At 34.1% G+C, this 72,089-nt stretch overlaps 1 protein-coding gene and 1 long non-coding RNA gene across 5 annotated transcripts; one reads left to right on the top strand and one right to left on the bottom strand.

Annotated features, from left to right (window-relative positions):
- Positions 1-15,545: 15,545 nt before the first annotated feature.
- LOC149226763 (malate dehydrogenase, mitochondrial-like) lies at positions 15,546-28,001 on the bottom strand. 4 transcript variants are annotated; one of them, XR_016247072.1, is made up of 4 exons: positions 20,830-20,939; positions 20,407-20,468; positions 20,123-20,250; positions 15,546-15,766 (listed from the first exon to the last, which is right to left on the bottom strand). XR_016247072.1 is itself a non-coding variant. In XM_089375365.1 (3 exons), exons 1-2 carry the CDS (start codon positions 27,944-27,946, stop codon positions 18,749-18,751), a joined length of 354 nt encoding a protein of 117 aa, XP_089231491.1. In that variant the 5' UTR covers positions 27,947-28,001; the 3' UTR covers positions 15,546-15,766; positions 18,659-18,748. The 4 variants fall into 4 exon arrangements, 2 of the variants coding, with proteins under 2 accessions (XP_089231491.1, XP_089231490.1); XR_016247071.1 differs by lacking the exon at positions 15,546-15,766 and adding an exon at positions 17,689-17,821; XM_089375365.1 differs by lacking the exons at positions 20,123-20,250; positions 20,407-20,468; positions 20,830-20,939 and adding exons at positions 18,659-18,832; positions 27,677-28,001.
- LOC149226764 (uncharacterized) lies at positions 23,560-24,275 on the top strand. The gene is made up of 2 exons (XR_016247070.1): positions 23,560-23,881; positions 23,960-24,275. It is a non-coding gene; the product is annotated as an uncharacterized LOC149226764 (long non-coding RNA).
- Positions 28,002-72,089: the final 44,088 nt, after the last annotated feature.

The following is a 72,089-nucleotide window of genomic DNA, read 5'->3' as shown; positions in this document are numbered from 1 at the left end:
GACAGTTTCATGTAATCCTCTTATTATTTTGATAATAAATATGATATGTTTTTTGAGCTAGCACTGAGTTACCTTAGAGGGCTGAAGCTCTTGGGTTAGGGCCCAATCCAAGAACACAAGCTCCTCTTGTTTGTTTTTATATGCTTTGTTTCAGTTTATGGATTAGTTGCTGTTAGGTAAATTTCTTTCTTGGTTAAGAATATGTTGCTTCTGGTAATTTAGAATGTTGTTTCCATTTTAGTTTTCTATAGCAGGTTGAACAATGATAGAAATAAGATACAAAAATGCCATCAATAGAGCCTTGGCCTCCTTTGCTACCCTTGGGACCATGAACTGAGGCCAAGACCCTCTTGCTGCCACAAAAACACAAATTTTCCTTCTCCATAGGATTTCTAGTGTTGCAGTTTGTTAGAAGGTTAATGCTTTGATTTAGATCCCTTTCACCATGCTCATGTTTGTCTTGCAATAAGTTTCCTTCCATGCTTTCTCTCATTATAGCATTTCTCAACATTTCTTTCCATAGCTCATAGTCTATATTAGCTTGATACAAAACTCCATTTTTTGATGTACTTAGTTTCCTTGTTTTCTTGATCTCCTTGTTTAATTTTCAAGTCCTTTTGCAGCAAATATCTTCTCACAGAAGGTTAGCCTACCAGCCATTACATTCTTTCTCTAATCTACGCCCTACAAGTCACCTAAAGTTCATCTCAAATTTGCCTTATTTTTCAGCGTTTTTCCATAGGATTTCTTCCTCTCGCTCGACCATCGTTTCCTCCCCTAGCAATCCTTGGTGACCCCTAGGCACCTTAACACATCATCCCAACCTTGAGATACCCTTTCCACCCACTCTCACACCTTCAAAACCTTCAAAACTGCACTCGACATCCTTGTGTACACCTCCTATAGACCTCCTGTAGATCCCCTACAGCCTCGTGTAGATTTTCCTGTAGGTTTTCTTCTGAAGTCTGATTGTGAGAAAAGTCTCTAGAAGGCCACCTGAGATCTCCTAGTACCCATCCACACCATCCTACATCTTCTCAAGTCCCTAAACTACCATCCATCGCCACCTAATCATTGCATATTCATAATTAAATAAACTACATGCGTGACAATTTCACATAAAAATCCAAAAAGGTGTTCTTTTCTCATTTACTTCTAGAAATACCTTCAGTAGATGTTGCTTACTTCTTGAATAGGTAATGGCATTCATTTCATGGTTTTTCATCGCTTTAGGGTTTTCTAGGTTTACTTTACATTTGAATCTTCTTTTCCTTTCTGCAAGTAGAGTAGCCTCTATAGAGTAAGCTTTCCTTTCTTTCATCACATATAGAGCTTCTTCTGGAATCCATAGAAGTTGGCTTGAGCTCCTAGTGATCTTGCATCAGCTGAGCAAGTGATAGCCTGCAGTAAGAACTAGTACTTGTGCATACAGCACCATCGCTTCCAAGTTTGTTATGAACTACCAGGTTGATAAAAGTAAAGTAGGAAGCCCAGGAGTTGTAGCATTATATCTGCAATACTGGTGCTCACCACTTTTTAGTGTCGTTGTCGGGGAAGCGTTAGAGTATTTTGTGATTACTACTTTCTTCTATTTTCTATCGTAACCTTCTGCTAAATAGCTTATTTTAGTAAAAGTAGAGTAGTTGTTTCTTTCACTTTCCACATTTCCTTACTTTCATTTTCAATTCTGCAATTTCCATTTCAGCAAAAGTAGGTTAGTCATTTCCTTGCCTTCAGTTCTACATTTCATTTTATTTCATTCTCAATTCTGCAAATTTCATTTTCAGCAACTTCATTTAAGCAAAAGTAGATTAGTCATTTCCTTGCTTTCAGTTCTGCATTTCATTTTCTTGCCTTTTTAGTTCAACAATTTCAATTCAGCAAGTTCATTTCAGTTAATTGCAATTTGTTTGTTCAATCAATTTCAGTTTTATAGGTACAAGCGGTGAAAAAACAAAAACTGACCAAAAAGATTTCCTTTCATGCCTCGTAGGAATAGAAATAATTCATGAAAATTCTTGCCCAACACCCCCACTACATCATCTAGCCAACCTTCTCTCTTCTTTGGTGGCAGTGATAAAGAGGAACCTTTAGGTGAACAACCAGAGATATTTGAAAAACCTATAGGGGAAGAAGAAGAAGAAAACATCCCTCCTGAGACAATGGCTGAAAAGAGAAATGCTAGGGGAATGGAGAAATAATAGAGGGTACCCTTCCCATTCGAGAGACCAATGGGGACACCCAAATGAAGAATATAAGTCCCTAGCCCTAGCTCCCTTCCATGGTTTGACCACAGAAGATCCTGACACCTTCTTCTTTGAGTTTGTTGTCATCTGTCAAACCTATGACTATGCAGAAGATGAACAAAGGTTGAAACTATTTCCTTCTACTTTCAAGGATGCAGCATTGCGCTAGTTCATGGGGTTAGCTGGCAATAACATCACAACTTGGGCTCAGATGCAATAGGCCTTTAATAACAAATAGCGAGACTATTGTAGGTCAAAGGATACCAAGGAAGAAATCTTTTGAATGACCATGGGAAGTGATGAATCGTTGGAAGATTATGGAGGTTCCAGCTCAGTTACAAAAGAGTCAGGTGCACACTTGACCCTGAATCTCTGAAGTTGGTCCTGCTCAGGGGAATTCTGGAAGACCTTCTAGACACCATCCATTTACTGGCTAGGGGAGACATCTAACAACTACCTTATGAGGACATAAAGACTGGTTTTAGAAACCATTCTATAGTAGCTAGAAAGAGAGGTATGGGGAGTCAACCCATGGCCAGTACCTCCTCATCCAATTCATGCATCAAAGGTGAACTTGAAAACAGGTTGGAAGACTTCAAGAGTGAGATGCTTTAGACTTTTACCATTCAAATGGATACCTTGCATATCAAAAGGAAACAAGAGGAAGCGGAGAGGGCTTTGGCCATTTTTTGTCGTAGGTGCACTAGGAGGCATCCTAGGAATGAATGTCCATTGAACTCTATAGAGGTTTGTTCAGTCTATGAAGAAGATCATTCTACACATAAGTGCCCTTCCTTGCCTAGACTTAAAGCTGTATACCAGGGGCTGAAGGAGCCACTGAACTACTCTATTTGATGAACCAAAGGAGACCGCATGGACCTAGACCATACCAACAAGGGATGCAAGGGACATCTCAAGCATACTACAACCCCAACCAAGTCATTTCCATACCTTCTTGGGGCCCTCCTGCTCATCCTTACTATTACATTCCTCCTCCTTGGTCCTATCCATTTCAATATCATGCCCAACCAACTGCTCATTCATTTCAATCCTATGCTCAGCCACAACCTCAGTGGAATGCATATCATCATGTGTTGAGGCCCCAGTACAACTCTCCTCCCACTCTTTTTCCTCCACCACCTGCTCAACCACAGCCATTGCCTCCTGCTCCACCAAGGCAACCCCAAATGCCTACCCAGCCAAACCTGAAACCGAAAAATAGGCAGGCTCAACAAGTATACAGTGGGGAACCATCATTCCAAACTTATGCTATGCAGATTCAGGATATTAACCTGTGATCTGGGAGGGTTCTCCCAGATAGCAAACCTCCCCTCAAGGAGGTTAGATAAGATAAAGATAAAAGTGAACCTAAAGCAATTCCACCCTTTCCTAAGAGACTATCTACGATGACACAACACACCCCAGAAGAAACCGAACTTCTAGGAGAATTGAAACAGTGAAGTGATTTAGGCATCGAGTTAGGCACAAGAGAGATGCCCCAAGCATCAATGTCATAGGAAAATTGTCCGACCTCATGTTGGGGCAGGCAATCTGTCTGCAACATCTGGACCCTTGAAGCCTAGTAGTTAATGTACACATCAATGGCACCATGATCCCACACACTTTGATTGATCTGGGAGCTGCCATTAATGTGATGACAAAGGATACCATGCTCAAACTTAACCTCCAAGGCTCCTTGGGGAAGACCAAGACAGTATTGTAGCTAGCAGACTGCTCCAACATGACCCCTAAGGGGATTTTCGAAGATGTGATGGTCTCCATTGATTCTTGGGAGTACCCTATTGATTTCTTTGTTCTCTAGCCAAAGGCAAAGCTCACTAGGTATCCTCTCATCCTCGAAAGACCCTAGTTTGCTACTATCGATGCCTAGATCAGTTGTCAGGTTGGGACCATGACCATCAGGAATGGGCATATGTCTAAACACTTAGTCCTATACCCTCCTACCCAACCCTTACTAGAACATGATCTACCTCTCTGGTTGGAGGAGAAGGATGAGGATGATGTCTATTCTGCACCACTTTTTGCATTGGAAACCACCATGGGGGAAAACCACAAGATGAGGATGATATCATTGAAAATTTAATTCTGAGTCCACCCCCGAGTACCTTGCCATTAGAGGACATAGTGAAAGAAACCCAAAACAATCCCTTAATTGATCTCTGTGTGTCCAACCCAACCTCTCTCCGTGTTAAGAATATAGATTTTGGCCCATAAAGAACCTTGAAAATCAATCCATCCCTATCCACTTCCTAGGAGAAGGAGCTGTGCAGCTTATCGATATGAAGGGAGTGCACCCTCTAGTATGTACGCATCATATATACATTAAGGAAAATTGCAAATCAATCAAGCAGCCTCAAAGGAGGACGAATCCAACACTTAAAGACATTTTTAAGGAAGAGCTGCAACAATTACTTGATGCAGGATTCATCTACCCCATCTCTAACAGTGAATGGGTCTATCCTTTGGTGCTTGTGCCAAAGAAAAATGGTAAGTGGAGAATCTATGTCAATTATCGAGAATTAAACAAATCCGCTAAAAAGGACCATTTTCCTTTGCCTTTCATAGATCAAGTGTTAGATGGTCTGGAGGGGGAAAAGTTTTTCTCCTTCATAGATGGGTTTAGCAGGTACAATCAGATTCAAATCAGCCCAGAAGACCAAGATAAGACCACTTTCACTTGTCCTTGGGGTACCTTTACATATCGGGTCCCTCCTTTTTGTTTGTGCAATGCTCCAGCCACTTTCTAGAGAGCAATATTGAGTATATTTTCTAAACTGGTTCATGATGCAATCAAAATATATATGGATGATTTCACTCCTTATGGTTTTAACTTTCAAGAAGCTTTATCTAACCTAGGAAAAGTCTTGGACAAGTGTATTGAAATGAACTTGTCCCTCAGTCCAGAAAAATGTGAATTTTTTATGACTGAAGGGACCATGCTAGTTCATGCAATATCTAAACAAGGACTGCAGGTGGACCCCAACAAAGTTACCATCATCCAAAGGGTCCCACCTCATCAAAAGGTGAAAGATGTCAGAAGTTTCCTAGGCTTAGCTGGATATTACAGAATATTCATCAAAGATTTCAGAAATTTAGCCTTCCCGTTGTTTGGCCTTTTAGGAAAATATGTTGAATTTATATGGACCAAAAACTGTCAAGAAGCCCTAGATACCTTTAAAACCAGACTTGTAACTGCCCCAATTTTGAGAGGCCCAAACTGGGCCCTACCTTTCCACATTCATACGGATGCCTCGAACAAAGCAATAGAAGCAGCCTTAGGAAAAATCCATGAAAATTTACCTTATGCCATAGACTTTATAAGCAAAAAATTTTCGAAGGTAGAGCTAAACTACAAGGTAACCGAGAAGGAACTCCTAGTTGTGGTGCATTTCTTAAACAAATTTAGACATTATATCATAGGCTATCAAACCTTTGTGCACACTGATCATGCTGCAATTAGATATTTAATGAACAAACCAGATGTAAATGCTTGCATTATTAGATGGTTGCTTTTACTGCAGTAGTTTGATTTGACCATTGTTGATAAGCCTGGTAAAGAAAATGTTGTTGCTAACTTTTTGTCTAGAGTAAATTTTCCTATAGGTGAAGAAGGAATGGTGGATGATCAAATGCTAGATGAACACTTGTTTTCTCTCTTAGTACTCTCTCCATGGTTTGTTGATATAGCAAACTACTTGGATTTAGCACAGTTTCCACCACACGTGTCCTCAAAGGAGAAGAGTAGGATCATGAGGAAAAGTGACCCTTTCACCTGGATTGGAGGAAATCTTTCCAAAATTGGACCAGATTAGATCTTGAGAAGATGTGTCAGGGAGGACGAAGTCTTTGACATTATCCTGACCTGTCATGATGGGCCTTGTGGAGGCCATTTTGCAGCAAAGAGGATTGCCTTCAAAATATTACAAGTAGGCTACTATTGGCCCACTCTTCATCAAGATGTGAGGAGATACACTAGCCAATGTGATGAGTGTTAAAGGATGGGGAAACCTACTCCAAAGAATGAGATGCCCATGCAACCTCAATTGACCTTTAAGTCATTTGAGAAGTGGGGCATGGAATTTGTGGGTCCTATCAACCCTCCTTCAAAATAGAAGTAGTACATCATTGTGTGCACAGACTACCTTACAAAGTGGGCAGAAAAAAAAGAAATCAAAGTAGCCATAGAGAAAAAAGTATCTGAGTTTTTAAGAGAAAACATATTGTACAGGTTCAAGTATCCAAGAGAATTGGTCACAAATCATGGCAGTCAGTTCATTTCTAATTTTATTGAAGACCTACTCACACATCATAAAATCAAGCACAGGACTTCCACCCCTTACCATCCACAAGCCAATGGGTAGGTGGAAGTCACTAACAAAGCTTTGGAAGGAATTCTGACCAAGGTAGTGAGCAGCAGTAGAAAAGATTGGGCAGAACGATTAGTTGAGGCCACCTAGGCCTACAACACAACGTGGAAGACCACCACAGGGTTCACACCCTATGAAATGGTCTATGGGAAGAAGGCTTTGTTGTGAATAGAATTTGAATACAATACACTAAGGATGGCAGCTCAGCTGGACCTAGACCTCAGCCATGCACAGAAGGAAAGACTACTCCAACTCAATGGATTGGATGAACAAAGATTGCAAGCCCTCCTCCACATAGAGGTAGTTTAGCTTCGGCGGAAGATATGGCATCATAAAAATGTCAAGGAGAAGCAATTCCAAGAGGGAGATTGGGCATTGCTTTATGAATCAAGGTATAAAGACTTCAATGGTAAGTTGAGGACAAGATGGTTGGGACCCTACACTATGGAAAAATGTAATGACAATGGTTCAGTACTGATCAGAACCATTGATGAGAAAGCCATCCCCATGGTTGTTAATGGAAATAGGTTGAAAATTTGCAAGAATCCCCTCTGCAAGTGAGAGTTCATTGAAGATCTGAATAAAAGGGTGATGGTAGTGGGGCATGTCTCAGCCTCCACACACCGAAGAAAAAAAAAAAGGACTCAAGTGAAAACCTCCATGAGGTGCTTGAGTCCCATCATTGGGTTGAAAAACTCTTCTGAGGCAGCCTAGTGTTGCAAATAAAGAAAGAAAAAAGAGAATAAGATCTCTGGCTGAAAACCTCCCTTGGAGGCGCCCAGGGTAGGCAATCAGGGTGAAAACCTCAATGAGGTGTCCTAGTTGTCTTTCAAAAAAAAATTAGAGAAAAGAAGAAAAAGAAAATTGAATTTTTATGTGAATTGCAAGATACAGGAGGACCACAGGGAGCAAGATAAGATGCCACAAAGCCTACTTCATCTCCTCCACACCCTTCTCCATCATTTCCGACCTTTCATCCACCCCACTGTGTTCTTTTTTTGGAAACTCTGTGTTCTACAAGAGGCTCGTGTAGAAATCATTGAGAGATAGAAATGATTCCAAAGGTAGTACTGAGGGGTTGGGAAGCTTCATGAAGAGCATGTAAACCCTCCTATAGATATCTATCCACCCTCGTTGCCATCCATCCCACACCTGCATCACATCATCATCATCATTATTTCCTTCCTATCAAATGGAAATAGAGAAACCTGTTTTTAGAAAAAAAAAACAAAAAATAAAGGGAGCAGCACCTCAAATCTCACCTGCGGCTTTCCAAGTACCTCTCCATCTCCATCAGCACCTCTGGCATAATCCTCACCACTCCCACCACAAAAATCAGCTAAAATTTTAAAGGGAGAAGCAGCTACAAGAGCTCCTATAGGAATTCCTATAGCAGCTAATCCCATTAAAATCAAGCCACAACAACAAAAGAAGTGCAACCATGGGATTGAAGGAGACATCCAAAGCTAGATCCAGGCAGAGGATACCTACACAAAACAACCAACCACACACTAGAAAGCATAAAGCATGCAACAAAGGAAATATAGGCATGCAGCAAAGGAAATGTAAGCAAGAAGCAACAGAAGGAGCCAAAATGCCTCACAGCACATACATTCGACTCACAAGTAAGTGACTAACCCGCTCCTCTGTTGCATTGGTGTAATTTAAAAATATACATAAGCGAATGAGATGGTTAGGGTTGAACAAGAAAAGGTGGCTAGTTAACTAGCCACCCTCATCCAGTTGACTGCGCTCATCCGAAGATGCCACCACATGTGCATGTAGTCAAACTCAGAAAGAAATTCCAAGGACATGTAGTGGAGGGTTTATAAACTTCGATACAATGATGGGAGGTGATTACGGAAAGAAAGCATGATGACAAGGTGACTAGGGACCAATGGTCTAAATATGGCAACATACATCTTTTGCTATCTCACCCCCTCACTGAAAATATCTAAAAGAAGAAATAAGTACTCCTCCTCAAAACTCCTTCACCACCTTTTCCTTCATTTCATCCTCGTCCACTTATCTGCAACAAGCTCTTTTTCACCACCATAGCCTCGAAACCATCTTTCTCCATCACTTTCATCCATCCTCCTACTATCGGCATTCTACAGGAGAACCTACAACCAGTTCTATAGGAGGGGCAGTAAGTTGTTTTTAAGGAGAAAAGATGGGGTTTTTGCTTGATTTCTGGCTTAAGGAGGTAGGTTTTGTGCATACCCACCTTGATTATCAGTATGTGAAAGGAATGATATAATTTTAAGGAGGAATTGAGTCCATATAAGAAGAGGAATTACATAAAAAATTTCTCCCTGTTTAAAAAAAAAAAAAAACATAGTTTTTCTTTATTTTCCTGTTTTCTACAAAATTCTTGTCTCCATCATTTGGTGTTCAAAAGGGGGTATTAGCACAATGACAGGGGGATTCATGAGGAATGAACCCACAAATTCAAACAGGTTCCATGAACACCCCTATGTAGTAGCCATATTCACCAGAGCAAATTGGATGCCAATTTTTGAGAAATTCTGAGGGTTTGATGAAGAAGTGGCTCTGTAGTTTGCCTTTTCCTTTAGTCCCTCACTCAAGGACCCATGCCACTGTTACTTTAAGGGGTATCTCCATGGAAATCACCCCAAAATTTATCAGTAGTTTTACCACCCTTCCTCTTGGATTACCTTGGAGCAAAGATGAAAAGCCAATTGGACAGTCTGCCAAGAGAAACTTCTTCCAAAACAAGGAACATCCTGTAGAAGACAAAAATGGCATTAGAAGGACAAGCATACCTTACCGTTGGGATGAGGTCAGTTACCAAATCATCAAATATATTTCTTGTGAAGGGAGGTATAACATATTTTATGGCTACCATTTTAGAGTTCTCCATGAGCTGAGATATGGCATGGACACTCCAAAACCCCAGAAACTCAGCATCCCTTATTTTCTCTTGCAGTCCCTCATATACTCCCGCATTAAGTTGAAGGCAGGATGTCCAGATCAGCTGGCTCACCATGGGTTAATTATAATGTTGGTGGAAGAATCCCTCCATACCTTCACAATCCCCATAACATGGGAAATTTTCTGAAACATGACCACAGAAGATGACATAAAGGCCCTCACATATGATCTCAGTCCTTCTCATAGTGAGGAGGAAGAGTAGTAAAGGGGAGAAAGGGAAGAAATTGAGCAACAAGAAGGGAAGAAGGAAGAAACCAAAACAGAGGAGGAAGAAACCAAAACAGAACAGGAGGAAACAAAACCAACATAGATAGAGAAAAAGACAAAAGGAGGAGAAAAAGGGGCAGAAAAGACCGACGTGTCTCTTGAGATCCTAGGAAGAGAGGCAACAACTGCTCTCATTGCCCTCAACACCCCAATGAAATGAAAACAAAAAAGGAAGAGGTAGACCTCAATGTATTTTAGGGCTAGGAAGAGCACAAGGATCAAACAAGGAAAACCCCAACCTTCTTCTAAAGTGCCCATTGTTATTGAAGATTAAGCCTCTGCCCAAGGGAAGGAATCCCCTTCCAAGGAACCTATCACTTATGAAAGGGGGACTCCTAGATCTCACACATGGAAGGAAAACGTAGAACTACAAGACTCAAAAATAGTTCTATAGGAAGCACAAACTATTCTATGGGAGACCCTGTCAAGGATATAGGAGACTGAAAAAATTGAAAGAAGGATAGAAGGATAGCCACAGGGTAAGGAGGAAGCAACGAAGGCATAAGATCATGACCCTCAACCTAGTCTGGGCTCTTACTACATTTTTCTTTAGGGGGGGAAGAATCATTCCATAGAAATTTGCAATTCCACTTTTCTTTGAGTTGGAGAAAGAAAGAATAAGAAGCGAGAGGTGGATGCAAATCACCAAATAGAAGGGAGTTGAGGATATTGGCCATATGGAGAATCAACTCAGAGAAATGGGTAGATATATAAGTTCTATCAGAAATAGAGAAGCAATCACAAGAACTCACCTTCAAATAGAAAATGAATTGCTAAAAAGACAGCTCCAAGAAAAAGAGACACAATTGGCATGCATGGCCAGCTGGTCCATGGAGGCACTGCAATGTAGAACACCAACAAAATCATATGGATTATACCTCAAGGACCAATGGCTACATTTTCAGATAAAGACTTTTGCACGGAAAGGCACAATGCCTTTTCAAGATTACAGACAATTTATGGACCTATGTGACCAAAGTTCATTAGAAGACAAGGAAAAAATAGCAGAGTTCTATTTGCATAACATGGCCCTCATCGACATGAATGTGTGGGACCCCAATGTTAGGCTAGGGGACCTACAACTAATGGCCATGGCATCATGGATGAATCATGAGGAATTACGGGCAACAGAGATAAGGAGGTTGATGAAAAAGGAGCAGAATGAGCCCCTAATGATCAAAGTGGAGCCATCAGATCCCACGGCTCTCATCAGCACACACCAACTACTTTCGAATAATCCCCAAATTGCCCCTAAGTATATCAATGATTAGGCTCAGGCCATTGCACATTTTGCGGACATGGAAAGGTTACTTCAGGATGAAGCGAGATATATATGCTCAGAAAGGCGAACCAGAGATCGTAGCCCCCCATCCATCTGGAAAGAGATTCCGCTATCCATCCCCATAAGTAAGTCAATATAGATAGCCTTTCTATATAAGTCAATTTCCAACCATTATTTTCTTTCCTTGGTCGTTCTTTCCTTTCCCATCCACCCCTTCCTATAAGTAAATCGAGAGATTCCCCTTTCTATATAAGAGAAGTCAATTGGGCAGGCTGAGGAGCTAGGCGTATTCATGCTTGTATGAGGAGGTGGAACACCCTACCACATATTTTGCAGATCAGGGAGTATCACTCCCCAACAAGGATGAAAGAATCATTAAGGAGAGTGCCACTGTACAAGCGTTATATGCAAAATTTGAAGGTCAATTTGATTAGCCTCAAATTGAGTCCCCCGCTACTGCTAAGCATGCTAGAAGGGAAAAAAGAGGAGGAAGAGCAACAATAGTGGAAAGAGGTGGACAGAAAGGCACGATTCCATGACAGAGAAGAGGAGCTCACATCAGAATCATGGGATGTCAGAGAGGCTATCAGCACCATCAAAGATGAGGAAATGGACTAAGTTGCTCAGAGGATCAGTAGCACCTTTAGTAGGGGGGTGATGATGAGCCCCATAAATGGGCAATTATATGGGCTCATTTTGCCTCCTAACATAGTTTAATCAACCATTCTATTATCTTATTGCATGCTTTACTTATTATAATTATTCTTATGGAGTGAGTTGGGTTGGTTATGTTTCCATGGAGTCTAATATGTGTTTAATGCAAATTTTTGTTGAATTTTGAACAAAAATTCAAAGATTTAATGGACAGTTGGTAGCAATAATTCAAAGTGGACAAAGGAGAGGATCTATAGGAGGGTATTCCCCTCATTTATGACTCCCCACTTCAAATTCTCCTTCATGTAGCTCGGAGCACAAACAACCAAATCAATGCACTACGAGGTAGCCAAGCAAGTGGAGTATAACTTATGTTTATCTCGAGTTTTGGGATCCAAGCCTCCCAGATTTTAGGGAAGCTATTGGGAGCTTCAGTTGTATAAGTAGAAAGTCCTAGGGCCTCATTAGGAAGTTCGTAAAATTTTCGAATTTTTGATGCAACTTTTCTCTAGTCAACTTCGAGATTACTTTTATTGACAATTTCATGTAATCATATTATTATTTTGATAATAAATATGAGATCCTTGTTGAGCTAGCACTAAGTTACCTTAGAGGGCTGAAGCTCTTGGGTTAGGGCCCAATCCAAGTAGCCATGGTCCTCTTGTTTTTATTTATACGCTTTGTTTCATTTTATGGATTAGTTGTTGTTAGGTAAATTTCTTTCTTGGTTAAGAATAGGTTGCTTCTGGTAATTTAGAAGGTTGTTTCCATTTGATTTTTCTATAGCAGGTTGAATAGTGATAGAAAGAACATACAAAAAGGCCATCAACAGATCCTTGGCCTCCTTTCCTCCCCTTGGGACCATGAACTAAGGCCAAGACCCTCCTACTGCGACAAAAACACAGATTTGCCTTCTCCATAGGATTTCTAGTGTTGCATTTTGTTAGAAGGTTAATGCTTTTCTTTAGATCTCTTTCACCATTCTCATGTCTTTCTTGCAATAATTTTCCTTCCATGCTTTCTCTCATTATAGCATTTCTCAGCATTTCTTTCCATAGCCCATAGTCTAGATTAGCTTGATACAAAATTCAGTTTTTTGATGTACTCAATTTCCTTGCTTGCTTGATCTCCTTGTTTGATTTTCAGGTCCTTTTGTAGAAAATCTCTTCTCATAGAACATCAGCCTACTATCCATCAAATTCTCTCCCTGATCTATAACCTATAGGTCGCCCAAGTTTCACCTCAAATCCACCTTAGCTTTCTGCGTTTTTCCATAGGATTTCTTCCTCTCTCCCGACCATCTTTTCCTCTCCTTGCAATCCTTGGTGACCCCTACGTGCCTTAGCACATCATCACAGCCTTGGCTACCCTTTCCACCCACTCTCACACCTTCAAAACCTTCAAAAAATCTCTCGGAATCCTCCTGTAGACCACCTGTAGATCCCCTGCAGCCTCTTGTAGATTTTCCTGTAGGCTTGTTTTTGAAGTCCAGTTGTGGGAAAAGCCTCCAGAAGGCCACCAGAGACCTCATAGGACCCATCCACACCATCCTACATATTCTAAAGTCCCAACAACGCCCTCCATCGCCACCTAATCGTTGTCACATTCACAATCAAATAAATTACATGCATGACAATTTCACATAGAAATACATAAAAATCCAAAAAGATGTTTTTTTCTCATTTACTTCTAGAAATACCTTGAGTAGATGTTGTTTACTTCATGAGTAGGTAATGGCATTCATTTCATGGTTTTTCATATCTCTTTTTCAAAAGTCACTACAACAAAACCAGCGATTTGCACCAGATTTAGCGCCAGATTTTAGTGCATTTTTTTTGTAATTGTGATGAGCAACCTGGCGCTAAATCTGGCTCTATTGTACAATTTTTAAAGCGTCCTTTTTTGCACCTGATTTTGCATCCTTTTTCACGCTAGATTTTGCATCATTTTTTACACCAAACTATGCATCATTTTTTGCATCAAATTTTGAACCAAGATTTGCATCTTATTTTATGATAGGTTTTGCTTCTAGTTTTGTGTCATTTTTTGCATCTATTTTTCATTCTCTTTTGCTTCCTATTTTGTGTCATTCTTTGCTTCCATTTTTGCACCATCATTTGCATCAAGTTTACACTGTATTTTGAATCCAATTTAACGTCTTTTTATGCATCCATTTTGTGTCAGTTTTTGCATCTAGTCTTACGCCAGGTTTTGTATCTAGTCTTACACTAGTTTTTGCTTCTATTTTTGCACCAGCTTTGGTGCCTATCTTTGCACCATGTGTTGAATTGATTTAGCACCAAATTTTGCATCGATTTTTGTGCCCATTTTTGCATCTTTTTTTGGACCATTTTTTACATCCACATTTACATTTGATTTGTCTCCATTTTTCCCATCTCATTTTGCACCATATTTTGCGTCCTTTGTTTCATCCAATTTTGCATCATTTTTAACACCATCTCTTGCATCTAATGTTACATCATTTTGAGCATCAAAATTTGCATTTATATTTGCATCTTATGTTGAGTCATGTGTTGTGTCCACATTTGCATCTTATTTTGTGTCTAATGGTACATTCAATTTAGAGCCATTTTTTACGTCTACTTTTGTATTTGTTTCTGCACCAAGTTTTGCATCCAATTTTAAGATACTTTATGCCCCTTTTTGCACCATTTTTTTGTGTCTACTTGTGTCCAATGTTGCACCATTATTTACACCGACTTTTTCATCCAATTTTGCATTTGTTTGGTGTCTAGTTTTACATCGTTTTCACCATCCAAATTTGCATCTTTTTTTGCCTCATTTTGTGTCCACATTTGCATATAATTTTGTGTCTGAGTTCGAGCCTAAATTTACATGTGATTAGGAATCATTTTTTACATCCAATATGGAATTCTTGGTTTCACCTTTTTTCAGCCCCATTTTGCATCTTGTTTTATGTCTTTTCTTACATCTTTTTTTTTCCTTTTTTGCACCCAAGTTTGCATCCCAAATTTACACCATTATTTGCATCATCATTTGGCATATTAATTTGTAACGTTTTTTGTTTCTTTTTAACGCTCAACTTTGCATCTTATTTTACATCTAGTTGTTGTCTTTTTTTGCATCTAATTTGGTGCCCATTTATGTGTCCTTGTTTTTGCCCAATTTGATATCTTTTTGTATGCCATGTTTTGTTCCCTTCTTTGTGTCAACTATTGCACAATTTTTCACTTCTAATTTAAAACACTTTGTATGTCAATTGTTTGCATTTTGTATTAATTCCTAGTTTAACATCCAATTTTACTTTCAATTTTTCACCCATGGTTACATCTGCATTTGACTTCTTATATAGAGTATATTTTTCTTTACATATATGACCCCCTTTATAGATTCATAGTGAAATATATGATAGTTTCTAAATATCATTAAAGCAGATATCACAATTCAAAATCATTTGTAAAGAAATTTAAGAGAAATTGACAACATCCATCCAAAAAAATAACAATGTGTCATTAACAATTTTCAAAACATGTATAAAATAGCAACATAATACTAATAAAATCAGTGTTATTTTTAATCAAAACAACTAAAATTGAAATATGATTAACAAATCAAAATATTCCATGAATATCGTTATTCTACGATAAATTAACAACATACATAAATCAAACTCATCGTATGATTACAAAATCAAAATGTCTCATTGATATAGGGTAAATTCACAACACCCATCTAAACATAACAATGTCATTCTACACAATAATTTCTTCATAAAAAAAAATGCATGTGCATGCCTAGCTACCACCACCAAGATCATCCTCATGATCATCTTGACCATCCTCATTACTCTGATCCACATCATCACCAACACCGCAACTATCATCATCATCTCCTCCTTCACCACCATCATCATCATCCTCATCCTCATCATCTCCTGATATATGTTGAACATAATTTGGATCATCGTCTTGGCAATCATTACCTATAGCATTCTGACAAAAAAATTCAATATTACATGTTAGTATTAATTACAAAACACAAAGCATGTTTTTGTTATACAATGTTAACCATAAAATGAGGTAAGATATAATATCTAATAGTACTAAAAAATAAAATGAAAATATGGTTTAAAAGTATATTGGAAATCCAACTAAGATTACATACCATAGAGTCCATCCAAACAACAAATTCAACCCATCTCTTTTGCTGCAACACCTCCTTTTCCAAATGATTTGGAGGTCTTCAGGGTAAAAATATATATCCCACGGTTTATATTTGGCTTTAAAAAACAGTAGAAAAAAAAAAATTGACAACACAGGAGCAAGATGAAAAAGGAATTGCATGTCTAAACATTTTGAAGTCTCAAAAATCATTCATCAACATAGAGAAGACTACAACACTACTCTTCACTTCCAAGTTTTCAACTAATGGATTTAACTGACCAGCAATGTTTTTTGCATGAACCATGCTCAAATGCTCAAGATGAGGTAATGAATGGATGCTATGCGCCTATCTGTGAATTGCAACCACAGGCATACATGTAAGTGCAAATTTGTAAATCTCATACCCAGATTTACCCATCATCAAGCACACAACCTTTGTGGGATCCATTTGACATATCTTATGTTTAAGAAGGAATAACATCCTTGGAGAGACTCATGGCTTTTCTTAGGGAAGGATCTTTGCATGCAGAATCTAGATTAACTCTGAAGATTTCAGTCAAACTAAGGTAAATGAAAGGCAAAAATCCATCGGTCAAACCTCACAGGTTAAAAGCACCCGCTGAGTTTCACACAAATGAGAAAGCCTAAGGGAAAATATTTGAGACATGCATGCTACATGATTTCATGTAGGATACGTACCTAAGCTTAAGGCAAAAGATTTGAGACATGCAAATGTATGATGTAAAAGATTCAGATAAAGAGAAAGAAGCTCCTTCATGCCATATTCTCACTGACAGTGAATCTCAGATTAGGTACTTATCAAGCATGAAATCATGTTGCATGCCAAGCATGAAATCATGAAGCACACACCATGATAAGATTATGTGACTCCAACTACTGCATCAAGATGAAAAATTCAGCACTCTAGATAGTCACATAAGAATAAAAAAATATTCAAAAGATATGAATGCATATTAGCCACTATAGAGGACCAAAACATAAACTTATGCCATAGACAGTGTGGCTGAACCTTTCCTTGCTTTTGCTTCAACAACTTCAGTTCCTCCATCCTGTGTGCACTTTGTCAAGGCTTTAATGTCCTCCTCAGACAATACAGAGTTTGGCTTTGGTGTTGCCTAAATTTTTTTATCAAAACAAAAAAGTGTTAGTTCCCTTTTTAACTGTATTGAAGGGTAGGTAATTATGATCTCATTTTATCTTTGATAAATTAATCTTCTAATATCCAAGAGTAAAGAACAAACTCAAGATGAGGATCCAACAAAGTCATATACATGTGAAAAAAGTGGAAGAATTGTAACACTCGCATGTCCACCTACAACAGGAACATCAACTTTTGCAGACAACATAGGATGACATCAACAACAAACATAAAACTGAGAATTGTATCTAATGTTAAAAAAAGCATGATGTTTGTAAGATCCTGCAACATATCATGTATTGGGTCTAGCCCAGATGGTTGTGTGCAAAGACTGTTATCCTTCCCACCCGGGTTCAATTCCCTCAAGTGACATCTTTAGATGACTATATTTCTGATGGCCTTGAGCCCTATGATACCATCCTTGAAATGAGGAGAAGTGCTTGGCATGTTTGCCCAGGATGCATATTTCATGATTAAATTATAAAAAATAAAAATATTTTACAGAATACTAAATATTTGAGAGTAGCTAAGCATAACAAGCCAGAATTTTAAATACCTTCAACAGGAACTCCTACTTTTGAAGCATAGAACGTCTTTGCACGGACAACATCAAGAGTAGTAACACCAAAGAGTTTCTTTTCATTATAGGTCCCTGCCTTCTTAAAAACCTCAGCAGCTATTGGTACAGTAGAATTTACAGGATTGCTGATGATATTTACAATTGCCTGCCATGGATATCAAGTCCTCAGCAATGCCATAAAAACCAATTCTAGATGATTTCTTGAATCCAAATATACCATTCCTGATAGAAGGAAAACATTATCCAGTACACTCTCCCCCCTCTCCATATCTCTATCTATATAATATGTAACAATATACTATACATACTGTACACACACACCAGTACATGAACAAAACAAATAATTGTGAAACATACTTCTTTATCTATTAACTTGCCACACTAATGGTAGTACATACTGATTGTATGTAATATATAATGTTCTAGAGGATACCTCGTGATCAAGTGGATTTGTGCACAGTTAAATAGAAGACCAAGGATATTTTTTATATTGATATTCATATGCCAATTTTCTCAAAAGTCCAAAAGCTAAGTTACTAACTACAAGAGGAGAAACAAGAATAATAGGGCTTTAACAGTGGCTGCAAACTTGCATTAGACTACACAGCTAAGTACTCTTAAGTTCATTTCAATTAGTATTTCCTTCTTATGGGAAAAAGTTAGCTGCAATTTGTCTAAATAAAGAGTCAATAATGAGTCAATCACCTATTCGTTTGACTCAAAGAAGTCTTCAAGCTTCATTAACCTCTCCAGTAGAATTGATTATATACAAGAACAGTATGTAAATCTAGATCAACAACTTGCTTAAAGATTCTTGCAAATATGTATTTGTATATATTGCCATCTCTATAGATATCAAACATACAAAGCCTTCGACAAAGAAACTTACAATGAACATCATGCTTATTCCTATGAAATAGTCAATAAGAAAATTGCATGAAAACAAAAACTTCAAAGAAGATCATAAATCATGACAACTTACCTCTGGGCAGTATTTTGCAATTGCAGAGCAAAGAGATTTAACAATCCCTGCATTGATGTTGAAGAGATCATCACGGGTCATGCCAGGTTTTCAAGGCACACCAGCAGGAATGATCACAACATCTGCATTCTCCAATGCCATGCCAAGTTGTTCCTCTCCCATATATTCTGCAACCTGTACCCAGGTCACACTACTGTGAATTACTGACAAGGTCGTGACACAAGCATGATAAAATAAATATGGCAGTACCAAATTAAATGATAAATATGTAGACCAAGCCTAAGCCTGGTATAAGGCCTGGTTCCTTTAAAAAAATAGGCGCTTACCAACATAAATAAATTATCTGACCATGGACAATATCAGAAACGTAAAATCAAGGAACTAATAACAGGTAAAACACTAACGAAAAGTAGATCCTACCAAGTGGGTCATCGTACGATCGATCCCAATGGAGATCCCTTGAAACTAAAGTCAAAACATCTCTATCGTTCGCAGAGAGAACAGATCCAGCATACAGAGAACGAAAAAAACACGGTAGGAAAAATATATATCCCATGGTTTATATTTGGCCTTAAAAAACAGTAGAAAAAAAAAAAAAATTGAGAACACAGGAGCAAGATGAAAAAGGAATTTCATGTCTAAACATTTTGAAGTCTCAAAAAGCATTCATCAACATAGAGAAGACTACAACACTACTCTTCACTCCCAAGTTTTCAACTAATGGATTTAACTGACCAGCAATGTTTTTTGCATGAACCATGCTCAAATGCTCAATATGAGGTAATGAATGGATGCTATGCACCTATCTGTGAATTGCAACCACAGTCATACATGTAAGTGCAAATTTGTAAATCTCATACCCAGATTTACCCATCATCAAGAACACAACTTTTGCGGGATCCATTTGACATATCTTATGTTTAAGAAGGAATAACATCCTTGAAGAGACTCATGGCTTTTCTTAGGGAAGGATCTTTGCATGCAGAATCTAGTTTAACTCTGAACATTTCAATCAAACTAAGGTAAATGAAAGGCAACAATCCATTGGTCAAACCTCACAGGTTAAAAGCACCCGCTGAGTTTCACACAAATGAGAAAGCCTAAGGGAAAAGATTTGAGACATGCATGCTACATGATTTCATGTAGGATACGTACCTAAGCTTAAGGCAAAAGATTTGAGACATGCAAATGTATGAAGTACAAGATTTAGATAAAGAGAAAGAAGCTCCTTCATGCCATATTCTTACTGACAGTGAATCTCAGATTAGGTACTTATCAAGCATGAAATCATGTTGCATGCCAAGCATGAAATCATGAAGCACACACCATGATAAGATTATCTGACTCCAACTACTGCATCAAGATGAAAAATTCAGCACTCTAGACAGTCACATAAGAATAAAAAAACATTCAAAAGATATGAATGCATATTAGCCACTATAGAGGACCAAAACATAAACTTACGCCATAGACAGTGTGGCTGAACCTTTCCCTGCTTTTGCTTCAACAACTTCAGTTCCTCCATCCTGTGTGCGCTTTGTCAAGGCTTTAATGTCCTCCTCAGACAATACAGAGTTTGGCTTTGGTGTTGCCTAAAAAAAATTATCAGAACAAAAAAGTGTTAGTTCCCTTTTTAACTGTATTGAAGGGTAGGTAATTATGATCTCATTTTATCTTTGATAAATTAATCTTCTAATATCCAAGAGTAAAGAACAAACTCAAGATGAGGATCCAACAAAGTCATATACATGTGAAAAAAGTGGAAGAATTGTAACACCCGCATGTCCACCTACAACAGGAACATCAACTTCTGCAGACAACATAGGATGACATCAACAACAAACATAAAACTGAGAATTGTATCTAATGTTAAAAAAAGCATGATGTTGGTAAGATCCTGCAGCATATCATGTATTGGGTCTAGCCCAGATGGTTGTGTGCAAAGACTGTTATCCTTCCCACCCGGGTTCAATTCCCTCAAGTGACATCTTGAGCTGACTATATTTCTGATGGCCTTGAGCCCTATGATACCATCCTTGAAATGAGGAGAAGTGCCTGGCATGTTTGCCCAGGATGCATATTTCATGATTAAATTATAAAAAATAAAAATATTTTACAGAATACTAAATATTTGAGAGTAGCTAAGCATAACAAGCCAGAATTTTAAATACCTTCAACAGGAACTCCTGCTTTTGAAGCATAGAACGTCTTTGCGCGGACAACATCAAGAGTAGTAACACCAAAGAGTTTCTTTTAATTATAGGTCCCTACCTTCTTAAAAACCTCAGCAGCTATTGGTACAGTAGAATTTACAGCATTGCTGATGATATTTACAATTGCCTGCCATGGATATCAAGTCCTCAGCAATTCCATAAAAACCAATTCTAGATGATTTCTTGAATCCAAATATACCATTCCTGATAGAAGGAAAACATTATCCAGTACACTCTCCCCCCTCTCCATATCTCTATCTATATAATATGTAACAATATACTAGCCTTGGACTCACCAACATCCCTTCAGATTAAGGGGGGGAATGTTGACACCTAATCATGGGGATTTGGGTGAGCAGTTGTAAATAGTGTAAATAATAAGTAATGGAAAAGGAAGAGCCATCAGGAGATGAATCCCAAGAGTCACTCCCTCATGTATATAACTATGAGCAATCTAAGTGAATAAACAGATCTCATTTTGAGGAGTTACTCCTGGCCTGACAATTACATTTACAAGTGATTTGCAAATTTGAGAGAGATTTTCCCAAGTGAGGATTGAGAGAATCAAAGGCTGAAGAGAAGGAAAAGTTTGCAGCTGAAAATTTCAAGGAAGAAAACTCAGTGGAGGTTGAGACCATACGAGTTGTTGAGCATTAGAATTTGTAGAGGGTCGAGATCTATCTCTAGGAGAGTCACACAAGCTGAGGACATGCACACAGAGGCTGCACAGTGCACGTGTGATGGCTAAGATAAATTTGGCTTGCTCAGGGTCTGCACACATGACAACTAGGAGAGAGGGATGCCGCATGGGTGCAGATCCAGAGTTTTCAGGGAGCCAAATTTCCAGGTTCCATTTGCTGTAAAAAAATTGTATTTCTCTATGAGCCATTTTCCTTGTAACAGAGCTCTTGTTTGTTGTGAGAAATAAAAGTGATAGATAAATTGTAGGTTTTATAATTTCTTTTGTGTGATTGATTTTCTACTTGTGTTTCTGCTATCAATTTTTGGTGTACCAGTGTATTTTCATTCAGCGTTTTCAGCAAATTATTTACTGGTTTAAATAAATCTCTGAGTCGTAAAAATTGCTTGGGATATAAATCATATATGTTAATCAAAATTTTTACTAGAGAATGAGTGTCACAACAGTGAAGGTACACCTTCATTATTTGTTTTAATGTTATATGAACAAAAAAATGGAATTAAGCCCGTGGTCCCCAGGGTGCAGAAGAATTTCCAACCAAGCAATTTTTTGCATGAAAATGAATGTCCCCAGGGTGCAGAAGAATTTCCAACCAAGCAATTTTTTGCATGAAAATGGATGTGTGAATGTAATCAATAGCCTCAATGTAGCAAAGGAGATCAGAGTCACAGGCAGGGAGAGTGGAATTTCAGATAGGAGATACAGCCCACAAGAGTGTGAAGACAGATGGCAATGAAAATAGAATGGGTACATAGAGAACCCCAGTTTGCATCTGCTAAGTGAAATCCTTTGAGAGTAGTAGTCTAGATTCTTGTCAATTAAAGTGAAATTCTTTGGGAACGGTAGTCTAGTTCAGAGGCTGCGGATCTGGATTTTTTTCCCTTTCTTCACAATGGAAGGTTCTTCAGCACAGAGTGAGAGTTGGTACATGTCGAAGTTGGTGAAACAGGTCGAGTGCTACGGTGAGACAGTGGAGTACATTGGATAAGGTTCCTAATGCATGAACCATAGTTTCCCATGGGCTGACTCCATTGAAGAAAAGAGAGACAATGAGGAATGATGCTCTTTACAGGATCTGGTAGATCATATACAAGTAGAGAATCATGGAGCTAATAGGGTTCGATAATTGATACCACTATTAGGGATACACTAGATTTGGATGCCTTTCATTAAGCTTAAAACCATATTTAATACAATAGATGCATGACTTTTGGTTTCAATTGCCAAGAGGTTTTCCTATCTTCTCACATTTCTATCTGTTCATATTCCTAATTTACAATGGAAAAATTCCCGTAGGATTACATGTCTGAGATTATTGGACTGATGTCCAACATTTTTGGATGGATTTCTTTCAGAATTAAAGCACATTGTGAAGATGTTGCTACGTAGAAACTACATCTATTTCATGAAGCATGTTAGTATTTCCTTTGTTTACAAATTTTGTTAACCCTTAAATTACAATTTCATGTTTTTTTTGTAATATTTCCACCTCTTGTATATCCTATTATATATATTTTCATCTTTTATTAGTGTTAATATTCCTTCTATACACTCAGTTCTGGTGAGTTGCCAACAATGTACTGAATTGTAGATTCCTAGCTACATTTAAGTTTACTGCGTTTACACCCTAGAAGTACTTTACAGTTAATGTTTTTATTTATTTCTTTTTTAGGTTCTTTGCATAGTTGATGAATTGACATAAATTTTATCTTTGGACTTGGATAGTTTGATGGTTTCAGTGTCTGGATAAATTATGGGTTTTGCTTTCAGAACTTCGGCACATTGTGAAGATTCCGTACTTGAACCTTATTTCATTCATTTCATTAAGCATGTTATTATTTCCTTCATCAGATGGTGAGTGTAAAGAACATGGTCAAACACAGATCGTTGAGTCATGACTCATATAGTAAGGCCTATCCTTGTTCTAGACTCTAGCATGTCTTTAACATGATGAGACGGTTGCAGCTGATACCAAGTTTTTCTTTTGACAATCTTTATCCATTTGTATGCTTTGAAATGCTTCCTCCGTAAAAATTTACCAAGATCTGCTGTGGTTAGGGATTGAAAACAAGCTTCAATCCAAATGAGGAAATGACCTGGAAATGTGCAAATTTCTGATGATGTGGGTTATAGACCACCTGGAAAATTTTATTTAGTTCATGTTCTTACATGTTTTGGAGTGCTTGTAGCAACCTACTAGTTTAGTAACATTGAGGGATTTGTCTGCTGAATTATGCAGGGGAACAAGCGTACACCAGACAAATTTGTTGGGAGGGAGGCATATGTAACGTCTCATTGCCTGAATGGATGGTAAGTTGAAATGTTGTTTTACGTCCAATATTCAAGGGTTCGTAACCAAAAAATCCTAAATTAAAATGCTGCATCTAGGTACTTACTTCGAGTACTCGATACCGGTGAAAGTGTCCGCCTTCAGTACCGCTCACTCCAGAAATTAATGCCTCAGCACAATGGAGTCACTGGAGACCATCTTCAGTCACAACAGTTGATAACAAATAACAGCTGAGGAAGTGAAAGCTCAAAGTAGTGTTGAGGATTGGGTTGACGTATTTTCCATGGATGAGGTGGGAAGGTTCTCCTAATTTTAGCAATATCGAGCCTTGTTAATTGTATATACAAGGTGATGTGCCTGGCTTGCTTAGTTCCAGTTTTAGGCACTGTCACGTTTTCTGTGCAGTGCGATCAATCTTCTTGACCAAGTTGGGAAAATGCCAATCAGGGCAAAGCCTTTTTATAATATTTAGAAGTCTGGACTAGTTAATTGATCGGAACATCTTTGCAAGATGTCATGGAGCAACAGGACATTTGGGCGGATGTGTGTGGTTGGAATCATTGTCATGATTACTTTCTGCCAGTCCTGCCTGTTCTTGGCTTTCTAGTGAGAACGAGGACTGGACACTCTGACAGCTTTGAGGATTGTTTGGTCACCGGTTAGGGCCAAAAATCGGGCAAATGCAGAGGCTGACCGGGTTTTTAGGCCGGTTCAGACCGGCCAGCTAGCTAACCGGCCGGTTTGACCGGTTACCGGTTTTTCTGAGCGGTTTTTAAAACTATGACTATACATACTGTACACACACACCAGTACATGAACAAAACAAATAATTGTGAAACATACTTCTTTATCTATTAACTTGCCACACTAATGGTAGTACATATTGATTGTATGTAATATATAATGTTATAGAGGATACCTCGTGATCAAGTGGATTTGTGCACAATTAAATAGAAGACCAAGGATATTTTTTATATTGATATTCATATGCCAATTTTCTCAAAAGTCCAAAAGCTAAGTTACTAACTACAAGAGGAGAAACAAGAATAACAGGGCTTTAATAGTGGCTGCAAACTTGCATTGGACTACACAGCTAATTACTCTTAAGTTCATTTCAATTAGTATTTCCTTCTTATGGGAAAAATTTAGCTGCAATTTGTCTAAATAAAGAGTCAATAATGAGTCAATCACCTATTCGTTTGACTCAAAGATGTCTTCAAGCTTCGTTAACCTCTCCAGTAGAATTGATTATATACAAGAACATTATGTAAATCTAGATCAACAACTTGCTTAAAGATTCTTGCAAATATGTATTTGTATATATTGCCATCTCTATAGATCTCAAACATACAAAGCCTTCGACAAAGCAACATACAATGAACGTCATGCTTATTCCTATGAAATAGTCAATAAGAAAATCGCATGAAAACAAAAACCTCAAAGAAGATCATAAATCATGACAACTTACGTCTGGGCAGTATTTTGCAATTACAGAGCAAAGAGATTTAACAATTCCTGCATTGATGTTGAAGAGATCATCACGGGTCATGCCAGGTTTTCGAGGCACACCAGCAGGAATGATCACAACATCTGCATTCTCCAATGCCGTGCCAAGTTGTTCCTCTCCCATATATCCTGCAACTTGCACCCAGGTCACACTGTTGTGAATTACTGACAAGGTCGTGACACAAGCATGATAAAATCAATATGGCAGTACCAAATTAAATGATAAATATGTAGACCAAAAACTAAGAAAAGAAATTATTATCGCAAAATTCCAAAAGAAGTAAAACTTGTTATCCTTGTTCCATGACCCAAGCAATGGTATGTCCTCCTCATAGTGAACAAGAATAGGATTATTTGTATTCTATAGTAAAATCCACCTTTTGGCTTTTTCCGAGGAGAGAGAGCACCAAAAGCAATGATTATGCTCGTAGGAGATTGAAGAACTATACCAACCCACATTTCAATCAGGGTATAATCTTGTCCAATCCAAGTATACGACATTTCAATCAGGGTATAGTCTTATCCAATCCAGGTATAAAAGTGATGCTGTGATAAATAATTAGCATCTCACAAGCCACTTTAGGGAGTTTATTCAACCTTAGTTTAATTTACGTTGCGAAGACTATTTTGATTTAATGTACTCATGGATAAAGAGGCAAATCTAAACGACCCCAAAAAGGTTGGATATAGAGGCAAATCCAATATGCAGAGGGTCATCAATTCAATACTCACAAAATAACAAATTGGCAATGAAATGAGACTATTCTAACTTCTAAGTAATCATTAGGCCAAGTATGACTTAGATCCATCAGATCAAAAAGTCCTATTAAGCAGAGGCATATGATCTAGCCGTGGATTCTGCTAAAAATATAGATGCACTTTTCATCAAAAAAATATGAACTACCTCGTCCATTGGGCTGTGGTTTAGTGGCAAGTTGTAGGGTGCTTGTCATGAGGATGACCCAGGTTCAAAACCCAGGAGGCATATTCCCATGATAATGCGGCTGCCCATGTCATTCCAAAATATGAAGTCGGGTTAACGTGATAAACACCAATTCAATGATAATGCAGAGGTGCCGTTAATGATGACCCCTGTGCTATTGAGGTTTGCACAGATGAGCCCACCTGCAAGTCATGCGTGACTTTGATGAATAGATGCAATTAAGGTGTTTCACCCAGGCCAGTCAAAAGGCCTTGACCAAACAAAAACAATAATAGTGAGCCCAACCTCAATTTCAACCTTCTCCTATCAATAGCAAATACTACTACTGCTAATAATAATAATAATAAGCACAACCCAAATTTCAATCTAGCCATAAATGTCAGGCAGATTGTAGTCAAGTAGTTAAATCATAGCACTTTCAGTGCCCTCTTAGAAGTATGTTGCGGCATTATCTCACCATCGGAGTTAACTACCATATTGAGATTCAACAGACAAGATCAGGTGCAAATCCTGCATGAAATTGGTGGAATAGAGATTCTATGTTTGTAGCATCTACAATGAGGGCAAAACCCACTATGTTAACAGAAAGACATTTGCCAACAAGAAAACAATCAAAAATAATAATAATGTAGCCCTCAATATCTGCCTCTTTTGAAATGGCCCAAAGAATGTCAGGCATAGTCAAATCCAATATTCACGGTGTACAATACAATCGTTTTAGAATGACAATGCGATGGGCGTTTCTTCAATGGATTGTTGGGCCAAATGTCACCTAGATCCATAAAATTAAAAACCCTAATCGAGTAGGTGCACATGATGCAGCCATGGATTTCCACGAAATAAATATCTAGGTGCTTTTTTTCATCAATCAAAATATGCACAAACACATTTACAAACTCACCATGAAAGTGAATTGAGTTGACCATTAATGTGAATTGGGTTGTGTTTAAGAAATTAAATCATTGCGCTTTCAGGGCTCAAACCCACGTTCAAAATCCTCGGAAGGCATATTTCCTGCAAAAATGTGGCCAAAAGAATAAATTCCACATTCGAAGAATCCCAGAGACCTTGAAAGGTTATAGCAGTGGAGTCTAAGCCTGGTATAAGGCCTAGTTCCTTTAAAAAAATAGGCGCTTACCAAAATAAATAAATTATCTGACCATGGACAATATCAGAAACGTAAAATCAAAGAACTAATAACAGGTAAAACACTAACGAAAAGTAGATCCTACCAAGTGGGTCGTCGTACGATCAATCCCAATGGAGATCCCTTGAAACTAAAATCAAAAAATCTCTATCGTTCGCAGAGATAACAGATCCAGCATACAGAGAACGAAAAAAACGCGGTAGGAAAAGAGGAACCCACCTCAGCACGGCTGTTGATGTGGCCGACATCTGCAGCCACACCTGGAGTGCCAGCGATATCATAGAGCGCCACCTTTGACACCAGAGGATTGAGTTTCATCAGAAGAGCCAATGGCTGCCCGATACCCCCAGCAGCTCCCAACACAACAACCTTGCGTGGCGGACTTCCACCACTCGAATAAAACCTTCTCGGCATAACATTAGTTTTGAAAGAAGAAGATGATGCATTCTTCAGTGCAGATCCCACCAATCGTCGCATTGCAGAACTCATTTTTGCCGCTGGTAACACTGAAAGAATGCAAGCTGAAGGCAGATGAAGAAGAAGGGAGAGATTCCAGAGCTTAAAGGTCGAACCAATGGAGACGTGTGGATACGACTTTGTTAAAAGGGATTTTAAAGCCTCACGATACTATGCAGGGCTTTGGTTTAATCTATTTTATTGCGAAATTCTTAGTTATTGACAATCAGACAGCTCGTGATAGAAATCCCTCTTTTGGGGGGACGAGGTTCGGGAATGGAACATCATTTGATCGAAATTTTCAGTTGGTCAAATGTTAATTAAGTTATTATAAAATAGAGATATTTTTTATTTTATTTTTTTAAATAAATTTATGATTACTAATATAATTTAAATATATTAATTTAATTTATATAATAATTATTATATTAATTAATTATTATTATAATATTTAATTATTATTATATAATAATAATTAATTAATTATTATATAATAATTGATTATTATTATATTAATATTATATTAATCTATATATTACTTATTATATTAATTAATATTTGTATTATTATATTAGCTATCTATAAATATTAATTATTTATATTTACTAATATGATTTAAATTTATTAATTAGTTAATATAGTTTAAATATATTATTTAGTTAATTATTATATTAGTTAACTATAAATATTAATCATTTATAATTACCAATATGATTTAAATATATTAATTTAATTAATAATTATTATTATAATATTTAATTATTATTATTATTATATAATAATTAATTATTTATTATATAATAATTGATTATTATTATATTAATTTATATAATAGTTATTTCATTAATTAATGTATGAATTATTATATTAATTTATTTTAAATATTAATTATTTATAATAATTAATATGAAATAAAAATGAAATTATATAAAATTAAAGATTCTAGTCGACAACGTGTTCTTCCTTGAAAATTTCTTCCTCATTAGTATTTATTCTGCCTTATTGCTATTCTTTTATCATCATTCTTCAACCCTGATGATGGATCCCACTTGGGATTTGAAACGTTGGTATAAAAATGTTCATACTGTGGATTCTCTGATCACTGATTCAAAAGACACAAACCACAGATCTCTTAAATCCAAATTTAATAATATTAGGAGATTTTTATCAAACTCTGGTTAGGGGTCAGACTAGTTTACAATGTATTTAAACATTGCAAATCTCGGTGTGTTTAAAAGGAAAGTGTTTTTTTTTTCAGGGGTGTTAGTTATTTATGGAATATGTCATATTGTGGATATTTTGATTGATATTGGACCATTTTAGTTGTTTGTTATGTATGTCGAATAGTCCAATCCCAAGGAATCCTCGAAAGTGGTGAATCTTTGCAGAGAATCTTTAAAAGTGGTGAATATGATGTTAGGGTGTTTTTTAAAATGGAGTGATAATTGAGATAGCTATATATTTTAAAAGAATATGTTTTTAGGGGTTATAAGAGTGTGAAGGACCATTTTTCATTCTAGGGAAAGGGAAAGGTTTATATTTAGGGATTAGGATAGTTTTTAATTTTTATTTCAAGGTAATAAAATCATTGAGGAAAGATATTATAAAAATATAATTGTTGATGGAGATTTTTAATGATAATTAAATCTTTTTATAAAGGTATAAGGTAGGGTTAAAGAATGTTGTTATAAATAGTTTACAGGATAAATAAAGAGATAGTATTGTTTGAAAGAATGGAGTTATTTCATGCGCTTAGCGCAGTAAAAAACAAGGTAGTTGGGTTAATGTAGCAAGTAAGTTAGATAAACGAGTATTTTAAAATAAAATCCGGTAAGTAAGGTGATTAATCCCATAAGAGTTCAGCCTTGAGCTAATAATGACATATTTTTGTAAGATTAGAGGATTTAGATTATATTACTGCGAGAAAAAACGTGATTATAACATAGATGGATTCGTTTGGTCTATCGTTAGGGAGGTCAAAGCAATAGCACATAAACACAATTTTCATATTGCTCGCATTCTTTTTGACCTGAGAGTCTGGGAATTTAAACCAGAAACAAGGATATACATAGAAAAAATTACATAAACTAAGAGACCAAAATACATTCTGAAACAAGTAGAAGAATAGAGACGGTATAGAGAGAGTTATCATTTTTCCTAGAGTTGCACTTGAGTTGTCATTCTACAGGGTGTTAAGTATGAGCTCGAGGGTGAGAGTCATCTCCTGTGGTTGATGGAGCCTGGGTAGTAGATAGAATTTGGTTGAGGTTGTCATCCATGTCATTCAGCATGTTCTCCATGTTGTTCATTCTATCCAGGAGTTCTAACATCAAATAAGGAGCTCTTGTAGGTGTCAACCCTGTCAGTAAGTACCCGGCCCATGAGTGTCTCAGTATGCCATTAGAGGTTAATATTCTTAAGCAGAGGCCCTCGCCCTGGTGGAGTTCTGTTATCATGAATATAATCTTGTGTTTCTCGCTCCACGTGATGATTTGGCACATATCTTCTAGCCCAGCAAACTTGCCCTTTGATGTAAGCGATAGCTCAATACATGACCTCAAGAACGAGACGTTGATAATGGTCCACGATGGCTCCGGTGGAATCCTGAGCATGGGAGGCATGTAGGGAGGGAGGAGTAGGAGAGGGGGGTTGACTCGATTTGCCCCTATGTTCTGCCTCTGTGGAGATGGTGGTGCAACATCGAACCATGACTGAGTGAGAGGTAGGGGCGGCAGAAAGTCGATTGAAAGGAGGAACAAGTCGATGGTGGGTAAAAATAAACTAGATAGAGGTTAACCTTTCTAACTGAAAGTGGGGGGGGGGGGTTAAAATTGTGAGGAGGCTCAGGTGAGGAAACCTGCAACAAAAATAAAGCCAAGCATGGGGACAGAGAGACAAGATCCGAAATTCCAAATCGGAGCAAGAAGAGAGGTTGTGGAAAAGAACCAATCCTGAAGTGAGTTGCAAGGGGAGTAAAGGAGAAGACCAAACTTGATTGATAGAGATCCTTGTAAAGGAGAGGCATGGATGATAACCGAAAGTGGAGATCCTAAGGGGTTGATTGCAAGTGCAAACGTCGGGGATTACATGGCGCTTGCAAGCTAGAGTCATTGATAGAGTGTTGCAGGACCCCATGACCATATGCCCTATTTTGAAGGCTTCGAGAATTGGCTGTATTTTTCTCTTAATGATCCAACATGATATGCTTTGCTTCTTTAAATGACAGTGGTGTACTCACCTACACAAAACCATGAATGTGTGCTCGATTCGAAGAGTGTGAGATCTACGAAATGATAGTAGCCCACCTCCATTCGTACAAATGCCTCTAATACCATAAATATCATCCTCTACTGAGAATTGTGATGGTGGTGGCAGATATGCCATGCAGGTCACTAGGTGTGGGCATCTTGCCTCCCTCTCATATGATTACTACAGATCATGGTCAATCAGGAAAATTAATGTTGTGCACCCACCTTAGGGAACTTTGTCTTATTCAACAATGTCCTGACATTCATGCTTCCATTGAGCAAAAAAAAATTGTTCCCATAGAGATTCCATGACCTCTAAAGTGAAGTTGAGCCCTTCATTGGCAAGCATGTTTACCAACTTGTTGCCCTTTCTTAGTATATGTTGGAAAGCGAGTGCATTGAAGTTTAGGAGTTGTTTTGTGATATTCTCTAGACTAGCCAAAAGTCTCCAACTCCTTTAGCTCGAGTAGCCCCGCCTACCACCATCTATTTGATCTCTGCAAAGAAATGTAGTAAGATCATTTGACAGACTAGGAATTTGTTTTCCTTATGATTCACCCTCAGGACAAGAAGAAGATTGTGGCCACAAATTCCAAACATGGCTCCTTCGCACAATAGTAGCAGATGGAGAAGGTCATGGAGGAGTACAAGGACATTTTCACCTCACCTGCGGGGGTACCTCTCCATTTTCAGGTCAAGCACTCCATCGATCTGACCCCAAGCGCGTCATTCCCAATGGATCAATATATCGACGTTGTGTTCAGGAGAAGAATGAGATCAAGAGGCAAATTCAGGAGTTGTTGCAGAAAGGGCACATTAGGAAAAGCTCATCACCCTGTGGGAGTCTGATTGTATTGGTACATAAGAAGGATGGGACCTGGAGACTCTATATTGACTATCGGGTGCCAAACAAAATCATTGCCTATAATAGGTACCCAATCCCATGGATTGATGACCTTCTGGACCAGCTCAAGGGGGGAAAATATTCCAGCAATATTAACTTGAAGTTTGGTTAATTCTGATGTGTGGAAGACTGCCTTCAAATCCAAGGAGGGACTTTTCGAATGGTTGGTCATGCCTTTCAAGTTGACGAATGTTACTGCAACCTTCATGAAGTTGATGGATGACATCTTGTGACCCTTCACCAATACATTTGTGGTGGTGGGTTTAGATGACATCTTAATCTTCAACCAAAGTTGGGAATGAACAAGAGTTTAGTCATGATGATAATACATGGAATGAATACTTTGATACAATTGTTATACTTTGTGGGTGTTATAAATAAGTTCAGTTATAAATTAATGGACGATATAAGTACATCATATAGTCTAATCTCTAGACTTGGAAAAAATAATGCATGTATCAATTATTTTAGGTTGGCAATGGAATCAGAACAAATGAGGAGTTTAATCATTTTGATAGACCAATACAAATACCTGCATATGGACGTGGCCCACGTCGTACAATTAAATCACGCAAAAAGAAATGGGTGGAAGAGGATATGACAATGGAGTTTGTAAATGAAATAGAAAATCAACACAATGAACAAGAGGTTGGTCATGATGATACTACATGCATAAATGAATAATTTGAGACAATTTTTGTTTTTGGATGTTCCTAAGGTAGAAAATCTAAGAATATGAAATTAATGTGGCTTGTTTTTAAAATAATGTGTTCAAAAATAATATTTTTAATTTATTGTATACATGTATAATGTTGTTTTTTTGAGTAATTTATTGCGTATATCTTTGAAATGTATCCATGTTCTATACAGTAATTGCTATCTAACATTAAATAATGGTTGCATTTAATTATAGGTAAACGATGTTGATGATACGCCTATTAATGATCAAGATCCAACTAGACCATTAAGAATTCAACGAGATGATCCAATTCATCCTTTAAAACATACTAGGAGAAGAAGAGAAGCATTGAAGAGAGCACTACCACGTGAAAAATTTGAGGAATTGATGAAATTAGCATACATTGGTGACATGCCATCCACTACTCAAAGTAGAGATGTCGATGGAAATGTAATGCATGAAGAATGATAGTAATACATATCCAGAAGATGGTATTGAAACTAGTAATTGTTCAAGAATCCATAAGATTGTAAGGTCATTCTCATTATCATAATCATTGTCATCATCATCACCATCATCCTTGTCATTGTTATTGCCATCATTAAATTATCATCATAATCACCATTCATGCCATCATCATCATCATTATGGACATTGTTTGAAATTGTTCATAATTGTAGATGTTGTAAGAAATATCATCAACTCAAAAAATGTGATCAATGCTAGAAAAGGGTTGTTTAGGACACATTGATATACGTAAGAGAAATAACAACTCTATTTTTGATAGATGATAGATGATGATCATCATCACCACCATTATCATCGTCATTGTCATTTTTATCATCCCCATCATCATCATTAATGTAATTTCTATCGACATTGTTGTAATCATGCATCATCATCATTCATGCCATTATTGTTTTTGATGATGACCTAGATGAAAATGATGATCATGACACCAAAGATAATGCTTATGATTATGACAATGACAACATCTAAAATTGGGAAGATTCGCCAACGTCATTAGCATCGTCATCATCATAATCATTGCCATCATCATCATTGTCATTGTAACCACTATCGTCTTTATCATCATAATCACAATTCATGTCATCGCCATCATCTTCATTTTCATCATTGTCAATATTATTGACATTGTCATCAATTGTTCATAATTGTCAATGCCATAAGAAATATCATCAATGCAGAAAATATGATGAGTGTTGGAAAAGGGATGCAAAAGCGAACATAGAAATGGGGGCAACAATAGAAGTAAAATTGGATGAAAAGTGGATACAACATAAGTAGATGCACAACAACATGAAAAACCTGACACAAAAGTGGATGAAAAAGTAGATTCAGTTGTCAATGCAAACTTGGATGCAACCATGAAGGAAAAAGTGGAAGCAAACATGGGTCCAATGGTAGGTGTAAAACTTGGCACAAATTGTGGTGAAACAAATGTGGATGCAACAATGGAAACAAAAGTATATGCAAAAATGGATGAAACAAAAGTGGATGCAATAGGGGATGCAAACGTGGAAGAAAATGTGGTTGCAATGGTAGGTGTAAGATATGGTGCAACAAAAGTGGATGTAACAATAGACAAAAAATATGCAAAATAAGATGCAAAAATGGATGTAAAAGTGGAAGCAAACATTGATGCAATAGGCAAAACAAAATTGGATGCAAAAAATGGATATAATGTAAGTAGATGCAAAAGTAGATACAAAACGAGATGCAAAGCCCAATGCATAAACCTGACATAAAAGTGGATGCAAAAATAGATGCAATATTTGATTCAAAAGAGGATGTGAACATGGATGCAAAATTGGAAGCAAACGTGGATACAACAGTGAGTGCAAAACATGGTGCAAATTGTGGCATAACAAAAATGGATGTAATGATAGATGCAAAAAAAGAATCAAAGTATGATGCAAATGAAGATGTAAAAAGGGATGCAAAAAGTGAAATTTAAAATGGGTGCAACAGTGGATGCAAAATTGTGTGCAAAAGTGGATGCAATAGAAGTCGATGCAAAAGTAGATGCAAAACGAGACACAAAACCCGATGCAAATCCCGGTCCAAAATTGGATACAAAAAGGGATGCAAAAATAGATGTAGTAGTTGATGAAAACCTAGACGCAAATGAGGATGCAAACGTGGATGCAAAATTATAATCAAAAGTGGGTGCAAAAGGAGGTGCCAAACTAGGCGCTAATTGTGGCACAAAAATATTAGATGCAATAGTGGGTACAATAATAGATGCAAAAGAGGATGTAAATATGGATGCCAAACAAGAGGGAAAAGTGGATGCAACAAAAGTAGATGCAAAATTTTATGCAAAACTAGACACAAAACTCAATGTAAAACTTGGCGCAAAAGGGATGCACAAATGGATGCAAAAATGGATGCAAAAAATGATTTAAAAAAGGATGCAAAAAAGGATGCAAAAGTCGATGCAAAAGTTGATGCAAGTGTAGGTGCAAAAAGTGGATGCAAATGAGGATGCAAAAGTATGTCAAAAAAAATTAGGTGCCAAACTTGATGCAAAACCTGGAACAAAACCTGGTGTAAAGGATGACACAAAACTTGGCATAAAATTTGGTGCAAAACGTGGTGCAAAACCTATTGCAATACCTGGTGCTAAACTTGGTGTAAGATTTGGTGCAAAACTTGATGCAAAATTTGTGTCAAGTTTTGCACCATATTTGATAAATAGATGCAAATAGCACCAAAAATGGGCTCTAGATGCAAAAAAATAAGTAAAAAGGGACGCTAATCGCTGGTTTTGTTGTAGTGAGTAGGATTAGTAGGTTAAGTAGGGTTTTCTAGGATTGCATTATATTCCAGGTTTCCTTTCCTTTCTACAAGTAGAGTAGCCTCTGTAGAGTAAGATTTCCTTTATTTCATCACATATAGAGCTTCTTTTGGAATCCATAGAAGTTGGCTTGAGCTCCTAGTGATCTTGCGCCAGCTGACCAAGTGACAGCCTGCAGTAAGAACTAGTACCTTTGCATACAACACCATTTCCACCCGTATTTGTTATGAACTACCGGGTTGATAAAAGTAAAGTAGGAAGCCCGTGAGTTGTAGCATTATTGCTTCAATACTAGTGCTCACCAATAGTTTGGGACTATATTATTATTTTTTATTAGATAAATTGATTTAAAGAAAAAAGAGTGCTTGAATTTTGCAATTGTAATAAAAATTATAAACTTCAATTTTATTTATTTTTTAATTTATTTTATTAACTAATTTTTCATTTTAATGAAATATATAACATCAAATAAAAATAATAACATTTTGTTGTTTTAATATTGTCGTAAACAATCATAACATAATTTTTGACAACTAGATGGGTTAGTTGCATTACCTCATGCTACCAGAGTAACTCTCATGCTTTTTTATTATTGTAGCATATGGATCTTGTTCTTTTTGTGGCCTTCTCCACTATGGGCTCTTTGGTTACTCTTGTAGGGTTGGACAAGTTGTGGTTTTTCTCAATTTATTGTTATGCAATACTTGTATAGTTTCCTTCCAATGTGTTGATTGCTAGGGTATGACCTCTCCTTTTTCCTATAGGTGGTTTAGGAGGTCTTTTGTGTGGCTTCTCTGTCATCATGGCTCAACACATTAGAGGAGGTATTTTGTGTGGCTTCTCTTTCATGCGAGAAAATTTGATCCATGGTCATAATTCATAGCTTTGAGAGCACAAGAATATTATAAGATTTTAGAAAACAATGATTCCTTGTACAAATACAAGACAATGTCTAACCTATATAAAAATCATAGTCACAAGCCATGGTTTCAAGGGCACACCAGTATGAAAGCAGTGAAAAATTTGTTGTTGTTGGGTTTTATAGGTAATCCATATTGGTAATGACATATATTTGTGGTAGCATTAGGCAAGAAAGATGCTAAGAGACTAATAAGTATTTCTTATTATTGGCAAAGAGTTTGTTTGGAAACAATGATTCATGTCTGATTTGGAATGGATGTCATAGCTTAGGTTTCATATCAGTATATATTTGTTGTAGATACACAAATACAAGTGTTTCAATTAATCAATGTCCAACATTTTTCAAGATTTGTAGTAAGTGGGGTTTTTGTTATTTTTTTTTAATAATTTGGTAATATAATTTTGGATGATATTTTTATTTGTCAATACATATATTAATTGAATAAAATGGACCCTTGAATTTCTCAAATGTAATACAAATTACTAATTGAATTGTTGATTTACATCTATTTTATTAACTAATTTTTCATTTATAAGAATGGCTAATTAAAATATATTTTTTTAGCTAATTTTTTATTTCAATGAAATATATAACATCAAATAAAAATAATAGCATTTTCTTGTTGAGATACATACATAATTGTTTCAATTAGTCAACTTCCAACATTTGGAAATATTTGTAGTAAGTGGGGTTATTTTTTTTTAAGAATTAAGTAATATAATTATGGATGACATTATTATTTTTTAATAAATAAATTGTTTTAGGAAAAATAGATTCTTGAATTTTGCAAATGTAATACAAACTAAAAATTTCTAATAACTGTTGATTTAAATTTATTTTATTAACTAATTTTTTATTTTAATGAAATGGATAGCATCTAATAAAAGTAATAACATTTTATTTTTTTAAGGTTATCATACAAAATTATAACTTAAAGTTTGACACTAGGATGAGTTGGTTGCATTAAGTCATGATACCATGGTTTTTTTTTTCAGTACCATATGGATCTCCTTCTTGTTGTGGAAATTTCCACTATGGTCTCTCTTATTACTCTTATAGGGCTCCACAATTTCTAGCTTTTTCAAATTTATTTTTTATGCAGTACTTGTGGCATTTCCTTGTGTTGACTCTTAAGGTATGGTGTCTATTTTTTCCTATAGATGGCATACGAGGTCTTTTTTGTGGCCTCTCTCTCATCATGGCTAACTTATTATACGAGGTATTCTGTGTGGCTTTTATAAACTATACCCATGTTTACATACAAGGAAATCAAGGGAATAATGGGTAACTATTTCACTGAAATCACTTAAGACCACAACTTGAATGGAACCCACTTAGGGAAACTCTATAAAACTCTATCAATATCACCATTAATTATTTGTTCCATAGGAAATTTGCATTCTTTGTTATGATATAAGAACCGTGATTGGGAAAAACAGAAGGTGTGGATATACAAATTTTGAAATGAGACTTGGTAAAGAATATTGCATTTAATAATGCACATTGATAACCAAGAATGTGACAGGTACAATTCCCCAAGCTATACCATTTGGAATCGTCATTGTATAACATTTGGAATCTTCATTGTATACAATTTGATATTTTGACTCATGTTCCCATTCTTTAGACGAACTATTATGTAAGTGAGTGTAGACCCCATAATACCCACCAAGTAAATCATCTTTTTTCTACTCGGCATTTCTAAAATAAATTTTGGATCCCAACCCAAGAGAAAATCTTCAAGATGACACTTTATAGTCACCCAATAAACATATTACGAAATATATTGCTTATAACCACTAAAATGATTAATATAGAGCTTACCATCTATAACAATGCATCGCTTCCCCCATCCTTCATGTAAGCTCGACTTTATTTGTGACCATGTATTTGAAACAAGATAGTACTTTCCCCATCCATCTAAACTCTAACGCTGTATGGTATTGTTACACATAAATTCCCATCTACCACTACTACATGTTTAAGAATATTAGAAGGATTGTTAGCAATGAAACCTAGTGCACTTTTTGCATCCCTCCATGTGTTTTCAATGTGGTCATAAAATTCCAAGCAAGGGAGCTAATAGCCTTTAAGAGGGCACCTACTATAGCCTCCAACTACATACATTTTTTTTTAATTACTCCTACAAGGAAACCAAAATGAAGAGTTGACATGGATGCATCGTTGTCCAATTATTCTTCCTTAGATCATACATCCATAGATCTATGATCATAATCTTGAATGTTAGTGTGGAACAAAAATAACAATGGCTTGTCTTATACAAAAGTGAGAGTGACAAACAAAACAAATGAATCCGTAAGTGATCATATTTAATAGTGTGGAGCTAGGAAAGAAAATGGAAGAGGTAATATTTTTATAGGCATAAAGATAAAGAATATTTTAGTTGTCATGTTAAATTAGAGGTTTTGAAATGAGGACTTTCTCCCTGATTGCTTTAAATATAGAGTTCATTTTCCACTAAAATGACATTTAATTCATATGCAATAGAATATAAATTCACTTTCCAAAGTTCAAATTACATTTGAAAACATGGATTTGTGGTTTAATACAATGCCCATTCAGATGAATGATTGAAACCATGCACTAACTTGAACTATTTTTGTATTTATCTTGAGTATTTTCACCATGATTGTGATTTAAGGGGTTTTTAAATGAGGACCTTTCCCTAGTTTATTTAATGTTGAAATACATTTACCACTAAAATGACATTGTTTTAACATGGAATAGGGGATAAACTCAGATTCCAAATTTTAAATTTCATTTGAAATCACCCTTCAGATAATTCAAAGCTTTATTACTTTTAAGATATGTTCATTGCATGGAAAGAAAATGGCATGATCAATCACCCAAGCAAGCATGCATGTCTAAGATATGATCATAGTTAAGTGCATTCCGTATAAGTGGAAAACATTGTGTCTATAAACATTTTATGGGCGGCTAATATTTCTTCTAAGTGGAAAATCTTGTGTCCAACAACCTTTCATTAGGGAACTAATTCAATCCATTTGGGATAACACAACTTCTAGATCATAGTTGGTTTCTAGGAAAGAGTTGATTGTTGCTTTCCTTCCTTGTTGGATAGGGTATACCTATGTCTTCTTGATGATGGACCTTTGTAACGAAAAATATCTAATACAATTTCCATTTAAAAACAAATAATAGGCAAGAAAAATCAGAAAGAGGGGGTTGAGAGAGAAAAATTTTACTATTTTGAAATGAATATCTACGTATAGGTCATTTTCAATTATTACAAATGGATATGCATATCATATTTACAACATAAAACACAATACATATCACATTTCGCATATGAATTCAAAAATAATCTCTTCCAAATAGTCCCAAGGATCTTAAGGAATCTATATTTTAAGTCTCAAGCACAGTCCCGAGAGCATGAAGGAGACTTGCAAGAAAACATAAACTGGGAAAGGAAAACCTTGATCGGGAACAACAAAATGTGACAATATACAAATTTTGAAACAAGACTTGGTAATGAATATTGTATTTAATCCACATTAATAACCAATAATATGTGAGGTACAATATGCGATCTAAAAATATTTACAGTTTGGAAGCTTCATTGTATGCCATTCGAGATTTTGACTGATATTCCCATTACTTAGAGGAATAATCATGGAAATCAGTGGAGACCCCATAATACCCACTAAGTAGATATTTTTTTCTTGCCTGACATTTCTGTGTATGGCTATGGCCCACCAAATGCAAATTATTAGCAATAGTAAGTTATTCTTAAGGATGAAAAAGTTTAAAGAATTCAATTTCTATGTATGATGCATGAGGATTTCATTAAAAATCTTGAATGGATTGGAACTTGTTTTTGCAATGCAAGAAGATATGATTAATATAATAGTGAATTAGATTGAAGCGTGAAAGAATTGAAGGGATTCAAATTATCTATATGATGCATGTGGATTTGATTTAAATTTTTTAAAGGATTTCACCTTATCTGTGTGATGCGTGTGAATTTGATTAGTATGATACATGCTTAATTGTGATAAACCCTAATTGTTATCCTTAATTCATATTTATCATTTAAATATTATATTAAATCCCATAACATATCACATAATATTCTATGCTACTCTTTCTGATGCCCTACTGTGTTTCCTTTACAACATATGGTGCAATTTATAGTTTATGTCATTTGACACAACATGTTATTCTCAACATTGATGGATTACTAATAATAACAACCATCCAATTCTAAAGTGAAAATAAAAGGAGATACCAAATAGGTGTATGAAACCCCTTTTTTTGTGTCTCAAGAGACCCACTTCTATATATCTAATTGCCAAAGTCTAAAAGCAAAGATACTCTACAATACTCTTTAATTGAAACTAGCAACTCGAAACACATTTGTTAAACACTATACATGAAAAAATATATAACCTAATTATTTTATGTGGGTCTAAAATAAATTTCTATGAAAATGACATTTTATTTACTTTATAAAGGACAACATGCTATCAATAATTATGATATTATGACTAACCTATATTCACCTTAAAATCGATTTTTTTTAACATTTGAAAATATATCATACGTGCATAAATTTACTTACCCACAACTTTGCTTAACACTTTTGGTCATGATGCAAACTCCTATCGTGGGGAAGCCACAACTGTGATTTTAAATGGCGAGGAAAAGGAAACTACTCTAGTTTGCAACTACTCTAGCTTTCAATGGCAAGGTTAAAAGAAACTACTCTAGTTTTTGTGGGCTAGGCTTAATGAGTACCCATATTTCAATTTTTCTTTATTTATATCATTTAAATTTTTAGCAAAGAGGTTTAACTAGAATGCCATACTCTTCTTGTCAGAAAGTTTAACTAAAGTATAAACTCTTAGTCTAGAGATCTGAAGTAGAATATAAACTATGAGCTGAGACATTTAAATTAGAAATAGAAATGGTAGAGACTCTATATCTAAAAATATATTTCATCTTGGCTCTAAATCAATATCCCAATCTTATAAAAGGTAAAATGTGGTTTAATTCGCAACCACATAGTCAAACTATGATGCTACATTAAAGAGATATAACAAAATTACAGTGTAATAACATAACAATATAAATGAAAAATACTTTATTTAAATAACAATATAACATTGTAAATGAATAACACCTCTTATCAAGAATTAGAATTTCATAGTTGACAATCCTTTGCTCTTGAAAATTTAGCATCCCCGTTTATAAATTTAATAGGCCATGCACTACCTATAACATTATTCATTAATATTTTTTTATTGTTATAGTATTAGAATATACATGAATATCACAATATAAGAAATATATAACAATATAACAAGTCTTTGAATCCTTAAATTCAAGACAACATATATACCTATGAAATTAATTTATGGTTCAATTGGGTAACTATCTAGGAGACAATAATAAACTTAATATAATTTACAATTACACATCTATATATAAATAATTTTTTCTGTAATAATGTGTAAGTGGAAAATTTTCAAGAATGTTATCTTGATATTTTACCAATAACTTACATTGTCATTTTTTTTCTATTCTTGATTTCTTTCAACTGCAACCGAGTTGATATGACCAAATGACTATATTGGACACATATAACATCTTGTTTGCCATCTTGAAAAATAATGTGGTATTAACATTTATTTACTTAATGTGTTTTTCTACATGTGTTTTTGTATTTATTGCATTGAAATAAATTATAATGAACTTTCTCTAGCTTATTTTCTAGTTCCATGATAGAAAATGCTTGACTTTCTCTAACCATAGTGTAAATATCGGTGTTATACTTGTCAATCATAATGAATTCGTTGTCTATATCCTTATTAGTCAACCTTGAATGTGGGGGCAATTGTTTAGTATATCCATGGTTTGACATATTTGTTATTGTTGTTAACACACTGATTCTTGGACTTTATATACATGTAAGGAAAAATAAAAACTACTTTCATTTCTAGTTGATAATATATTTTTCATATTCTCACATCTAAAAATAAAAAGAAATATTTTTTTTTTTAATACAAATACTTTTTAAACTATCTATAAAAAGGTTAGGGTTAATCAAATTCACTTTTAATAAATATTGTTCTAAAATCTTTATATTAATGAAAACTTGATTACCTTACCTTTTACAGTTATATTACATATTTAAATTACTATGAAATAATAGATAAATATGTGTCACTATAATATGATATTGAAAATAAAATATAAATGAGGCTTATGTCATGAGATGTTTTATTTCATGTATTTTCTCAAGACCCTATGTGAAAGATGTCTCATTTAGCTCTATGGTAATGTGGAAAAAGCGGAAATGGAGACAATGAAAATTGCTAGTGCTTGCCTTATCTTCGGTATACTTCTTTGTTTTGGCCTAAATATATTTTTAGGTTAATGATGGAAGTACAGAAAATATGTTTCATCCCATGTTAAATATCAAGAATATCTATAATGGGACGTTTTTCCTTGACTAATATTTTATATTGATTTTTTTTAATATGTAAGATCAATAGAGTAAAGAAGAGAAAGGAGAACTTATTTGAGAAGAATAATATGAGAGGTATATATATAAGAGTCCCTACAAAACAAGGAATTGTTGGAGAATGCAATGTGGAAGATAAACTAAATCAATTGTTCCTTAACTTTAATATTTTGTTGTTAACTTTATTTATCTTCTTTTTTTCTCTATTAGATATTCTTAATTAAACAATTATCAAGTGGAAAAATAATAAAGAGGGTGGGCACAAAATTAGGTTGAATTCTAGGGAAAAACCCCTTGAACTTCATAAGCTCGGAATTTCTACCCATAACTTCAGTATTTCCAACCCACGGTAAGTCTACAACTTTTGCCACTAAAAGATGTGCGAGAGAGAGTTAGGGAAAATCTTGACCAAAATTTTGATTTTCGCCTTGCCTTTCTTCACTTCCTTCTTGAATTTTGCACCTCATATCAAATTCCTTGATTGTAGATTGAAATAATTTACAAAGGAGGCTGATCACCTTCTATTTATACTCATATATGGAGGTAGAATAACCCTTTTCACCCAAAAAAAAATCTAGAAAACAAATTGTTTAAAAAGTTATAACTTAATTCTAAATAATCTAAATTTATTCAAGTTTGGCTAAACTAATGTTTGCATATGTAGTGCTTGGGGGATTTTTCGTATTTGATGTTCCTACATTCTTGGAGTAACCCCTTGGCTACCCCAAAACAAGAAGTAATCCCATGAGAAATGTGATGTATTAGGTACTTCTTTCTTCTTTTGTATTATCTTCTCAAGCAACAAGTGTATAGTGAGGGGGGTTTCACTCATGCAAATCTAGAAATTCCCACTGTAGATCACCTAGTAATGCAATGTATTAAAGAAAAACACTTGATATAATTCTACAAACAATTTAGTGGAAGCTTAATCGAACATGAGCAACATCAAGCATGAACAGATATAAGTAAGAATGAAAAGTAATCAACCATAACATAGAAGATATATCACTCGGGAAAGCACCAGCCTAAAACCCTAACTCTTTATTATCATACAAGTGGAAATCCTGTTCAAGTTACAAAAAGAATCAACTCTCAAGCTATCCTACTCTCTTTGTGATCAAAACAATACAGCTCATAGACTAAATAGACATAGAATATATCTTCCTGAAGCCCTCCAAGCCTCCTATTTCCTTGCACAGTTTTGTTTGGGGTCTAATGATATCACATGTGTGAATTGGCGTGATCACACTCACTATAACCTTGGGTTCAACTACACAATCCATAAGGAAAAACATTCATTCTGCATGAAAGGAATATGCACTAAGGAATATCCTAGCAACTGATAGTAGATTGTCCCTCCATCTAATCTCAACGGGGTCTCTGACTGAACTGACATGCATGAGTTATCCATGAGTGAATACTCAATTATCTGAATTACAATAGTTACATGCATGCAAGCATTAACTAACTGAACTCCCACTAATTTAACAAACTTTTAAATTAATCTAGCTGGACTTGACTAAGTTAAACTAAGTCAATTGATTACAACTCAATATTACAACTCATCATTATCTCCTTAACCTAAGGTTTAATTCCTCAATCAATGGAGAAACTGTTAGACGTCCTCACATATACTTCAAGTTTGATTTTACTTAACTAATTAACTCAAGATGAATTAATTAATTAATATTCAAACTACTCTTGATATCAAATTCGAATTTTTCTTCCTATATTTAGTTCTGGGACTCACTAAAATGAGAAAGGATCTCGAAATGCTATTTTTAGAAAAGCTATTTTTAGCACTTTCACTTTTCACCCATTGTAGCTAAGATTTTCAATGGCTGAACTGCCATTTATAGTCTGACTATTTATAGCAGTGCTTTTTAGCAGTTTCTATTTTTTGCATTTATTGTTGCACACTTTTCAGCAACAAAAACATTGATTGGCCCTCACTATAACACCCCTACTTTATGTACTATATTTTGTAAACCTAAGCTAGGCTAAAGCTAGGTGTGATATCCTCCCTTGTGCGTTTGATGTTGTAGACCTAAGCCAAGGAAAGCTATGTTTGATACCCTACTATGTGGGTTAAGCTATTCTAAACCTAAGGTGAGGAAAGCTAGGTGATATGTAATATAAAAAGCAATACATTATTAAATAAATTAATAAATAAATCACTTGGAGGGTGGAGCACCAAGAGAGAGGAGATGATTGCCAAATCCCACGAGGAATGGGATAGAGATGAATCTTTCATGATAAGATTGTATATATGATTCTAGATAAGCTTGGATGGATTGGATATCCATCAGATGGATGGGAGATAAAGATCCATCACACATAAAAGCTTTGCTGGAGATAAAGGTAAGCTTTTATATGGAAAAGCGTCATGGGAGGTAAAGACTATCTTTTCTAGATAAGACTTAGGCAGATGGAAATATCCATAAAGACGGACGTCGCTAATGGTAACTAAACCATGAAATAGGGTATTAAATACCCAGTGCATTGGTCAATTAAGGACAGTTGATCCTTGGAAAGATCTTCGGCTCGAGGGGAATCAGAAGTGATTCATGGCTGGGTGGTGGTGCTCCTCCCTCTAAGTGAGATTTAGTTGGTGTTATTTACATGGAATGTTTGTATTTTGATTCCTACTCTCTCTCTCTTTGTTACTATTCCAATTTCCTTATGATTATTTTTCTTAGTTCGGATAATATTCGAAGGAATTCCATGTGCTTGGATATTGATAGATTTAATTATGTTCCCTCTATTCAGATGTGATTTACTTGCATGGTAGGTGATCATGTTTAAATCTTTACTCGATAGGATGTTAAATCATTATGGCCTTTCTTAATTCCCACTCTTATGGAAATGATGGTTAGAGTAGTGTGTGTGACTCACATGTGAATGCATATGCATGTCAAAGATATTATGATCATATCTATATTTGAAGGTTTATGCATGTGAAAGTGTTATGCAGAAATGTCTCCCATAGAATTGTCGATTATTATTGCATGCTGCTTAAAGAAAAGAACTGATGATGTCATTTATCCCACTCGTATTGGGATTTTTAATCATTGTTCTTAGACTATTTAGCTACAACAAAACTCTCACATTTATTCCAAATATGATGAGATAGAGATAACAAATAGCTCTATTAATTGTATACTATAAATTAACCCATGTCCTATTTGAGTCTTAATGACTAAGGTTTTATCTAAAGAGTATTGTATCACTGTATCTGTATTGATTGATTAAATACACTCGTGTTGGCCAGTAAAAACCCAACTATAAATGAAGAGTTTTTTAATTGAATGGAGGCTAAGTGCGAAATTTCCGGGTAGGCAAAAGAGGTTCATTACACTCACCCAACATTACATATAAAAATTTATAGTTATAAATTTATAATAAAATTTATAGTTATATAAAATCACAATTATATACACATCGAAAATATGTGCATGCTACCATAGTAGCATAAAATAACATGAACTCAATCACCATCACAAGGAAAAACCATACCCAAATTATGCTACTTGAAAACATAACAATACAAGAGGAGATACAATGGTAAGCATGACGAAACTTCTATGATATAACAATGGTTACAACCTATATACACAAGTGTTACATCCTTTACAACCTACAAACTGCAAGGAAAATAACAAACATAAAATATGTCCAAACAAGTGAAAGGGACTGCAATTCTTAGACAAGAAGCGCCATAATCTTTCAGATCTAGTTTTCCAAGGCATCTAAAAAGTGAAGTCCCCATGCAAAGTACCTGAACTTGTAAATGGCATAGTGATTAAAATTATTTACATGATATGAGTCATACTTGTATGTGACAAAAGAAGGAGAAGAGGTGGAATTCCATGTAGACACAAGGCCCATTAATCTCTAGAAGGAGGAGCGTGAACAATGAAAATTATAGGCAAGGGTCAAAATAAAAACAAGTTCATGTCAAAACACTATATAATAAATAATCCAAAAATAACTTAAATAATTGAGTGACAACAAAATATCCTACTCTACATAGATGCCTTACAATTACAAGTTGAATAGATGGAAAAAAGGTTTAGTAAATTTCCAATGCAGTCAATCTAGAGTGGAAAATGTTTAAAAAGAAGAATAATTTCCAATAAAAGCTAATGAGATATTTATTTCCCAATAGTCAAGCACAATATATTTATTTTGGAAACATAATGGTTGGTTCCAATTAAGTGAGAGTCAAACCAAGTCAATAGATGGAAACCCTTCATAAACTCACAATTTATACCCATAGTTTCAATATTTTATATGTGGAGTAAGTCTACAACTTTGGCCACTACAACATGTGTGAGAGAGAGCTAGGGAAAATCTTGTCCCAAATCTATATTTTCCTCCTTGCTTCAACTTATTTTCTCCTTGACTCCCTTATTTAATTTTGCACTTCATATCAAAGTCCTTCTATTTATACTCATCTATGGAGGTCAAATAACCCTCTTCAGGCCAACATGTTTCTATTCTCTTCACTCGAAGTGTTTTGAAATTATCAACAAGGTTCAAATACTTGTAAAAAGTTATAACTAGATTCTACAATAATCTAAATTTATTCAAGTTTGGCTAAAATAATGTTGGCATATGCAGCACTTCGGGGATTTCTACTATTTGATGCCCCTACATTGTTGAGTAACCACTTGGCTACATGAAAACAAGAAGTACTCCAATGAGAAAGTTGGTGTATTAGGTCCTCAATTTTTAGCTGCTCTAACAAGTGGATAGTGTGGGGGGTTTCACTCATGCAAAAACATTGTTAGGCCCTCACCCAACATGACAAGCACATCAAGTTATATAAAAATGTATACTTTTAAATGAATAATAAAATTTATATTTATATAAAATCACAATTATACACACATGGAAATACATACATGTTACCATAGTATCATTAAATAACATGAACTCATTCACCATCACAAGGAAAAACCATACACAAATTATGCTACTTGAATAAAATAAGAGCACAAGAGGAGATACAATTGTAGCCATGACCAAAATTCTATCATATAAGAACTGTTGTAACCTATATCGACAAGTGTTACATCCTTTACAAACTACAAACTACAAGGAAAATCACAAGCATAAAATATTTCTAAACAAGTGAGAGGGACTACAATTCTTTCACAAGAAGTGCCATAATCTTTCACATCCTTCTTTGCAAGGGCATCTAAAAAGTCAAGTAGCCATGCATTAAAATTATTTAAATGATATGAGTCATACTTGTATGTGAAAACAGAAGGAGAAGAGGTGGAATTCTATGTAGACACAAGGCCCATTAATCTCTCCAAGGAGGAGCCTCAACAATAGAAATTATACTGAAGGGTCAGAAAAAAATTAACTTCATATGGACACACACCGACCACCATACTTAATAAATAATGTAAAAAATACTTAAAGAATTGAGGCACAACAAAAAAATCTTACTCTACATAGATGCCTTACAATTACAAATTGAATAAATTGGAAAAAAGTTAAAAAAGTTTAGTAAATTGTGAGTGAAAGCAGTAAATCCAAGAAGAACAAGAATTTCCAATAAAAAATAATGGGATCGTCATTTCTCAACGAGCATGCACAATATCTTTATTTTGGAAATATAATTGTTGGTTACAAATCAAACCATTAAAATAGTGATAGATCTAGAGTAAAACTCCCTCTTCACATACAATTCAATCTAATGATGAGAAATTAGCGACGACCTATCAGAGAAACGCCCCCAGCCCGACGTCATTCATTAGCCAATAGGTATGTAGCTTAGGTCTTCAGTTTACGATCCAGTAGGGTTCAAGGTTAAAAAAAAATGTTTATTGTGAGGGATTGGACTCGAAAAACAAGGTGGATCTGGTTACTTTAACACTTTTTCTCCACGACGATGCAAACTCCTGTCGCGGGAAAGCCATTACTGTCATTTTGAATGGCCGGGAAAAAGCAACTACTCTAGTTTTCAAGTCGTTTTCTCCGACTAGGCCGAATGACTACATATATTTCGATTTTTGTTTATTGGTATTATTTATTTTTTTTCCCCGACGTTGAACTAGAGTTCCATACTCGTGAGAGAGTTTAATTAAAATATAAATTTTTATTCTGGAGATCTGAAGTAGAATTTAAACTATGAATTGACATAACTCAAGTCCCGGTTGAGAGTTTATCTTAAAAAAAAAAAATTACCAATTTTTTCATAGAGAATATATTACCCAATTTTTCATAGAGAATATATTACCCAATTTTTCATAGAGAATATTTATTAGAATCTAAAACTCAGTGGAATATAATTTCTCAATCCAAATTTGTGGATAGAATCTACATTTTTGGCTAAAAATTTTCTTTTCACATTTTTTTTCTTAAACTTTTAGGTAGAAAGTTTATTTAATTCTAAGGGGTTTCAACCATGGAATTAGCTAGAAAAAACTCTAAGCACATAAAAATTTTAACTCTTGGGGAAGGAAATATTATTGACTTTTTCTTGGATGAGAGTTCAATAAACTTAGCTTGACTTATCCCTACATACCTAATTTTGTTTCCCATTTGTTTTTCTTCATCATTTATTTTCTAGGAACCATAAAATAAATTATAACCCCAAGGTCAGAAAAGTGGTAATATTCATGTCTATTTATCTAATTAGGTTGACAAAGTGTGATATATCAAATTGAACTATATAACAAAAGTGATTCCTATTAAACTATATGAATTTCCCATAAAAATATTCTCTTATTTATGTTATTTGACACAACATGTTATCCTTAAAATTAATGGGACATTAATAATAACAACCATCAACCTTTAAGGTCAAAATAAAAGGAGATAGCAAATAGGTGTATGAAACCCCTTTGTTTGTGTCTCAAGAGGAGCTCTCTAATTGTTAAAGTCTAAAAGTAAAGATACTCTACAATACTCTTTAATTGAAATTAATGCCTCTTAGGAGGAAATACATATTTTTAAACATTATAGATGACAAACTATTTATCTTAATAATTTTATGTGGGTATATATTAAATTTCTATGAAAATGACATTTTATTTGTTTCATAAAGGAGAACATGCTATCAATAATTATGATCTTAACACTAACCTATGTTCAACTTAAACTCAAACTTTTTTACCATTTAATTCTATATCATGCATGCTTAAATTTACTTATTTAAAAATTTAATAAAATATTATAACATAATAATTATTAAATTTACTTATTTAAAAATTTAATAAAATACTATAACATAATAATTATTATTTTATAAGTGATATATTATATACAATTTATTTTATTTTTTATTTAACCATGTATATCTTAATTATAAAATAACTCCTCTCGCTGCACTTACACATACCACATACATTAATCATTATTCTTCTTGAACATTTCTCCCCTCCCAAAGCCCAGTAACTGTGCGCCTTTCTTCGCTTGCATCATAGTAATTGTGTTATCTAGCAAACCAGGATGGGAGGAGGCAGTAAGTCTACTGCGTGACTGAAGAGACTGATGCCTGATCTGAAGGGGTTGGAGGATGACGCCCGTGCAGGTGTTAAATGATGTCCGCGAGAGGGAAATATTGGAACATGAAGTTGCTAATGGGAACTAGTGTACACAAGTAATTTTTGTAGAGATGATTAACGGTTTGTTGAAAGTTGTGGATACTCAAATTGTAAACTCTAAAATTGATAATTTAGCTAATAATTTAGAAAGGTGCCATTTGGAGAGGGAGCCATATTTTAGAGATGGAATTGCGAAAGTGATTAGAATTGTTGGGAAAATAGATTTAGAGAAAGCTTTAACTAAATTATCTTTTGTAAAGAAATAAAAAGTCTTTACATGGAGTTGTCTTTTAACCAGAAATCCCAAAGAAGAAAAAATCTCTTTGGTGAGAGAGAAATTTTTCATGTAGTTCCTCCAAAAATCCACAGTTTGGGTCACAACAATCATATGTTGTCTCCTATATCCCTTCTATTTCTTTTGTTTCTTCTATTTTTCTATCTGTTAGGTCTGATGCACATAATGAGTGTGGTAGAGTGGAAAATTGTAGCCTCCCTAGTGTGTTTAAACAAATGCAACTTTAGAATGAGAGTGAAGATATTTCACTGAAGGATGGTATACTCTATGAATGTAACAAAATATGACACTGATGGAAGAAATGGAGAATCATGGTATACTCTATGAATGTAACAAAATATGACACCCATGGAAGAAATGGAGAATCCAAAACAATCTGCTCACATATTCATAATGATCAGTCTAAAAGAATCACAAATAATTAGGTCAGATGATTTTCATGGATTCACACAGTTTACCATTGTGAATGAACATAAAGTTTCAAAGAAAAGTTAGAGGCCAACCATAGTTTATTATAATTGTATATTTTCTTCCTACAATCAAGCTATAAAGGTGAATGCAAGTCAAATACAATATCCTCCAGGGACCTCCAATTTATGTGGCAACACTCAATACACTCCCTTGCAAGAAGCCTATACTAGTGAGGTATGTCACTGGCTCAAGGGTTTAAGTTATTTATCTTTAAAGGTTTAATATTGTCCTTTTCCATTTTTCATATTTAGCTTTAAAGGTTCAATATGGTCTTTTTCCATTTTTTTTATTGAGGTTTTGATTTTGGATTCATTTGTTTTGTGGGGTTGGTATTGTTTTTAATCATTTTTTTAGAATTCAAAGTTCTAATGATGTCCATATTTTCAAATGTCAACTTCCCCATTGACAATTGAGAATTTAAATTTTTACTTCACCAAGAAAGATTTTCATGACTTAGGAGCACTGTAGATGGAGACTCCACTACATAGTAGATTGCATGACTTCCAATGGTATTAATTATGAAGTAAGGAAGACAATGCAAAGGAGGGCAGATGTAAAGGTGGGGCATTGCTTGACAAGTTCTCTGACATGGTTAATGAAAATTATAATGGAAATGTTTAAGAGACAAACTTACTGGAGTCCAGTTCTATCTAGACAACTGTCCAAAGAATTGAATCTATGTCAACAACCTTTTATGGTTATCCTTGCATGGATCATAACCCAGAAAAACAATTACCAATTGTCATGCCAGCACATGCCCTTGAAAGAGATGCCACTGTGAAATCAAAGAGGTTTTAATTTATTTTCAGATCCATATTTGATGTGCTATTTTTTTTTTTTGTGCAGTGATGATGATTGTAAAGTACTTGAAATTTCAAGGGGAAAACCATCTCCTTGTTCTTACTTAATAAATTGCATCAATATTTTCTTATAGCCTATTTTATCTTAAGACTATTAAAGTCTTTCTATTATGCAATTTGGTAGGACACATTTTACCTTATTAGTGTTTCTTCCCATTTATAATGAAAGGCCAATATAGAAAGTTTCTTCTCTCTTCTAATATGGGAAGTATGATTTTTGTTTCATTGATATCATTGATCCATCATTTTTATTATTTCCAGAATATATATTTGGAATTTCTACTTAATAATGGATAAGGTATAAAGCACATCATAGAAAAGGGAAGCAAAAGAGCACATCACCAAGAAGATAAGGTATAAATCATATCACAGAAAAGGGTATTAAACAAGAAGGTTGAGATGGAAGATCATTACAAAGTTTCACATGTGTTATTTTTTTGTTTGTTTGATCAGTTTTGCATCCCCAAATTGTTTACGTTATATTGCTTTACATTATGTAATGATTTGAAAGAGTTATTGTACCTATGCATTTTAATGGTAACCATATATACCTTAATTAGTCTATCTACAGGTACACATACCACATACATTAATCATTATGGTGCAAAACAGATAGATGCTTTACCTCCACAAACTACAAACATTAAGACCTAATGGTTTCAGATTAAAACAATGAAAAATTTGAATCACAATTGCTTGTTCCGCATTAGCTATAAACTTAGGCTTAATGCAATGGTGCTGGGGTTATATGTTTCTTCAGAGTTCCTTCTCGGCTTCTTCAACTCGCACGGTTAGCCACCTCATACGCCACTAATTAGTGGTGCTTGATTTATTTTGTATGGGTTTGTGGCTTTGACTTTTTGGTTTTGGCTGTTCAATTCTATTTATATTGCTCTAGAATCTCTTATGTTTTTTTTCAAGCTTCTCTTTCATATTATCCACATGAAATGGCCTTGGACTCATTTCATTTTTACTCCATTATGACTAGCCTTTGTTAGCACACATCAACCAAGGAAACTTATCATCTTCATAAAAATGTGGCCCTAACTTTAGTGATGAATAAACATTTATTCACACTTTGTATGCTTAAAGGAGGCATATTCTTCTCCATTGGTTGTTAAAATCAAATTATGGATGAATTTATTTTAAAGAAAATTTTACTATTTACTTGAAGAGCAAGGGCAAAGCCAATTTGAAATCCCTTTGATAACCTTTCCACTAGATGAATATTCCTTCTCTTTAAAATCCCTTTGACAACTTTCCACCCAATGAATATTCCTTCTGACTCTGTATGCTTAAAGGAGTATTTTCCTTGTCCATTGGTTGTTAAAATCATATTGTGGATTAATTTATTTTAAAGTAGGTAAATTTATGATTTACTTGAAGAGGAAGGCCAAAGACAATTTTAAATCCCCCTAACTGGAATGGTTAGCCACCTCATGCCCCACCAATTTAGTGTTTCTTGTATTATTTTTTGTGTTTCTTGGTTTGAATCTTCAGTTTTTGGTTGTTCAATTTTGTTTAGATCCTATTCTTATGTTTTCTTTTAAAAGCTTTTTTGTGGCAGGTTTGTCATCCACACCAAATGGTCATCAACTTTACCATCAACTCATTATTTTTTTGGTGATTTTTACCCTCAACTCATTTCACTTTTACTCCATTATGACAGGTCTCTCTTATGAGAGGTTAAGAAATAAAACAGTCTCTTTTAGCAGAAATTGAGAAATAGCAGAAGTTAAGAAATAAAATTGAATAGCTGCATAAAGTTATGGCCCTAACCTCAGTGAAAAAAAACATTAATTCACACTTTGTATCCTTAAAAGAGTCATGTTCTTCTCCATTGTTTATTAAAATAAGATTATGGATAAGTTCATTTTAAAGTAGGTAAATTTATGGATGAATTTATTTTAAAGCAAGTAACTTTATGATTTACTTGAAGAGGAAGGGAAAGGTCAGTTTGAATTCCCTTTGACAACAAAGACATTTTGAAATAGCTTTGACAAATTTTCCATGAGATGAATATTCCTTCCCACTTTGTATGCTTAAAGGAGTCATGTTCTTCTCCATTGCTTGTTAAAATCATATTATAGATGAATTTATTTTAAATAATGTAAATTTACTATTTACTTGAAGGGGAAGGGAAAAGATAGTTTGAAATCCCTTTGACAACCTTTCCACGCCATGTAAACTTTGACCATAGGTTCATGTTTGGGGTGAGAATGGTTTTCAGCACATTAATAAATTTCATAATTTCCTACCAAACAAGATTTTCTTATGCAAACCATCCCAGTATATTAGCCGTTAATGCTGCATATATTAGTGTCCCATACTGATCATGCCTCACTTACCTGGACAATCTTATGGACTCAACTTTCCCCAGTTATTACATAGCACTTAATTCTTACAAAAAAATCTCAATATTTCCCAGTTATCCCCCTTTATTACTTAATTCCTACAAAATATTTTTGGCCCATTTATTACTTAATTCCTACATAAGATTATCAATATTTTCCAGTCCTTTTATGGAGAAAAATATTGTTTTTATGTATTTTTATAGTTTCACTCTATGATACCCTTTAGTCTATGGATACCATGAATGTTTCAATTTCTAATGCTCTGTACCAATAAACATTTTTTTTTAGAAAATATGCATTAAATAAGATTATATACTCTCTTCCTCCATTTCTTTTCTATTAAATCAAATTGGAGGCAAATTACTATATTTTGGAATCCAACTCTTATAAATTTACTGGAAAGTTGTAGCTATGTTTAATGTTATCTTGAAAGAAAGTTTATTTATGATTTATGTATTTATGAGAATATAATGGAGCTCTTGGAATGATGTATTTATGATTTATTTTACATTGATAAATGATGTTTCCAAGATTTTTACCAATTTAAATATGTACATGGAAATTTGTTGTTCCACTAGAGAGGCCATAGGGATGAATGTGCTGTCCAAGGGCATGCAAATTTTTGTATATTTACTTCAAATTGAGTTTAGTTTTTTGGTGAGTGTTTTTATGCAATTATTTTTTTGTGCTTTTGATTAGTAATTAGGTTTTGGGTCATCTCTTTGCCAATAGGTTCTGTGGACTCTTAGTTTACTCCACAGATTTTTATTTTTTTTTTGGTCTTAGCTGTGATTTTAGTCTGTTTGCTTAATGCCTTGGCCTATCAATAAGAAATTTATGGGAAGATGAGAAGACCACAACAGTGAATTAGATTAAAGGGAGAGACTATCATCAGTCACGTCGTTGTTTGCAGCGAACTGGATTTACGACCATGGTAAATCAGTTATGTTTGAGGCTGTTATCAATGAGGTGGTTGTCAGCAAGGCTTTGAAGACCACAGTTCCATCTTTTTTACGATTGAACATGCCTAAAACTTAACTCGATATGCTACGGCTGGTTCCATGGGAGGGTTCAATGCCTATTCATCCAATAGTATATTTGTTGTGTTTATTGCACCATACCAAGAACCTGCCCAGAATAGTGAGTGTTGCATTGTATTACAATGATGGAGACTTCAACATCCAATGGTGGAAAGGATTTACATGTCTCGGTCACAATGCCTCGTATTGAGGTAAGAAAATTTTAGCTAGTTAAGATTTCCACCCGTCGAGAAAGGAAGATGAAGGGACGAATTATTTAAATTTCAGCTTTTATAGTAGTGAAGAAGATGGATCACAAAGGAAGAAAACACAGTTACTCTCCCTCCTTCGAATCTACTTAGCTTTAACTAAGATGTGAATGCGTAGATAATTAGAAATTGCTGGGTTGGCTGCGGGTGGGAACAATGGGAGGTGGAACAAAGTTGGCTTCATAAGTTTCTTGCTTGAATATGCTTGGATTGAAAGGAAATAATGTGGAACCTCCTTGAGCTAACTGTCATAGGTTGGAAAGAATTGTGGTTGTAGGCCAACCCTTAAGCAACAATGCCATTTTGGAGTATGCGAGGAATTTATCATCGGTACTTCAAACTAGATTTTCTCGCCTATAAAACATAGCCTTTTAGGGCATTTATCTGGTATAACACGTATTTTCCTAAGCATTGATGCCAATAAGGCTCCTAACTCTTTTCCTTATCGAACCAAAACCCCAGAGGCAACATTGTTGGGGTTAGTAGCTTAAGGGACAACAAACAGATGAGTTAGCCAATACCCCAAGAGCCAACATTGTTGAGGTTAGTAGCTTAAGGGCCAACATAACGATGAGTTAGCTGTATTAGGTAGGTGGTGCAATTCAGAAAAAAGATCTCATATGCTTATCTCTTATGTTGTTGGTCGTCCTTCAATAAAACAAACCAACCATACCTCACACATCTCGGGTGGATATTCTGTGCAACGCTCTCACAATGGACATAATTTGCAAACATTCTCTCTGTCCGAGGGAATAATGGTTTTCTGTGGGTATCACCATGAATGATCTCATACAATACCAACTAGCTTTCCCTAATCTTATTTTTATTTCACCATGTTTGTTTGAATTCAATTCATGGACCACGATCGTAAAAAGGGTTTCATGTTCTTGTGTTTCCAAAGCCTCCTAGCTAAGGTATCATTGATATTGAATTTAGTGTTTCCATATTTGTAAGCGCAATACTTCAAAGCAATTACTTGACAGTAGATTCATTTTTTTCCATAGACCTCACATGTTAAACTAATTCTGAGATGAACATGAAAGCGAACAAAGCATTTTAAATGAAATGTCAGAAATTTTCTTAGGAATTCTATTGATTTATTTCTAATTGTTATACATTGAAGTGATTAAAAGAGAGCAAATGATATTTTTCGGTTGGACCTCAAAAAGGTGAATGTGTTTACTGACCTCAAAAAGGTTGTTAAACTAATAGCTTTACCTGCCTAAAAAAGTTGTTAAACTAAATCTGAAAGGAATATAAAAACAAATAATGAATTTTAAATTAAAGGATATATTTTCTTTTAACATTACTTAATGTGTAGATTAATATTTCAAATATAGTTTTGGAAAATATTTTTGGGTGTTTTTAGGGTATATTTGGTTTATTAATTAATCTAATATTTAAATTTTAAAATATATTTTGCAATAAATAATTCTTTCGGTTCATAAGGTATATATATAATCCTTTTGCATCTAAATATTTTGTGATATTATTGACTTATATTAAATATTATTACAAATATATTAAAAAATAAATAATGACTATATGTGTGTTAAAAATTATGTAATGTTAATTATTAAATATATTTGTTTATATCATGTAATATTAACATAAATATCTTAGAATATTATATAATATTATGAAAATGTTTATAAATGAAAATTTTCAAAAATAAAATGATATTTATGACAAAATGGTAACACTTCCATTTTTTTAACCAATGTTATTAAAGTAGAGAATCAAGTTTAAAAGAAAATTTCTAAGAAAGTCACAATAATTTACAATTGTTCATAAATTATATGTTCACTTAGAAATGCACATCAGTACTCTCCATGTATGGTATATAAAGAGTTTAAGGTAGAGTAATAATGTTTGTTAGTGATTTTAGGGTGATATTAGTATTTTTGTTTGTTCATAGAATATTAGTCAACATTTGTAGGTCGTTTTGTTTTGTTGTAAATGTCATAAATTGATATTCTAGATTTTGTGGTAAATTTGAAGTAGTACTTGCTACTATGGGTAAATTTTAAATTTAGAGTTAGTATAATGGTTTAGAATTCCAACGTTGTTAAGTCTAGATGACAATATATTGAGGAATTTTAGAAGTAGAAAATGAATCTAGGTATGTTTTTTCTATAATGTTTGTACTCAGTATTGTGAATTTATGAAACAGGATGTCTCATTTAAGCTTAGTGTCAACCAGGATCATAGATGATGTATTTACCATTGCGAAGGGATTCAAGGTCCAACTTTAAGTATAATAACATTATCATGCAAGAAGATTGGGTCCATGGTGATAAGTCACGGTTTTGAGGTCAAGCCAATATTAGAAGAGCTCAGGAAATAATGTTGCTTCGTACAAAACAAGACAATGAACAACCTATATAAAAATCATAGTCACAAGTCATGGTTTCATGGGCATACCAGTATGAAAACAATGGGAAAATTGTTGTTGGCTTTTAAGTATGAAACCAATGGGAAAATTGTTGTTGTTGGGTTTTACCCCTAATCCAAAATTGTAATGATAATTATTTTTTATTATTGGAAAAGACTTTGTTTGAAAATGGTGATTCACTTGCTATTCAAAATGGATGTCATAGCATAGGTAGTATGTGGGGGGGGGGGGGGGGGTTGTTATTTTTCTTTAAGAAGTTGGTAATATATTTTTGGATGATATTGTTACTTTTAAATGCATAAATTTAATTAAAAAAAATGGATGCTTGATTTTTGCAAATGCAATACAAACCGTACATTGAATTGTTTATTTAAATCTATTTTATTAACTAATTTTTCATTTCTAAAAATTATTGATTTAAACATATTTTAGCAACTAATTTTTCATTTCAATGAAATGTGTGACATAAAAATAAAAATAATAGCATTTTATTGTAGACATACATATCAAATTGTTTTAATTACTCAGAGTCCAACATTTTGGGAATTCCTTAATATAATTTGGGACTATATTATTATTTTTTATTACAGAAATTGATTTAAAAAAAAAGAGTGCTTGAATTTTGCAAATGTAATACAAACTATAAACGTGTAATAATTTTTATTTAAATTTATTTTATTAACTAATTTTTCATTTTGATGAAATATATAACATCAAATAAAATTGATAACATTTTATTGTTTTAAGATTATCATAAACAATTAAGTTAGAGTTAATTGCATTACCTCATGCTACCACAGTAACTCTCATGTTTTCTTTTGTAGCATATGGATATTGTTCTTTTTGTGGCCTTCTCCACTATGGGATCTTTGATTACTCTTTTAGGTTTGGACAAGTTGTGGGTTTTCTCCATTTATTTGTTATGAAGTACTTGTAGAGTTTCCTTCCTAATGTGTTTATTGCTAGGGTATGACGTCTCCTTTTTCGTATAGGTGGCTTAGGAGGTCTTTTGTGTGGCTTCTCTCTCATTCTGGGTCAACACATTAGAGGAGGTATTTTTTGTGGCTTCTCTCTCATGCAAGCAAAATTGGTCCATGGTCATAATTCATAGCTTTGAGAGCACACAAATATTAGAAGAGTTGAGAAAACAATGTTTCCTTCTACAAATACAAGACAATGACTAACCTAGAAAAAAATCATAGTCATAAGTCATGGTTCAAGGGCACACCAATATGAAAATAATGCAAAAATTGTTGTTATTTGGTTTTATGGGTAATCCATAATGGTAATGACATATATTTGTGGTAGCATTAGGTAAGAAAGATGCTAAGAGACTAATAAGTATTTCTTACTATTGGCAAAGAGATTGTTTGGAAACAATGATTCATGTCTCATTTGGAATGGATGTCATAGCCTAGGTTTCATATCAGTATACATTTGTTGTAGAGACACAAATATAAGGGTTTCAATTAATCAATGTCCAACATTTTTCAAGATTTGTAGTAAGTGGGGTTTTTCTTATTCTTTTTAATAATTTGGTAATATAATTTTGGATGATATTGTTATTTGTCAACACATAAACTAATTTAAAAAAATGGACCCTTGAATTTTTCAAATGTAATACAAATTATTAATTGAATTGTTGATTCAAATCTGTTTTATTAACTATTTTTTTTCAATGAAATATATAACATCAAATAAAAATAATAGCATTTTCTTGTTGAGATACATATATAATTGTTTCAATTACTCAACTTCCAGCATTTTGAAACATTTGTAGTAAGTGGGGTCTTTTTTTTTTTAAGAATTAAGTAATATAATTATCGATGACATTCTTATTTTTTAATACATAAATTGATTTAGGAAAAATAGATGCTTGAATTTTGCAAATGTAATACAAACTAAAAATTTCTAATAATTGTTAATTTAAATTTATTTTATTAACTAATTTTTCATTTTAATGAAATGTATAACATCTAATAAAAGTAATAAAATTTTATTGTTTTAAGGTTATCATAAACTATTATAGCTTAAAGTTAGACATTTGGATGAATTGGTTGCATTAAGTCATGCGACCGTGGTTTTTGTTTTCAATACCATATGGATCTCGTTCTTATTGTGGCATTTTCTACTATGGTCTCTCTTGTTCCTCTTATAGGGCTCCACAAGTTCTAGCTTTTTTAAATTTATCTTTTATGTGGTACTTGTAGCATTTCCTTGTGTTGACTCTTAAGGTATAGTGTCTAGTTTTTCCTATAGATGGCATACAAGGTCTTTTTTGTGGCCTCTCTCTCATTATGGCTCACTTATTATACGATGTATTTTGTGTGGTGTTTGTAAACTATACCCATGTTTACATAGAAGGAAATCAAGGGCATAATGGGTAACTATTTCAATGAAATCGCTTAAGACCACAACAAGAATGGAACCCACTTAGGAAAGCTCTATAAAACTCTATCAATATCACCATTAATTGTTTGTTCCATAGGAAATTTTCATTCTTCGTTGCAATATAAGAACCTTGATTGGGAACAATAGAAGGTGTGGATATAAAAATTTTGAAATGAGACTTGGTAATGAATATTTCATTTAATAATGCACATTAATAACCAAGAATGTGACAGGTACAATGCCCCAAGCTAGCTAAAGAAGCTATACCATTTGGAATCTTCATTCTATACCATTTGATATTTTCACTCATATTCCCATTCTATAGATGAACTATTATGGAAATGAGTGCAGACCCCATAATACCCACCAAGTAAATCATCTTTTTTCTGCTTGGCATTGCTAAAATCAATTTTGGATCCCAACAAAAAATATTCAAGATGACACTTTACAGTCACCCAATAATCATGTTGTGGAATATATTGCTTATAACCACTAAAATGATTAATATAGAGCTTACCATCCATAACAATGCTTGGCTTCCCCCATCCTTCATGTAAGCCTGACTTTAGTTGTGACCATGCATCTATAACAAGATAGTACATTCCCCATTCATCTAAACTCTAATGCTCTATGGTATTGTTACAGATAAATTCCCACCACTGCTACATGTTTAAGAATATTAGAAGGATTGTCAGCAATGGAGCCTGGTGCACTTTTTGCATCCCTCCATGTGTTTTCAATGGGATCATAAAATTCCAAGAAAGGAAGCTAATAGCCTTTGAGAGGGCGCCTACTATAACCTCCAACTACGTACAATTTTTTGTCAATTACTCCTACAAGGAAACCAAAATCAAGAGCTAATATGGATAAATGCTTGTCCAATTATTCTTCCTTAGATCATACATCTATAGATCCATGTACATAATCTTGAATGTTAGTTTGGAACAAAAATAACAATGGATTGTCTTATACAAAAGCGAGAGTGACAAAAAAAACAAATGAATCCACAAGTGATCATATTTAATAGTGTGGAGCTAAGAGAGAAAATGGAAGAGGTAATTTTTATATAGGCATAAGGATAAAGAATATTTCAGTTGTGATGTTAAATTAGAGGTTTTGAAATGAGGACTTTCTCCGTGATTTCTTTAAATATAGATTGCATTTTCCACTAAAATGACATTTAATTCATATGCAATAGAATATAAATGCATATTCCAAAGTTTAAATTACATTCGAAAACATGGATTTGTGGTTTAATACAATGCCCATTCAGATGAATGATTGAAACCATGCACTAAATTGAGGGTATTTTTGTATTTATCTTGAGTATTTTAACCATGAATGTGATTTAAGGGGTTTCTAAATGAGGAACTTTCCCTAATTTATTTAATGATGAAATACATTTACCATTCAAATGACATCTATTAACATGCAATAGGGGATAAACTCACATTCCAAATTTTAGATTTCATTTGAAATGGCCCTTCAGATCATTGAAAGCTTAATTACCCTTAATATATGTTCATTGCATGGAAATAAAATGGCATGAACAATCACCCAAGCAAGCATGCATGTCTAAGATATGGTCATAGTTATTTGCGTTCCTTATAATAGGAAAATATTGTGTCTAGAAACATTTTATGGGTAACTAATATTTCTTCTAAGTGGAAAATCTTGTGTCCAAAAACCTTTCATGAGGTAACTAATTCAGTCCATTTCGGATAACTTACAACTTCTAGATCAGAGTTGGTTGCTAGGAAAGAGTTGCTTGTTGATTTCCTTCCTTGTTAGATAGGGTATACCTATATCTTCTTGATGATGGACTTTTGTTATGAAAAATATCTAATACACATTCCATTTAAAAAAAATAATGGGCAAGAAAAATGAGAAAGAGGGGGTTGAGAGAGAAAGATTTTACTATTATCAAAGGAATATCTACACACAATTCATTTTCAATTATTACATATGGGTATGTACACCATCTTTACAACATACAACACAATACATATCATATTTTACATATGAATTCAAAAAGCATCTCTTCCAAATAGTGTCAAGGTTCTTAAGGACTCTATATTTTAAGTCTCAAGCACAATCCCCAGAGCATGAAAGAGGCTTGCAAGAAAACATAAAGAGGGAAAGGAAAACCTTGATTGGGAACAACAGAACGTGACAATATACAAATTTTGAAACAATACTTGGTAATGAATGTTGTATTTAATCAACATTAATAACCAATAATATGGGAGGTACAATAAGCTATCTAAAAATATTTACAGTTTGGAAGCTTCATTGTATGCCATTTGATATTTTGACTCATATTCCCATTATTTAGAGGAATAATCATGGAAATCACTGGAGACCCCATAATACCCACTAAGTAGATCTTTTCTTTCTTGCTTGACATTGTTAAAATAAATCTTCCATCCCAATGTATGGATATGGCCCACCAAATGCAATTATTAGCAATAGTAAATTATTCTTAAGGATGAAAAAGTTTAAAGGATTCAATTTCTATTTGTGATGCATGAGGATTTCGTTAAAAATTTTGAATGGATTGGAACTTGTTTTTGTAATGCGAAAAGATATGATTAATACAATAGTGAATTAGTTTAACACCTAAAAAAATTGAAAGGATTCCAATTATCGATATGATGCATGTGGATTTGGTTTAAAAATTTTAAAGGATTTGACCTTATTTGTGTGATGCATGTGAATTTGATTAGAATGAGACATGCTTCAGTTGGATAAAGCACCATTATTATCCTTAATTCATATCTATCACTTAAATATTCAATTAAATCCCATGGCATATCACATAATATTCTATGTTACTCTTCTTGATGCCCTATTGCGTTTCCTTTGCAACATATGGTGCAATTTCTAGTTTATGTTATTTGACACAACATGTTATCCTCAAAATTGGTGGGATACTAATAATAACAACCATCCAATTTTAAGGTGAAAATAAAAGGAGATACCAAATAGGTGTATGAAACCCCTTTGTTTGTGTCTCAAGAGACCTAGTTCTATCTATCTAATTACTAAAGTCTAAAAGTAAAGATACTCTACAATACTCTTTAATTGAAACTACCAACTGGAAACACATATTCTTAAACACTATACATGATAAGCTATATATCCTAATAATTTTATGTGGGTCTAAAATAAATTTCTATGAAAATGACATTTTATTTGTTTTATAAAGGACAACATGCTATCAATAATTATGATATTATGACTAAACAATATTCACCTTAAAACCAATTTTTTTTAACATTTGATTATATATCATGCATGCATAAATTTACTTACCCACAACTCTGCTTAACACTTTTGGTCACAATGCAAACTCTTGTCGTGGGGAAGCCACTACTGTCATTTCAAATGGTGAGGGAAAAGAAACTACTCTAGTTTGTAAATACTCTAGCTTTCAATGTCGAGGATAAAAGAAACTACTGTGGGCTAGGTAGAATAAGTACCCATATTTCAATTTTTCTTTATTTATATCATTTAATTTTTTACCAAAGAGGTTTAACTAGAATCCCATACTCTTCTTCTCAAAAAGTTTAACTAAATTATAAACTCTTAATCTAGAGATCTAGATTCGAATTTAAACTATGAGCTGAGAGATCTAAAATAGAAATAGAAATGGTAGAGACTCTACATCTAACAATATATTTCATCTTGGATCTAAATAAATAGCCCAATCTTATAAAAGGTGGAATGTGGTTTAATTCTCAACCACATAGTCAAACTATGATGCTACATTTAATAGATATATCAAAATTACAGTGTAATAACATAACAATATAAATGAAAAATACTTTATTTAAATAAAAATATGACATTGTAAATGAATAACATTTCTTATCAAAAATTATAATTTCACAGTTGACAATCCTCTACTTGTGAAAATATAGCATCCCCATTTATAAATTTAATAGGTCATGCACTATCTATAACATTATTCATTAATATTTTTTTATTGTTATAATATTACAATATACATGAATATCACAATATAACAAATATATAACAATATATAACAATATAAGAAGTATTTGTCTCCTTAAATTCAAGACAACATATATACCTATGAAATTAATTTATGGTCCAATTGGATAACTATCTAGGAGACAATAATAAACATAATATAATTTACAATTACACATCTATATATAAAGAATTTTTCCTCTAACAATGTGTAAGTGGAAAATTTTCAAGCATGTTATCTTGATATTTTATCAATAACTTCCATTGTCAATTTTTTGTCTACTCTTCACTTCTTTCAACTGCAACCTAGTTGCTATGACCAAATGACTATATTGGACACATATAACATCTTGTTCGCAATCTTGAAAAATAATGTGGTATTAAAATTTCTTTACTTAATGTGTTTTTCTATTTATTGCATTGCAATAAATTATAATGAACTTTCTCTAGATTATTTTCTAGTTCCATGGTAGAAAATGCATAACTTTGGCTAACCATAGTAGAAATATGGGTGTAATACTTGTCAACCGTAATGAGTTCATTGTCTATATACTTATTAGTAAACCTTGGATGTGGGGGCAATTGTTTAGTATATGCATGGTTTGACATATTTTTTATTGTTGTTCACACACTCATTCTTGGACTCTATATACATGAAAGGAAAAATAAAAACTACTTTCATTTCTAGTTGATAATATATTTTTCATATTCTCACCTCTAAAAATAAAAAGAAAGAAAAATATTTTATTTTTTGAATACAATTACTTTTTAAACTATTTATAAAAAGGTTAGAGTTAATCAAATTCACTTTTACTTAATATTGTTTTCAAATCTTTATATTAATAAAAACTTGATTACCTTACTTTTTATAGTTATATTACATATTTAAATTACTATGAAATAATAGATAAATATATGTGGCTATAATATGATATTGAAAATAAAATATAAATGAGGCTTATGTCATGTGACATTTTATTTTGTGTATTTTCTCAAGACCCTATGTGAAAGACGTCTCGTTTGGCTCTATGGTAATGTGGAAAAAGTAGAAATGGAGACTATGAAAATTGCTAGAACTTGCCTTATCTTTGGTATATTTGTTTGTTTTGGCCTAAATATATTTCTATGTTAATGATGGAAGTACAGAAATTATGTTTCATCTCACCTTAAATATCAAGCATATCTATAATGGTTCATTTTTTCCTTGAATAATCTTTAATATTGATTTGTTTTAATATGTGAGATTAGTAGAGTAAAGAGAAAGGAGAACTTAATTGAGAAGAATAATATTATATATATATATATATATATATATATATATATATATATATATATATATATATATATATATATATATATATATATATATATATATATATATATATATATATATATATATATATATATATATATATGAGAGTCCCTACAAACATTACAACACAAGGGGGGGTTTAAGACAATATTCGGGTAAATTGTCTTAACTTGAGACAAAATAAAACTTGTGTATTGTCTTAAATACTGTCTTTAAGTGGGTGTCTCAAATTAAATTGTCTTAAAATATTGTCTTTATAAGGACAATATATAACACAAGCATTTTTGTCTCTCCACAGACAATTTCATTCTTCTCTCTCTAGAGACAATAGTTGGGATTAAAGACATATTGTCTTCAAAGAGACAATATCTTTGATCCTAACTATTTTCTCTCTAGAGACAATAAAAAATTACATTCAAAGATAATAGAACATCACTTTTGTCTCATTAAAGACAATAAAATAATCAATCTAGAAAATATCTCGTCATTGAAATAAACCAATATTAGAAGTATTTAATTAAACATAAACTACAATATCATTGATTAATTCATATTAGGACATAGCGGAATCGAACCACCAACCTCCTGATTACAAACAAGATGCTCTTCCATTGAGCTAGTACCCTTTAAAGAATTATGTGAGAGTTATGGTAGTCCTTGAAATTGCATATATAGGCATTGATTTTAAAACGAAGTGCAAAGGAACATTGATAGAAGTGGGAGTGTGGAAGCCAATGAGAAAGTGAATAATATGGAAAGTGAAATACAATCAAAATTTGAGTTTCTATATATCTTCTAAAGCATGTAGCAAGGAGGTTAAATTTAAAAAGAAAGTTACACACATAAATGTCCAAGAACATTGGAAATCATTACATGCACAAAGTATATCAACGTTTGATAGAATCCCAAAAAAATAGAAATTTTGTAGAGATGTTACACAAATTGAAAGGATAGTGGAAATCATGTGTTTACTAATGCTGGGGATGTCCAATCCCCCTTGATCACTTGGTAATGTGCAATTACAAAAAACTCAAAGACACCGTATCAATCTTTTTTACCCCACCTTACTTTCCCAATAAATTTTTTGGAGTACCTGTTCCAACATTTTATAGGCTACTTGAGAAGAAAAAAGAAAAAAAAAATTGGAGTACCTATTCTAGCATTTTATAGGCTACGTGAGAAGAAAAAAAGACAGAAACCAATCTGACCCATTGCTAGAAATTTATCAACAATTGCAATATTCTTGGAAGGAAGTAGGTCAATATTACTCCAAGCTTGAATTTTTCTTTTTTAAAACTTTTCTATTATCCATCTCCAATAATCAACAGCTGAAAAACTATTTACCGAAGGACCTACCCAAATAAGAAATAATCTCCCCGAGATTCATAAGATTTCATTTATGATTCAACCAAGTAGGGGATTCATCTTGGCCAAAACGAAACCCTGTTTTTCCTCTCTAACAACTAATCTTGCTCCTTTTGCGAAAGTGTCAAAGAAAAATTATTACCCTCAAAAGTTTGTTGAATCAACGAATATGTTAAATCTAAGGCATCTGCAAAGTGGAAATTTGGGTATATTACAATACATATCCTAAAATTTGATATCATATGAATAACTTGTATAGGAGAAATAATGAAAATATTTTTCAAGTGAAGTTTCCATGGCTGAATGTCAATTCTCCAACACCTGTATTAGAGGTAAAAATACTTCGATATTTTTTCCAAAGAATATCTAATACTGAAATAATGAGGTGGAGATTGCAAGTTACATTTAAACTGGCATTCATCACTCATTCTAGCCACTGAAATGGTCTATATATCAATGCATGTTTTGTACATAGTAAAAGTGGTCAACTTTTAGGAGCTCTTTCTGGTGGACAAAGACAAATTCTTGGACTAGCCATACTAAAACATCCTGGAATATTTATGTAGAATTAAAACCATAGTGAGAAGCAAAGAGATTGCATGTACCTTGAATCATATAATGGAACTAATTTATATTTATGCAGAATTAAAAACATAGTGAGAAGCAAACAGATTGCATGTACCTTGAATCATATAATGGAACTAATTTCTAATTGAAATATTTCCAAGCAGAAAGATTAATGTAAAAGAAGGCTTGGAGTATCTAACACTCTCAGGAATTTTGCATGGTCACTTTAGCAAGGTCATTCATGGATTTTTTGTGTATATAAATAGAAGCATCAACTAAAGAAAGAGGCTTCTCTACTCACAGTTTAAGGTTTTGCAAAGTTTTTTTCACTCCTTGGACTTGTTCTTCTCGGGGTGAAATTTTTGGATTATAATCCACATCACACAGACATAAGCCAAAAGCTAGAGTTTCTTCCTGAAGGTGTGCTTTTGAATAGAAGGCAATCGTATGCATGTGATTTGGCTAAAATGGCACCAAGGCTCATGTGCACAATAGCATTAAATATTTACGTGGGATTTTCTCAACCTTGTGGTTGAAGCCATTTTTTGGCATGCGATATGTAACCTCATATGTTAATGCCTTGTTGCAACTATTTGTAAGGCACATGGTAATTAATACTTCTAATAACTAAGATAGCGGATCTCTACTTGGGTTTAGTTTAGTAGTGAATGCATTTATTCAAGCCATCTCCCTCGTCCTTTATGTCCCACAATAATCACTACCCTGAGCTGGTCGTGACTAGCCTGCCAACACTATCATAAGGCCTAAGGTACCCTTAATGATGAATTGTAGGCCTGATTTCAGACCTTTTAATCCATCTTTCGGAGGGACTAAAAACTAAAAGTCCTCTATCTAATAGCCTATTAGATAGAGGACTTTTAGTTTCTAGCTCCTCCAAAAGATGGATTAAAAGGTCTGAAATCAGGCCTAGACTTCATCATTAAGGGCACCTTAGGCCTTATGATAGTGTTGGCAGGCTAGTCAGGGCTAGCTCAGGGCAGTGAGTGTCGTGGGACATAAAGGACGAGGGAGATGGCTTGAATAAATTCATTCACTACTAAACTCAACCCAAGCAGAGATCCGCTATCCTAGTTGTTAGAAGTATTCATTACCAAGTGTCTTACAAATAGTTGCAACAAAGCATTAACATCTAAGGTTACATATGGCATGCCAAAAAATGGCTTCAACATTATGAAGAAAATTACTTATTTATCATTTTAAGTTTGTTATTCTTCATGCAATGAAATATATTATATAACAAAACAATTATTCACAATCTAAACCTTTAAACTTCTGATTGCAATGGATATCATAAAAATTGTGAATATGATAAGATGTCTGTATACTAAATTACTTACCATTACAGCTTGAAATTCATCAAAATTGGTTGTTATGGATTTTCACTGGTAAGGAAAAATGACATTTACCCTAGTCTTATTTTTTACCTCAATCTTTCAAATCTCCCTGTATAAACGGTGACCAATAATGGAATCATCCTCGTACCTTAAAATCAATCCAACATATAAGTATTAGAATCAATTTATCACAACTTCCTAAACAAATCAAATAAATAATACAACATGATGAACACATCAATTATAACAATAGTAAATACTCGAATAAAAATACCTAGAATGAACCAAAAAGAAGAAAAAATATAGGTTTGGCACAACAAGCCCTAGAGATATGGCTCTTTAATAACACTTGTAATGATCCTACCTATGATCCCACTCAACAAAGCAGACACCCACATACTTAAAATTTTGTTTCTTTTGTGCAATATATTTCCAGAATCTCCACCTTATAACAATTAAGGCTTAGGGTATAAGTTCTAAAATTGTAACAAATGAACTCATAATAAGGCTAAGATGGTCTTCAAATCATGAGAATCACAACAGTCTATAAACAAGAATGAAACATTAAAGACTCCATGATATTTTCAGCTTTAATAGTAGGAAGTTCCATGTGAATCCTCATCGATCCACTTATTACAAAATGCTGAGATCTAAACTCCATGCTTAAGAGAATTATAGATATCGAGTTGAATGTCCTCTTGCTCTCATGTATGAAAGACCAAAAGATAATGGTCATATTAATTAGCTGTTCTCACAAAGATTAAATGTAAGAAAAATATGGAACTAAAGAGAATCTAAAAAAACATGGATATAGATGTAATGGTTTGCAAGTATTGGCACCATCAAACAAGCACCTAATGACTTTTTTGACTGCAAAAATAGAGATCTTGTTATCTATGAACTATTTTAGAAGCACTACAATGGAACTGGGATGTTCATCATTTGGCAACCAAGAACAATTTTACCTAGGAAAAATGCAATTTTATTTAAAAATATATGTGATCACCAAAAGTACACCAAAGTTAAAATACTAGCAAATTCATGCCTTTATTTAAACTTGGTCACAACATATGATGAATGGAATCATTGCATTTTGATGATAACACCGAAATAGAAATGAAAATATGTTTTATACCTCAACTTGAATCTCACATAGTGCTTTTGGGAACGAGGATCAAGTTACTTTTATGCTATGTTCTCCTTTCCACACAAGAAGGGAAGCCAAAGATCACAGACAAATAAAATTCATACATGCACAAAAATATTTGAGGCTTAAACACTCACCTATGGGCTGCAATAATTGGAAATTCCCCTTCAGCTACCTATATATGAAAGTAAATAAGCTACTTCAATCACAACACATATAAAAATTTGATTGCATTCAACATGGAATAATAGATTCCAGAACTATGTTGTTGAACTACAACGATCATGTCCTATTGTTATAACCTACCTGGTACGAACGATCCTTAAGCTTCTTACATAATGTAGACACCCACATGTCATGCCCAACGACACTTCTGATTACAAGAGGAATCACCTGCAAAACAAATAACTAGAGGTTGAGATGTATTTCAATTGATATGTTCAAATGATCTTATTAAAATCTACATTAATAACAAAGAAATTCCCAAAACATATTGATTCTCTACCCTTCCAACCATGTTCCTAAAGCATTCAAAACATAGCCAAACAAAAGAATAGGCCATAAACAACCACATCCTCTTGTTCTCTTGTAGTTATTCTCGTTCACACTACATGTCTATAATAATCTCTCTAGAATCCAAACTCATTTTCTCCAAAGGTTCCATCTTGTGGATTGTCTTATTGCAGGTAGTCTTGATTTCTAGCCTCGCATCCCATATTTAAACATTCACAAACAGTTCCCTTCCCCATGCTGATCACACATACACCGAGCTTATATCAACTAAATTTCTTGCCTTAAACTCCATTCTTGGCATACCAATAAGAGATTATGTCAACCCAAAGAACTATCAAGAGCTACCACTAGTGACAATGACTAGCAGTAAAGAACAAATAAGACATACATAGATTGAAAAATATCTATTCCCATTGATACCATCAACTTAGGGAGAAGTCTAATGAAATGGCCTTTCAAAGAAACAAAATTCTTCCAATCCAAGTGTGTCATCAAGTTAGATTTGCCTATGGAGGAATCTGGAAACCTATTAACATAAAGCTTCCTAGAACTCTGAAAATTCTAGAAATATATTTGTATATGGCATGGGGATCTTTTGATGGTGTCAAGTATCCCCAAATATGTGTGAAGCAGGGGACATCCCATTCTTGAATGAAAAGGTTTTTATTTCCTTCAAATGTTTTATTGGGCAAGGGGCTAACAATGAAGAAAAATGTATGCTTCATTGTTGAATCTATAACATACCCAACACCCTCTGTCAACCATTGAGGATAGGGGGTACTTCTAAATTTTACATTTTTTTCATTTTTATATACTACTCTGATACCAATTTCTCCATTATCCTGCCATGAATATAACAATGCATGTGACAATAAGTCATATGCAAATATAAATAGAATAGAATACACTTTGATCATCAATACCTATAGGATTTTTGTATATGATCAAGCTGGTGGATTATGCATATTAGAGTATGTGTTAATAGTTGTAATGATACCAATCTATGCATTTAATCTTATGGAATAATCATGACCTTATTGAATAATACTAATACTTATTACATTGTGTACAAGCCATCCTATGCTTTCCCTTATTCTATATGGGTATCTATCATAAATCAATCAAAGTAAGGTTGTGACACAATTATGGTCAGAGTCATGGGATTAATACCCTTATGAATGATAGTATAGTTCAGGTTCAATACACTTAGCACAATCATGCCC

The sequence above is a fragment of the Pinus tabuliformis genome, chromosome J (assembly GCF_031772625.1).
Source record: "Pinus tabuliformis cultivar Carrire ecotype Pingquan chromosome J, CPIR1, whole genome shotgun sequence".
Classification (NCBI taxonomy): domain Eukaryota; kingdom Viridiplantae; phylum Streptophyta; class Pinopsida; order Pinales; family Pinaceae; genus Pinus; species Pinus tabuliformis.
The sequence above is the reverse complement of the archived record's forward strand: the minus strand, read 5'-3'. Positions and strand labels throughout refer to the sequence as shown.

Excerpts from the sequence above, each read along its gene's own strand:
- LOC149226763 (XM_089375365.1), bottom strand. The coding sequence starts at position 27,946 with ATGAGTTCTGCAATGCGACGATTGGTGGGATCTGCACTGAAGAATGCA. Across the intron at positions 18,833-27,676 it reads ACATCAACAGCCGTGCTGAG|GTTGCAGAATATATGGGAGA; the intron begins GTGGGTTCCTCT and ends ACCTGGGTACAG.